The 72,089-nt window shown below is 43.7% G+C and overlaps 1 protein-coding gene across 2 annotated transcripts; it reads left to right on the top strand.

The window, feature by feature from the left end:
* Positions 1-38,181: 38,181 nt before the first annotated feature.
* Positions 38,182-70,113, top strand: FAM180A (family with sequence similarity 180 member A). 2 transcript variants are annotated; one of them, XM_074949549.1, is made up of 3 exons: positions 38,182-38,257; positions 66,952-67,055; positions 68,078-70,113. In XM_074949549.1, exons 1-3 carry the CDS (start codon positions 38,182-38,184, stop codon positions 68,420-68,422), a joined length of 525 nt encoding a protein of 174 aa, XP_074805650.1. In that variant the 3' UTR covers positions 68,423-70,113. The 2 variants fall into 2 exon arrangements, with proteins under 2 accessions (XP_074805650.1, XP_074805660.1); XM_074949559.1 differs by lacking the exon at positions 38,182-38,257 and adding an exon at positions 51,322-51,372.
* The last annotated feature ends 1,976 nt before the right edge of the window (positions 70,114-72,089 follow it).

The following is a 72,089-nucleotide window of genomic DNA, read 5'->3' as shown; positions in this document are numbered from 1 at the left end:
TTCTTGGGGTGCTGAGCAGGCCAAACCAGAGGGCTGCCCTACCTGCACACAGATTGGTAGTTACATAGTGATGTAAAGAGTGGTGCTTTTCCAATAGCAAGAAAACCCAGCAGTAGAAAGGAAGAAGTAGAAAAGCTCCAAAGAGCTTCCAGTCTAAGTGCATCACCACTACTTTTTAGTAGTAAAGTTATCAACAAAATGTAAGAGTCTCAGTTATTAAGTGAACTGTACCTCTGACCGCTCCTGGCCTCTCTGAGTGCACTCCTTCTCAGACTTTGGGCTCTCACCTTTTTGAAGGTGGATTCACATGAGTCCCACTTGTAGACCAGGCCTTGGGCAGTCCCCTGGTACTAGCCATGATTACTCAGCAGTTCTGACTTAGCCTCAAAATGCTGTTTAGCTATCGAATTCCACTGTCATTGCTCCTGGAGCGAACAAAGTCCAGTCTGAAGCTATGTCTACACAACAAGTGCTATGAGGCATCGCTGCAGCTATGCCACCGTAGCGTCAATGCTTGCTACCATGATGGAAGGGGGTTTTCCATTGCTGTAGTAAATCCACCTCCTCAAGAGGCAGTTGCTGGATTGAAGGAAGAATTCCTCCTTCAACCTAGCAGCGGCTATCCCAGGGCTTAGGCTGGTTTAACCGTCTCTCAGGGGTGTGAATTTTTCACAGCCCTGAGCAACGTAGCTGGAGTTGATCTAAATTTTCAGCCTTTGCGTTATCTCACAACCGAAACATTTCAGAGAAAACAGATCTAAATACAGCAAAACACTCTATATCCATGTCTGCCTCACTCTGCTGCTTACCATTCCCTCGACCTGGGGAAGTCCCAACTTTTTCAGACATCTTCTGTAGCACCTCTTTCTGTGTCAGTCTGCCCCGCCCAGATGGTCCCAGACAATTGAGTCCCGTTCTTCTTCCGAGAAGACTTTTTAATTGTTTATAGCCATTTGACCTATTAGTTCCCAGCATTAGCAGAAAAGCTGTGTCAGTTCAGCCTAGTGCCTGGAACCAGGCCGTTATCCTGCCCAATAGTTGCTGGGAGGTTGCTTAGCTATAGCTATTGTGTTTTCCTGCTTGCTTTTCCCCACAGCCCCCCTCTTAAAATAGATTGATCTGTTTATACAGGAAAGTCTTTGGAATGAGTGAATTAGGGGTACTGTGAAAGTGGTACCGATTATAGAAAAGCTGAGAGAATCCAGACTAAGATGGTTTGAGGACCTAAAAAGAAAATTGGAAGAATATAAAGGAAACAGGGTGTTAGTGAAACTTAGGCCTAGTCTACACTACAGAGTTTCTTTATAAGCATCAGCATTAAAATGTAGCTCTCACTGATGTAACTCAAGCACTACACTGACTTAGTAAGTCCACCTTGACAAGAGGCATAGCGCTTTAAGTCGCTGTAGTTAGGTCGACACAGTGTCAGTGTAGACACTGCATTGCTTACATCTGGCTCCTGGTGAGGATGTGCACCATGACACAAGGAACATCGTGTGGATGTGTAAAATCTATTCAATTACTGTGGTGGTTGTACAGCAACATAATTTAGGTCAACTTAATTTTGTAGTGTAGTCGTGCCCTTAGAAGTGGAAGGTAAGAGAAGGGTTGGAAGACCCAAAACTAGATGGATGGATGCTATACAAAAGGATTTGATTAGCTGAGGAGTTTCCAAAGTGCTGCCTCAAGGCAGACTGGAATGGAGTAGAAGTACTCAAAGAACCAACCCCAGATAGATGGGACTAAGGCTAGAAGAAAATAGAGGAAAGTCTTATAACCCAGTGTATGATAACTTCATCTCACTGACCAATTCACATACAGTATTTGTAAAATTATTAAATCTCTGTAGTCTTAGATTACATAGGAACTCCATGTCTGTCACTGTAAGAACAACTACATATATTTTAATCCAGCATTTCTCAAACTGTGGGTCAGGACCCCATTTTAATGGGGTCGCCAGAGCTACCATTAGACTTTTTAGAATCCAGGGCTGAAGCTGAAGCCCAAGATCCACCCCCAACTCGGGTGGTGAGGCTCAGGTTGTGGCCCCCTCTTCCCTCCACCTGGGGCTGCAGGGCTAGGGTTCCGCTCCCCATTCCCTCCCCCATCCCAGGGTCATGTAGTAACTTTGTTGTCAGAAGGGGGTCACGGTGCAATGAAGTTTGAGAACCCCTGTTCTAATCAATAGATTACTCCTGTCCATTGTATAAAACTGTTGTCTCCTTTGGAGTCTGAGGGTATGTCTACACTACGAAATTAGGTCGAATTTATAGAAGTCGTTTTTTTAGCAATCGTTTTTATATATTCGAGTGTGTGTGTCCCCACAGAAAATGCTCTAAGTGCATTAAGTGCATTAACTCGGCAGAGTGCTTCCACAGTACCGAGGCAAGCGTCGACTTCCGGAGCGTTGCACTGTGGGTAGCTATCCCACAGTTCCCGCAGTCTCCGCTGCCCATTGGAATTCTGGGTTGAGATCCCAGTGCCCGATGGGGCTAAAACATTGTCGCGGGTGGTTCTGGGTACATATCGTCAGGCCCCGTTCCCTCCCTCCCTCCGTGAAAGCAGCAGCAGACAATCGTTTTGCGCCTTTTTTCTTGAGTTACCTGTGCAGACGCCATACCACGGCAAGCATGGAGCCCGCTCAGGTAACCGTCACTGTATGTCTCCTGGGTGCTGGCAGATGTGGTACTGCATTGCTACACAGCAGCAGCAACCCATTGCCTTGTGGCAGCAGACGGTCCAATAGGACTGGTAGCCGTCATCGGCATGTTCGAGGTGCTCCTGGTCGCCTCTGTGAGGTTGATCAGGAGCGCCTGGGCAGACATGGGCGCAGGGAGTAAATTTGGAGTGACTTGATCAGGTCATTCTCTTTAGTCCTGCAGTCAGTCCTATTGAACCATCTTATGGTGAGCAGGCAGGCAATACGGATTGCTAGCAGTCCTACCGTACCATCTTCTGCCAGGCAGGCAGGAGATGAGGATGGCTAGCAGTCCTACTGCACCATCTTCTGCCGAGCAGCCATGAGATGTAAAAGATAGATGGAGTGGATCAAAACAAGAAATAGACCAGATTTGTTTTGTACTCATTTGCTTCCCCCCCTCCCCCATCTAGGGGACTCATTCCTCTAGGTCACACTGCAGTCACTCACAGAGAAGGTGCAGCGAGGTAAATCTAGCCATGTATCAATCAGAGGCTAGACCAACCTGCTTGTTCCAATAAGAACAATTACTTAGGTGCACCATTTCTTATTGGAACCCTCCGTGAAGTCCTGCCTGAAATACTCATTGATGTAAAGCCACCCCCTTTGTTGATTTTAATTCCCTGTAAGCCAACCCTGTAAGCCATGTTGTCAGTCGCCCCTCCCTCCGTCAGAGCTTTCTGTGCGGACGCCATACCAAGGCAAGCATGGAGGCCGCTCAGCTCACTTTGGCAATTAGGAGCACATTAAACACCACACGCATTATCCAGCAGTATACGCAGCACCAGAACCTGGCAGAGCGATACCGGGCGAGGAGGTGATGTCAGCGCGGTCACGTGAGTGATCAGGACATGGACACAGATTTCTCTCAAAGCATGCGCCCTGCCAATGCATGCATCATGGTGCTGATGGGGCAGGTTCATGCTGTGGAAGGCCGATTCTGGGCTCGGGAAACAAGCACAGACTGGTGGGACCACATAGTGTTGCAGGTCTGGGACGATTCCCAGTGGCTGCGAAACTTTCGCATGCGTAAGGGCACTTTCATGGAACTTTGTGACTTGCTTTCCCCTGCCCTGAAGCGCATGAATACCAAGATGAGAGCAGCCCCCACAGTTGAGAAGCGAGTGGCGATAGCCCTGTGGAAGCTTGCAACTCCAGACAGCTACTGGTCAGTTGGGAATCAATTTGGAGTGGGCAAATCTACTGTGGGGGCTGCTGTGGTGCAAGTAGCCAATGCAATCAAAGATCTGCTGATATCAAGGGTAGTGACCCTGGGAAATGTGTAGGTCATAGTGGATGGCTTTGCTGCAATGGGATTCCCTAACTGTGGTGGGGCCATAGACGGAACCCATATCCCTATCTTGGCACCGGAGCACCAAGCCACCGAGTACATAAACCACAAGGGGTACTTTTCAATAGTGCTGCAAGCTCTGGTGGATCACAAGGGACGTTTCACCAACATCAACGTGGGATGGCTGGGAAAGGTACATGACGCTCGCATCTTCAGGAACTCTGGTCTGTTTCAAAAGCTGCAGGAAGGGACTTTATTCCCAGACCAGAAAATAACTGTTGGGGATGTTGAAATGCCTATAGTTATCCTTGGGGACCCAGCCTACCCCTTAATGACATGGCTCATGAAGCCGTACACAGGCAGCCTGGACAGTAGTCAGGAGCTGTTCAACTACAGGCTGAGCAAGTGCAGAATGGTGGTAGAATGTGCATCTGGACGTTTAAAGGCGCGCTGGTGCAGTTTACTGACTCGCTTAGACCTCAGCAAAATCAATATTCCCACTGTTATTACTGCTTGCTGTGTGCTCCACAATATCTGTGAGAGTAAGGGGGAGACGTTTATGGCGGGGTGGGAGGTTGAGGCAAATCGCCTGGCTGCTGGTTACGCACAGCCAGACACCAGGGCGGTTAGAAGAGCAGAGGAGGGCGCGGTACGCATCAGAGAAGCTTTGAAAACCAGTTTCATGACTGGCCAGGCTACGGTGTGAAAGTTCTGTTTGTTTCTCCTTGATGAAACCCTTGCCCCTTGGTTCACTCTACTTCCCTGTAAGCTAACCACCCTCCCCTCCTCCCTTCAATCACCACTTGCAGAGGCAATAAAGTCATTGTTGCTTCACATTCATGCATTCTTGATTCATTCATCACACAAATAGGGGGATGACTACCAAGGTAGCCCAGGAGGGGTGGTGGAGGAGGGAAGGAAAATGCCACACAGCACTTTAAAAGTTTACAACTTTAAAATTTATTGAATGCCAGCCTTCTGTTTTTTGGGCAATCCTCTGTGGTGGAGTGGCCGGAGGCTCCCCCACCGCGTTCCTGGGCTTCTGGGTGTGGAGGCTATGGAACTTGGGGAGGAGGGTGGTTGGTTACACAGGGGCTGTAGTGGCAGTCTGTGCTCCAGCTGCCTTTGCTGCAGCTCAACCATACACTGAAGCATACTGGTTTGATCCTCCAGCAGCCTCAGCATTGAATCCTGCCTCCTCTCATCACGCTGTCGCCACATTTGAGCTTCAGCCCTGTCTTCAGCCCGCCACTTACTCTCTTCAGCCCGCCACCTCTCCTGCTGGTCATTTTGTGCTTTCCTGCACTCTGACATTATTTGCCTCCACGCATTCGTCTGTGCTCTGTCAGTGTGGGAGGACAGCATGAGCTCAGAGAACATTTCATCACAAGTGCGTTTTTTTTTTCTTTCTAATCTTCACTAGGCTCTGGGAAGGAGAAGATCCTGTGATCATTGAAACACATGCAGCTGGTGGAGAAAGACACACTTTATAAAAAGACACACTTTATAAAACAGTGGCTACACTCTCTTTCAGGGTAAACCTTGCTGTTAACATTACATACATAGCACATGTGCTTTCATTACAAGGTCGCATTTTGCCTCCTCCCACCCCGTGGCTACCCCCTCAACCGCCCCCTCCCCGTGGCTAACAGCAGGGAACATTTCTGTTCAGCCACAGGCAAACAGCCCAGCAGGAATGGGCACCTCTGAGTGTCCCCTGAAGAAAAGCACCCTATTTCAACCAGGTGACCATGAATGATATCTCACTCTCCTGAGGATAACACAGAGAGATAAAGAATGGATGTTGTTTGAATGCCAGCAAACATACACTGCAATGCTTTGTTGTACAATGATTCCCAAGTACGTGTTACTGGCCTGGAGTGGTAAAGTGTCCTACCATGGAGGACGCAATAAGGCTGCCCTCCCCAGAAACCTTTTGCAAAGGCTTTGGGAGTACATCCAGGAGAGCCACGAATGCCAGGGCAAATTAATCCTTTCACATGCTTGCTTTTAAACCATGTATAGTATTTTAAAAGGTACACTCACCGGAGCTCCCTTCTCCGCCTGCCGGGTCCAGGAGGCAGCCTTGGGTGGGTTTGGAGGGTACTGGCTCCAGGTCCAGGGTGAGAAACAGTTCCTGGCTGTTGGGAAAACCGGTTTCTCCGCTTGCTTGCTGTGAGCTATCTACAACCTCCTCATCATCATCATCATCTTCCTCGTCCCCAAAACCTGCTTCCGTGTTGCCTCCATCTCCATTGAAGGAGTCAAACAACGCGGCTGGGGTAGTGGTGGCTGAACCCCCTAAAATGGCATGCAGCTCATCATAGAAGCGGCATGTTTGGGGCTCTGACCCGGAACGGCCGTTCGCCTCTCTGGTTTTCTGGTAGGCTTGCCTCAGCTCCTTAAGTTTCACGCGGCACTGCTTTGGGTCCCTGTTATGGCCTCTGTCCTTCATGCCCTGGGAGATTTTGACAAAGGTTTTGGTATTTCAAAAACTGGAACGGAGTTCTGATAGCACGGATTCCTCTCCCCATACAGCAATCAGATCCCATACCTCCCATTCAGTCCATGCTGGAGCTCTTTTGCGATTCTGGGACTCCATCATGGTCACCTCTGCTGATGAGCTCTGCATGGTCACCTGCAGCTTGCCACGCTGGCCAAACAGGAAATGAGATTCAAAAGTTCGCGGTTCTTTTCCTGTCTACCTGGCCAGTGCATCTGAGTTGAGAGTGCTGTCCAGAGCGGTCACAATGGAGCACTCTGGGATAGCTCCCGGAGGCAAATACCATCGAATTGTGTCCACAGTACCCCAAATTCAACCCGGCAAGGCCGATTTAAGCACTAATCCACTTGTCGGGGTGGAGTAAGGAAACCGATTTTAAGAGCCCTTTAAGTCGAAAAAAAGGGCTTCATCGTGTGGACAGGTGCAGGTTTACAATCGATTTAACGCTGCTAAATTCGACCTAAAGTCCTAGTGGAGACCAGGGCTGACTCTAAAAAGTGCTTAGTTGAAGTATCAGGTTCTTTTGCCTGTACTACTCAAGAAGCCCCACCGTACACTTATATGAACTCTGATCTTGGGGGACCATCGGCATGTGAAAAGGTAGTTTAGCCTCCATTCTGATAAAATACAGGGGATTCCCCATAGGACTGTGAATCAGAGGGATATTTGTGGTTCTGCGTTTTGTTTATAACGTACAAAAAATAATCAGACCTTTAAAAGTCCCCCTGTTCTCCCCATGTCTCTTGCTCTCATGAAAACACATTCTGATTCTTTTACTAATGTAGCACCAATCAGTTTCCAGGAAGCAACTACCAGTTTTGTTTCTTTTGGGCTTATTTTTTGTTTTAGCTAAACCCATCTGTTTATCTTCCTAGTCCAGTCTAATTCCTGCAGAATTTAAACTGATTGTTCATGCACTGACCTCTCATGAGGGCTTGTCTTTATTGCAACTGTGCGCTCCAGTTAGTACACTCTAGTTACTCCACTCAAGCTGCCTAGCTCAAGTGAGAGTGACTGCCCTTCAGAGGCAGATTAAGATTTTTTGGGGCCCTGGGCACAAAGAACATTTGGGCACCAGAACCGGTTGGGGAAGGGGGGCCATGCCGTCCCATTTTTTAACATGGACACAGTAGCCTCGGGCAGGTGCAGAGCAGCAGCAGCATGGGAGTAGTTTGGGGGGAGCAGAGGGGCATTGCCCCCCCCCAAACTCCAAGCTCTAGGCCAGAGGCTACAGGAGGAGCAGTGCTGCACGTGGTTACTGTCTCGGGCACAAAGGGCAGCAGGGGCAGCCTATCACCAGGAGCAGGAGGAACCTGGTGAGGGCAGCCTGGCAGCAGGAGCCAGGTGCAGGCACTGAGCGAGCCTTGTTGGAGTACGGTGGCCACTGAGACTGGGACAATAGCAGCGGGAACTGCACCAGAGGAGCCCTTCCTGCCTGGCTCCTCACTGCCTGTAACCTTCCCAGCCAGGGCAGGGCCTCCTCTCCCTGCAAAGTGTCTGGAGACCTGGGGAGGGGGCAGGAGGCTGGACTGGAGCCCCTGCCCGTGGGTCCTACCAGCATCAGCATGCCCTGTGGGGTGGGGATTTGGGCCGGGGGCAGCTCTTGGGCACCCCAGCCCCTGCCCAGGGCAGGTGGAGGGTCTGGGGCTCCCCACAATGGCCTGGGCTCCCTGGGTGACTCTTACCACTGTTGGTTCCAGCTTCTGGCCTGGCCAGGGGGCTGGGCCCCAGGGAGAAGAGGAGGAGCAGAGGGCAGGACCACAGTTGCAATGCTGGTGCCCCCCACTTCTACCCAGTTTCCAGTGCTCTTGTGGTGGCCCCCAAATTGGCCAGACCCCAATGGCCCATGTGTTAATCTGCCACTGCTGCCCTGCAAAACAACACTGCAGCTGCACAGAGTGATTTGGATTAGCAGTTGATGGGTTGTTACTCCGCATGTCTATGCTGCTAAAAAAAGATATATTCTTAACTTGGGTTAGCTGACCTGCACTAGCCAACCCAAGCTCTCCTGTAGTCTTTAACTTGAGGTGTTCACCTAAGTTAAAAGCCAAGATGCCATGTCTTCACTGCTATTTTAATATAAGTTGACTAATGCAGGTCAGCTACATTGAGTTAAAAACACATCTCTTTTTGCAATCTAGACATATCCTCAAGCTGCTGCACTCCCAACTCTAGTGTCAGCAGTGCTCCAGCTTCAACCCACCCATCCCCGATGGGTGAGCTAGTTTGAGCTTAAAGCACCCCTTAACTCGAGCTAATAATTTTTGTGTATGGACAGTAGTGGGGTTAGAGACAAAACTCGAGTTATAGCTCAAACTAACAATGCAGTGAAGACAAACCATCAGTCAAACATCACGGAAGCTTTCCCACCAGCCCCTTCTTCAGGGTAGGCACTTTTTATGGTGTTTACCATAACTGGGCCATAATCTTGGTTGGAACCTCTAGTAACAATACAAATCATAAATAACTTGACTAAGTCCTGGATGGAACAGAACTTCAAGGTCTGAGGCTAATACTGGAGAACTGCAGCCCAGAACATGGCCTCAGAGTGGGAGAATCATATGAGGTCACCCTGAGACAGACGATGACCAGGCAGAACCTCTTTTTGTCTCAATTCTTCCATGTCTAGAATGGGGATAATAAAAATGTAGTGTATAGGAACTGCATAATAACCCACTAAATAGTTTGTGAGCCTTCTAGTGGGCCTCACTGTCTTCCTTGCAGAAGCTACCAGAACCTAACAGAGCAGGACTCTATATATGTAGCTAGGCTGTGTATGATTGTATATAGTTAGTAAACATGGTTATTTGGACTCAGCTGTGTCTGTGTGGTTTCCTCATATTCTAAATGTTGTGTAAATAGCAAAGACAACACGTACGCATCTTTGTAAAGCATTTTCAGATATACAGTATATGTAAGCCCTGTAGCCTGGAACCCTAGAGAATAGGTAGCTCAGTATTGATACTTATTGGTGAAATGGATGGCAAGGGGTTAGACTAGATGACCCTTGTGGTCCCTACTAACTCTATGGTTCTATGATTCTAAGAGTAGCCCAGAGCTGCTTGGGAACTCCAGACAGTCAAGGCTCCATTGTTGGTGAACAAAGGGAAAGGGCTGAATGGGTCCAGCCTCATTTGCATTTCAGTTATGTGTCTGTTTGGGGCATTTTGGTTAAAATACAGTTCAGTCTTGCATTTCGGGGAAATATAATGCTATTATCTCTGTTGGGAAAAATGAAAGGCAAGAGATCTGCACCTAATGTGCCTGGCTGAGCGGCCACTCTGATCATATTACAGTCCAGTACAGGTGGGTAAGGGATGCTGGAGCAGACTCACGAAAGAGTGATGAAGGAAAAGACTCCTTTTATTAGGAAATTCTGTCTGGTTGGAATGATTCTGTTAAAGGTTACTATGTGCACTATGGATCACTTTCTGAAGACTTAGTACAGAGAGAGTTTCAAGCCAGCAGATGGTTTTGAGGTGGTAGGCTGAGCTGAGATTGCTTCAAAGTAGGTAATGGTGCTCAGGTAGCTGGGGCTTGAGCTGCAGCTTGTCTGAGGGACTCTGGTGTGGGCTCCCTGCTATCCAGCGATCAAAGCTGAAATCACTTCAGCTGTGTCAGAGGGCAGAGCCCCTCACGTCCAGGCAGCCCTGCTCTTAGTGGGGGTGGAGACTGGCTGGCCTGCAAGAATTCTTGGACTCCACCAGCCCTGCACAATGAAGGGTGAGTGGGGGAGCTGGGAAGGAGGGAAGTGACTAGAATGCGTTAGCCACTCACAAATACAAGAGGAAGACTGAGGTTGGGACTCCTGGAAAGATACCCTGGTTGGGGAGAGGGAGTTTTGTTAAATAGATACTGTTAATTTATTGATTGCTGGCTTGCCCTAGTTTGGTCTGTTGTCCCCTGGGTGCCCCTCTTCCTGCCACCCCCAAGTTCTCATTGTTTTAAACCTGGGAACTCAGTGCTTGTGAATGGGGAGTATAGACACTCAAGGGTGCCCAGAGTGGTGTATATAGTTTCTCAGGTTTCTGGACAGGGACTCAGGCAGCTGTTCTTTAAGTTTTCAGAAAGACCCCCTAGAAAATTGAACCGGGCTCTTTTTGCTGCCAAATATGTCTGGGTTACATAAGGATGGAAATGTTATATAAGTCCCCAGAATTGCTATAACTATACAAGCCTTGTAAGTGTGGCACCATACTGAGCAGAATGAGCTCCATGTAATAATTTCATTATTTCACTTACTGTTGAAAAGCGCTATATAAGAGCTAGGTTGTATTATTATTAATTATTTATTCCTACCTGAAAATATTTTCTTCTAAGCCTCCTTCCACTGTATAACTTTCAGGGGTGCTTGTGTAGTTGCAATAAACCAGTTCAGTCCTCAAAGGATCCTTTCCCAGAGTGCTTAGTCAAGACACAAAACATTACACTTTAGGAAGCCACTTACTAAGCCTACGGTTAAGGCCAGGCTGAAAGTTGACAACCACTTTTGGGTGTTGGTTTCTCTATGTACTGTCTCTTGGAAAATAAGTTATGATAAAAGGCATGAGTAGAATTAACATACTCTGTTATTAATCAGCATGTTGGCACATTATCCCCTCTGATCACAACATGATATCAATGGTGAACCTAGCCAAAATTCCTCTGATCACTGTAGTTTAAAATGTTTAATGTCGGGATAAAACTGTAGCCTGTCTTCTGTGAATACCCTTTTCTACTGCAGAGGGGTCACAAGACAATAGTCTATTTTCTACTCACTGAATTTTTCTACTTATTCTTTTATTTAGCTTCATAAAAAGTAATTTTAAAAATCAGTTTACTGGACACATGAAATGTGCCTTCTGGGAGTGGAAATTGACCTGGAATGTGGATGGGGCTTAAAAAGAAAACTTGAACATTTTTTTTTTAAAAGGGGTATGTGGGGGGGATTTGAAACCTAATTCTTCATTTTACCACATCATAGTGAAAGCAAAAGGCTTGAGGGGGGTTGCTGCTTCCAATTAAAACACAAAATGAGGAAATACTTGAAGGTCAACCACACTGGTGAAATATAAATAATGACCTAACTGCCAGATGAAGTCCCATTTTAGTTTATTTGCTGTACTTTGTTCTAAATTTGTTGTGATGCTTGATTCAGGAAAGCTTGCTGCTAAGAGGCCTTAAAAAGATCGTTTTTGTTATGGAACTTAAATTTTGTAATAAAGGCAGTAAGTTGATTTTTACCAAGTGTTTTACTGGGTTCCACAACCATGTCCTCTTGAGGTTAGGATATGGGAGAGTGACACATGTTGCCATGACTTCAAAGCCCACAAAAAAGTGTGAATAAGAAAACATTGCCCTGCTACTATTTATGGGAAAATGCAGTGGTATGAGAAGTGCTCAGTTGATTATGCGTCTCATTCATTGGCATCATCAGAAAAGAAACCCAAAGCTATCAACACGATATTCAGTAGAATGCAAGAACAAAAATCCTCGGAATGGAGAGGAAGTAGAAGGAAAGAATGGCCTAACATACAGAGTTTAGTACAGCACATCTTTGTGTTGACTTCCATAGGCCAGTTGAGACAGGTTTTTAACCAGGTCTGCATTTAAGCCTTATATACCCCATTTCATTCTGAAAGCTCTGAAAATACCTTACAAGCTAATATGTTTTGGGATCACTTCATTCCTCACTATATAATGCAGCCATCTCTGACATGGAACTTAAAAGCCACTTGTTGACATAAACATGACACTGGAAGAGGATAAAGAACCACAATAATAATTTTGTTAGGCAGAAGGTGATTACCGAGATAGTAATTTAGCCAGGCCAATGAGATTAAATACCTAAAGTCTTACAAACAGTGCCATGGGAGCTGTAGTGGATAGGAATTGGGAATATCCCTAAAATAGTGGTTTTACTGGTCACTGCTTACAAGGCCTGGTGCTGCCTCAAGAAGCTTTAAATTTCATCCCTGTTTCATTGCCGCCCTGGGACTTGCAGGTGTGTGAATTGGCTGAGATGCAAGTTTGTCATGGCCATGGCCACTATGAAAACAGATTCACATCTTCTCTCCTTTTGCCCATCCATACTCTACCTCTTTCCCACACTGGAATGCCTGCATAGCTGATGATGGAAAGAGGTCTTTAGTCTGCACTATGTCCCCATTCTCCCAGCCTAGCTGAACGGGCCTGGGGAGTTCTTAATTTGTAATGAAAGAGGTGCTGGGAGGTCAAGCAATTTTTTTACTTTCGTAACTGACGTGGCAAGCCCAGAGGTTGCCAGGGCTATGAACTATCAAGCTCAAAGGGGCTGAGGCTCAGCACTGGAAAGCCCTGGCACAAACTGAGCACTTGGCCTGGGGTAGTGATGTTTTGGTCCAATGTGACCTGCCTAATGTCATAGCTAGGAATTGTACCTAGATCTCCTGAATCCTAGTCCAGAGCCTTAACCACAGTTGCATCCTTCCAAGTTATGGTAGCCTCAGTATAGCTTGTTTAGAAGTGTTTAGTTTAAACATGGTTTATTGTGCTTTGGCTGCTGCAGTTTCCTTGGCTCTCAGTTTAACATTTCACTTTTCTCTTACTACAAAACGCAAACAGAATAAATTACCACAAAAGTCCTAATATACCAGAAATGTGAAGTAAATTATCTCTCTTTTACTGGGCCTAATGATTTCAGTGCAACAAATAAAAGGAAGATTGGCTTCTTTGCATGTCCAAGTAGATGGACAGTTAATTAACTTGAAATACAAAACATAAGGCGTCTCCCTTAAATAGTGTATCCATCTGAGAAAAATACAAAGCAAGCATCAGAACATGTACTTGCTGCCTGCTGCCATTTCTTGGTGAGATGTTTCTGCTCTTGCCTGACACAACCCTCTTTGGGTCAGAGGCCAGGCTAAATACAGCAGCGCTGTTTGGGAAATTACCAGGCAAATGGAAATGAATGTTGCCTTTTTGCACAGTTATTAGAGTAAAGGCATGAAGCCAAACCCCAGGTCCAAACAACCTTGGATTCCAGGGAATTTGAAATTCAGGTCTGAACTCTGCTGCTTAGTGCATCACTATTATTAATTAACAATTGCTTTCTCATTACCAATTGCTGAGTCATTCACTTGATGTACAGAGCTCTTTTCTGTAGTTAGCCAAGGAATTATTGATTCTCGAAAACCTTGAGTACCATCAGATGAGGTAAGGGTGGAAGAAAGAGAGCTCTTAAAAAAAAATTCTGTTTGAGTTACAGGTTATTGAGATTACTTTGAATTAAAGTGCTCGGGCTCAGCGCTTGTCTGAACTTGAAACACTGCAGATGCCACCTATGCTGATGGGAGGGTTGACATAGGTAATCTACCCCCCAGAAAGGTGGTAGCTAGGTCGATGGAAGATGGGGGGCTTAGGTTGGCATAACTACGCCACTGAGGGGTGTAGATTTCACACCACCGAGTGATGTAGTTAAACTGACCTAATTTTCTAGTGTAGACCAGGCCTGAGTAATGAAATAGATCACTATGTGCTTTATTAATTATGTCAACATGGTGTGAGGGTTCAATAGCACTATTCAAACTCTTAAGGCCTGATTCACCTCTGCCTTTCATCTTCTGTAGTCATTTACATCTGCGCAAAGTGGATGTAAAATGCTACCAATTCCAATGGTAGTGTTATACACTTATTTTGCACAGTTGTAAATGACTCCAGAAAGTGCAAGGCAGTCAAGACTCAGGCCTCTATCACACTGCATGTGGGGCAGGAATTTAGATTGTCTGATGGTGAGTGTCTTCATTAGTTGTTCCAAGGTCCTGGTCAAAATCTGGAGGGAATGTCCCCAGAAAACTACATTTGTGTGTGTTCATGTTCTTTTTAAGGCAATGAGCTCAGCAGAATGCCTTTCTGTCTTGTTTAGGTGTGTGCTGGGATCACACATTGGTGTATTCTGTGCTGTTGTGTCCCTCTTACGAAATTTATTTTCAAATTAAACATGCATGGAGCTTCATTTTTTGACTCTTAACCTTTATCTTGCAAAGTGTTATGTCCCCCACATTCAGAAAAGTCAAGCATCCCCTCAGGATCCTCCAGATATTATGAAATATCAAGAGCATATTTGCATGGACTTGGTATGTCTGACACACGAGTCTGTATTTGGCTAGATAATTTGTGGTAGTGGACGTGTTCTACTGATCTCAGTGTTCCTCAATTTCAGTAAGGACTACTGTTTACATGGGGGATGTGGGGCAAATGGAACAGGAAACTAAGAAACCATTGGTACAGATTAACAAAGGATATGGTAAATTCTCCATTTCTTGCAGTTTTTAAATCAAGACTGGATGCCTGTCTAAAAGATCTGAAAGAAGGTGGGTGAAATAGTATCCTTATTGGACCAACTTCTGTTACAAAAGACACTTCTCAGCGCTGTTCTTATTCCTACAATAAGAATGCAAACAACATCTAAAAGATATGCTGTTATTTAACCACAACTCATTGGAGTAGATACAGGAATCACTGAGTGAAACTGTGGCTTGTGCTATGCAGGACATCAGTCTAGAAGACTAAATGGTCCATTCTGGCTTTAAAATCTATTAAGTAAACACTATCAAGAATGTCTAATGCCTATTTTAACATTTTACTGCTGGTTCTCAACCACACACCTCCTTTTCTATTGTTGTTCCATTAATTGTTAAGATACACAAGTATTTAGAAGCACAGCAAGTTCATTAGGGACAAAATTAGAAAGACCAAGGCACAAAAGAAGATCAAACTAACTAGAGACATAAAGAGTAACAAGAAAACATTCTACACCTACATTAGAAGCAAGAGGAAGACCAAGGACAGGGTAGGCCTATTACTCAATGAGGGGCGGGGGAAATAATAACAGAAAATATGGAAATGGCAGAGGTGCTTAATGACGACGTTGTTTCAGTTTTCACCAAGAAGGTTGGGGGTGATTGGTCATCTAACATAGTGAATGCCACTGAAAATGAGGTAGGATCAGAGGCCAAAATAGGAAAAGAACAAGTTAAAAATTACTTAGACAAATCAGATGTTAACTCACCAGGGTCTGATCAAATGCATCCTAGAATACTCAAGGAGATGACTGAGGAGATATCTGAGCCATTAGCGATTATCTTTGAAAAGTCCTGAAAGATGGTAGAGATTCCAGAAGACTGGAAAAGGGCAAATATAATGCCCATCTATAAAAAGGGAAATAAGAACAACTCAGGGAACTACAGACCAGTCAGCTTAACTTCTGTACCCGGAAAGATAATGGAGCAAATAGTTAAACAATCAGTTTGCAAACACCTAGAAGATAATGATGTGATAAGTAACAGTCGGCATGGATTTGTCAAGAACAAATCATGTCAAATCAACCCAATAGCTTTCTTTGACATGATAACAAGCCTTGTGGATGGGGGGAAATGGTAGAGATGGTATATCTTGAATTTAGTAAAGCTTTTGATACTGTCTCACTTGACCTTCTCATAAACAAACTAGAGAAATGAAACCTAGATGGAGCTACTATAAGATGGCTGCAAAACTGGTTGGCAAACCATTCCCAGAGAGTAGTTGTCAGTGATTCACAGTCATACTGGAAGGGCATAATGAGTGGGGTCCTGCAGGGATCAGTTCTGGGTCCGGTTCTGTTCAATATCTTCATCAATGGTTTAGATAATGGCATAGAGAATACACTTATCAAGTTTGCAGACGATACCAAGCTGGAAGAGGTTGCAATTGCTTTGAAGATAGGACAAAATGATCTGGACAAACTGAAGAAATGGTCTGAAGGAAATAGGATGAAATTCAATAACGACAAATGCAAAATACTCTATTTAGGAAGGAACAATCAGTTGCACACATACAAAATGGGAAATGACTGCCTAGGAAGGAGTACTGGGGGAAGGGATCTGGAGGTCATAGTGGACCACAAGCTAAATATGAGTCAACAGTGTAATATTGTTGCAAAAAAGTGAACATCATTCTGGGATGTATTAGCAGGAGTGTTGTAATCAAGACATGAGAAGTAATTCTTCTGCTCCACTCCACGCTGATTAGACCTCAGCTGGAGTATTGTGTCCAGTTCTGGATGTCACATTTCAGGAAAGATGTGGACAAATTGGAGAAATTCCAGAGAAGAGGAACAAAAATGATTAAAGGTCTAGAAAGGGAAGATTGAAAAAAATTGGGTTTGTTTAGTCTGGAAAAGAGAAGACAGAGGGGACATGATTACAGTTTTCAAGTACATGAAAGGTTGTTACAAGGAGGAGGTAGAAAAAATGTTGTTTTTAACCTCTAAGCAATGGGCTTAAATTGTAGCAAGGGAGGTTTAGGTTGGACATGAGGAAAAACTTCCTAACTGTCAGGGTGGTTAAGCACTGGAATAAATTGCCTAGGGAGGTTATGGAATCTCTATCATTGGAGATTTTTAAGAGCAGATTAGACAAACACCTCTCAGGAATGGTCTAGAGAATACTTAGTCCTGCCATGAGTGCAGGGGACTGGAGTAGATGACCTCTCAAGGTCCCTTCCAGTCCTATGATTCTATGATTATGGGGCTGTCTCTAGAGCACTTGGTAAAGAACAAGTGTGTTAGTTCAGGATGTACCTGGAACATTCAGAAGCACAATATATTGAAACTTGGGAATCTAACAGACTATGTGGCATTGCAGCAAGTGCATAGTATGGGAAATACCTAGAACGTTGGGCACAAGTGGATGTGCAGTGTGTCATGATGTATCTGGAACATGTAGGAGCAGGAATGAAATAATTTAAAAGAATAGGTACCATCATACTTCATTTACGTTCAGTTCACTTTGTGGACATTACACTGGCTTTTTAATTAGCTTTTAAAAGTATACATTGTTTCCAGACAGACAAGGTGAGCGAGGTGACTTCAGTGGATCAACTTCAGTAGGTGAAAAAGACAACGGAAATTGGTCCAATAACAGATATTAACTCACCCACCATGTCTGTCTAATATTCTGGGGCTGACACAGCTACAACAGCACTGCATACATTATTTCTACTCACTTATTTCAGTACACGTTACAATTTTGGAAGTTTAATAAGTTCCAGCTGATACAAAAGGCTCACTTACTTGTCTTTCTGTTTTTGTTTTACCACAGTACACTTAGGGTGACTTTTTGTCTCAGTCAACTCTTCATAAAAGGGATAATATCAATTTGCAAATCTTAATGTAGTAATTTTTTACAGCCCAAACACAGAGTGCAGATCATGTTTTGTGACTAATAAAATACTTGAAATCGGGGCATTTTGATGTTTTAATTATAATTGCAGTGTTTCTCAGGAATTAGACAAGTTTTAATGAATGTGCAAAATACGTGTTTTTATCTGGTGCTTGAATGAGAATTCAAATAAATAGCTTTGTTGTTCTATAAAAGGTTTTCTCAAGAGGACTTTAAACTGACAGGAGAAAAGTGTATTGATTTTAAAATAATAGGAACACGAGATGTATTTATTTATTTTGTAAAGACAAAAAATAACATTCAGACTGAAATCTAAATCAGTCTTAATCCACTGTTAAAGTTCAGAATTGCTCAGGAGCCAGGAAATGCAGTGTTAAGATTGACATTTCAGCCTTAACTCTGCCCCCATACTCGTCACTTAAAATTTAGGCCCACTTTTCCTCTCCCACCAGGTTTACACTAGTGTAACTCCATTGACTTCAAAGGGAATTACTTCTGACCCACAGCCATGTGAGTGAATGGAGAATCAGATCTTTTACCATGATGAAGTATTTGACAACTAATATAGTTTATAATATAACACAACACAACCTTCCCTGCACCCTCCTTGCACGGCTAAAGTTAACTGGAATGTTGGCATTGACCATAATGGGATGGATTAACCCCATTGACTTCACCGGTGCTCTTTAAGAAACAGGATACTATCTAACATGAGCAAGAATGGCAGAATCATGGCTGAAGTGATGAGAGGTTGACATGAGGCTGCTTGAATACAGGTGAAACCTATAATTTCATGTGAGTTAAAAGTGAAGGTGACTGCCATTTGCATCAGGCTATGCAAAGAAGGGGAATCCCTCAGGCTCCTGGCACAGACCCCCCAGCTAGGTTAATTTAGAGCATCTCTGACATATTTAATTAAAATATCCTGGTATACTTCCCTCTTCTTGTTTCAGCTAGCCCTGGTTGATGCCTGTAGCCAATACTTGAGGTGTGGTGTGTGTAATGCTAGCAGGGCATGGGATGTTTCCTAACTTGACACAAGCTAATGTAAAAGTCCCATGCTGCCACCTGGCTTCACAGATTCTTGCCTGGGAGGCTAAAGAAGGAAGCAGATGTGGATCTCTTTGAACAGTCTGGTGGCTGGGATTTGCTCAGAGCGGAGATCTGAGCAGGTCTCCTTTCTGCTATAAGCCCCCTCCTGTCTGCTCCCCTCACAAGACCCTCTATAATTGGGGTCTACAGGGTCCTTACAGAGCCAAAGCATATAGGCTGCCTATTCTGTTAGCTCATTACCTTCCTTGAGGTGTTCCTGCTCTTAGCATTTTTGCAGCTCTAGTGAATTGCAAAACATGCCAGTGAAAGAATTGAAGGGATTATTTTGTTAATAATTCTCATCCTTTTACACCATCAGGGAATTATCTATTCCAGCTCACTGATTTTGCTTCTGTCTGTGGGACCTTTCCTGTACTCTGATTCCACTTTGATGAAGGGAGGAGGTGGAAGTAGTTTCATTACTTTTGGCTCGTGGGAAACAGATGCCATGAAGCCCTGTGTTGTCAGCACAACTGTATTGATGTGCCTGTAGCCACCCTCTTAGCTCTTAGTCAAAGATTATCTTACAAGTAGGCAGTCTTCTGTTGAGATGAAAGGATTTGCTAATGATTAGCAATGCTGATTCTAAAGGCTTGCAAGTCCACTAAAAGTAGCAGGAGGGGTCTCACCCAATTGTGTTAATGTTTGCCATAGAACTGCCTGTTAAATTTAACACCAGTTTGCAATGTGCTAATAGAGGTAACCTTAAAATTCAACAAAAACAAGGAGGAGCCCTTGTGGCACCTTAGAGACTAACAAATTTATCTGGGCATAAGCTTTCATGGGCTAAAACCCACTTCATCAGACGCATGGAGTGGAACATACAGTAGGGAGGTATAAATACACAGCATATGAAAAGATGGGAGTTGCCTTACCAAGTGAGGGTTGCTAACAAGCCAATTCAATTAAGGTGGAAGTGGGCTATTCTCAATAGTTGACAAGAAGGGGTGGAAATCACTTTTCTAGTGCTAATGAGGCCAATGTAAACAAGGTGGCCCATTTCAAACAGTTGACAAGAAGGTGTGAGTATCAGCAGGGAGAAATTAGTTTTTGTAGTGACCCATCCACTCCCAGTCTTTATTCAGGCCTAATTTGATGGTGTCCAGTTTGAAAATTAATTCCAGTTCTGCAGTTTCTCCCATCTTTTCATCTGCTGTGTATTTATATCTCCCTACTGTATATTCCACTCCATGCATCTGATGAAGTGGGTTTTAGCCCATGAAAGCTTATGCCCAAATAAATTTGTTAGTCTCTAAGGTGCCACAAGGACTCCTTGTTGTTTTTGCTGATACAGACTGTCACGGTTCCTTCCCCACTCTGAATTCTGGGGTACAGATGTGGCGCTTTAAACAAAGAACAGGGAAAAAGACCACTTGGAGACGTCTTCCCCGCAAGCCCTTACACCCCCTTTCCTGGGGAGGCTTGAGAATAAACAAGTTGAGCACAGACCAGCTTGGGTTTCTTAGGACCCTAAGAACCCAATCAGATTCTTAAAAAACAGAACTTTATTAGAAGAACAAAACAAAGATAAAAGAAACACTCTGTAAGATTAAATGGAATATAATCTCACAGGCAGGCAGATTCAAAACATAGAGAATCCCTCTAGGCAAAACCTTAAATTACAAAAAGACACAAAAACAGGAATACACATTCTTTCAGCACAGCAAATTTTACAAGCCAAAAAACAAAAGAAAATCTAAAGCATTTTCTAGCTAGATTACTTACTAATTTTACAGGAGTTGGAAAGCTTGCATCCTTGATCTGTTCCTGGCAAAGGTATCACACAGACAGACAAAACTCTTTGTCTCTCCCTCCAGATTTGAAAGTATCTTGTCCCCTCATTGGTCATTTTGGGTCAGGTGCCAGCGAGGTTACCTTAGCTTCTTAACCCTTTATGGGTGAAAGGATTTTGCCTCTGGCTAGGAGGGATTTTATAGCACTGTATACAGAAAGGTGGTTACCCTTCCCTTTATATTTATGACACAGACTAGCACGGCTACCACTCTGAAATTTAAAATTCAAGTTAATTGATAATGTCTTATAGATTATTTTGGTTGAATCTGCCATCATCAGTCATTAATTTATTAGTTTTTCCATTGAGGCATCATGCAATGCTGTTTGTCATGCTGATCATAATTGCCTTATTTTTACCTTGTGATCCCCACACCCCATCAGTTGTATGTCCCTGTTATCTCTCATCTTATGCTTAGATTGTAAAGTCCTGGGGACAGGGACTATCTTTTTGGTGTGAGTTTATACAGCACCTAGCACAAGGGTGCCTAACACACAGCCCTGCGATTATGGCATGGCTTGCCCTTCCCATGGCTACTGCAATACAAATAATGCTATTTATTTGCTGAGCACTGATGGTGCGTTCAGTCTAGTGCAAATACAGTATTTGGGGATGCCTGAAATCGAAATCATTAGACTAATTAATCTGTTTGTGAGGCCCATTGTTCTATCCATAATCTGTCAGACAGTGGAGTTTAAAGTGACTCAAACTCTCTTCTCATTCAGATGCTATCTCTACAACCAGTATGTGTTAAAATATCATCTGACAATTGAAAGAAATGGGTGAGTGGAAAAGGCATAAAGAACTCCATGATAGAACATAAACAGAAAAATCACAAAACAATACTTGCACATCCAAATGCACAGTAGTCTGATACTAGGAGAAAAAAAATCCCACTACAATGATGCAAAGACGGTAGGACAAAGTATGTAAATATTACCTACAGCACAGATGAACAAAATCTCTCTCTCTTTCCTAGCCTGAAGGCTCTCATGGTTTTTCCTTACAAGACAGCACTAGTCAAAAGTTTTTGAAATTCAAAAAGAACCAGAGGGAAAGGTATAATTTTCGTGCTCCTCTGCCTTTTTCAACCAACTATAAAGCAGTTTCTTTTAAAGCAGCTCTGCTCATTAAGCTTCATAATATAGCCCTCAAAGTCTGAGAGTCCTCTTCCTCCTCCTCTAGTGTCAGTAAAGTCTCTGCCCCTCTAACTTCAGTGGAGCCAGGATAGTAGCCATCTTTTCTTTTGGTGCATTTAGTAAATGTTTTCACATTTCAATTCACCCTTGCTTGAGTAATAGTAAAGTAAGCATTTTCTTTCTGTCAAACAATTTAACCTTTGGCATAATTGATTTCACATAGTGTATGTTAGTTCCTTGTAAACCTTTTCCAGTGTTTATCCAAATACTGATTTATTTGTCACCAAAAGTTTCCTTTCTTTTTACTATGCCTGGGTGTCGCCCTCATATGTGTACATGTAAATTTTTCCCAATTTTTTAAATAGGGCCTCAGATCTGCATGCAAAATTTTACTCCTGCAATTAATTGTGTGCAAAGTTTTGCATCCACACCACAACTCATTCATTCTTTTGCCTGGGCCTCAGATTGTGAGTGCTGCTATTTATTGTGGTTGCACTATTTAATGGGCAACCAGTTTAAAAATGAAACTCCCAAATTCATTACTGTGTTGACTTCCTTAGAACCTCTGTGAAACAATGCTTCATTACCATGTAAATAGCAACAGCCCTTGGGCCCAGGCTAATAGTCATAACTAAGGCATAATATTGAGAATATAATATTAAATTCCCCAAGATTTATATAACAAATGCAATTCATATCAGGCAGCAAAATACCTTGCCAACTGCCATAGTTATGGATGCTAAGTATGAAAGGCCTTATTTCCCCACCACAAACAGCCAGCTTAAAACAAAATATAAAGCTCTCCCTTTAAGAATAAACAGGGTACACTTAAAGGGGATTCCCAGGCTGCATGCCAAGTCTGAGGTTTTGAAGAGTTCATTTGTGGTTGTTTTCAGTGCCTCTCTCTCTCTCTGCCTAAATGCTCTAATTAGTTTTATCCATTTAAAAAAGCTCTGAACCAATGTGAGGCTTCTAGCTGTGGTTCACTGTGGTTTCCTAGACAGCTTGCCCCTGTGAAGGACAAGCTATGCCATAATCCCAGGGCTGTGTGTTGGGTAGAGGCACATCCCACAAACTATTTTTCCAGGGTTTCCTGATGCCATAGTTTGTTGTTGCACAGATAGTTGCCGTGAGGACACTTGGAAAGTCATCCACATTCCCCTCTTAGCCAATAGAAATATGCTTGCGGTAAAATATCCACAACACTGAGGCGCAGAGGCGGAAATGGCTGGGAGGATGGGAAAGAGATAACCTCGGAATGATGAGATGCAGACAATGGCCTTTCCCGTCTTTCAGAGTTGTGGACACCCAAGGAGAGGAAAAACTCAGAATAATAGAGACAGAAGCAAATAGAACATGTGGTGTGTGTGTGTTTACACAATTGCATTTATCAACCACCTCTTGCAGTTATTTTGAATGGTTTTGCTGTTGGGAAGCAGAACTTTCTGCTGTTTTACAGATACTGCCTACAGGCCCCAGCTGAGAAGGGCCCCCATTGTGCTAGGCACTGTATAGAGACACAATAAGACAGCTGCTCCTCTGAAAAACTTACTATCCAAATAAGAATGTTTTGCTTTTCCCTGCCATAGTGTTAAGGGCAAGGCAAAAGCTACTTACATATCAATAGACTTTGGATGAAGCCCTAACTGCTTTCAGCTGAAAACCTGCTTTTCAACAGCCCAAAGGGGAAAAAAATTTCCTTTTTAAAATCTGTGCTTCTTGTTCAAAAAAATCTCAAATTGATCTCAAAATGATTTCAAGTTAATTCCACCACTCTGCCACCATGTCAAGGTTCCTTCCCCATCTGAACTCTAGGGCACAGATGTGGGGACCTGCATGAAAAACCCCCTAAGCTTATTTTTACCAGTTTAGGTTAAAACTTCCCCAAGGTACAAACTATTTTAACTGTTGCCCTTGGACTTTATTGCTGCCACCACCAAGCGTCTAACAAATATATAACAGGGAAAGAGCCCGCGTGGAAACGTCTTCCCCCCCAAAATCCTCCCAAACCCTACACCCCCTTTCCTGGGGAAGGCTTGATAAAAATCCTCACCAATTTGCATTGGTGAACACAGACCCAAACCCTTGGATCTTAAGAACAATGAAAAAACAATCAGGTTCTTAAAAGAATTTTAATTGAAGAAAAAGTGAAAGAATCACCTCTGTAAAATCAGGATGGTAAATACCTTACAGGGTAATCAGATTCAAAACATAGAGAATCCCTCTAGGCAAAACCTTAAGTTACAAAAAGACACAAAAACAGGAATATACATTCCAGCACAACTTATTTTATCAGCCATTTAACAAAACAGAATCTAACGCATATCTAACTAGATTACTTACTAAGTTCTAAGACTCCATTCCTTTTCTGTTCCTAGCAAAAAACAACAACACACAGACAGAGAGAACCTTTGTTTCTCCCCCCCTCCAGCTTTGAAAGTATCTTGTCTCCTCATTGGTCATTTTGGTCAGGTGCCAGCGAGGTTATCCTAGCTTCTTAACCCTTTACAGGTGAAAGGGTTTTTCCTCTGGCCAGGAGGGATTTAAAGGTGTTTACCCTTCCCTTTATATTTATGACAGAGCCTAAGGTGGAAGAGAGCTTTTAGATTTAGAGTGGTGTGATAGGAAACCCCTAGAAAAAGCAAAATATGAATTTCTTAATTTATTTTTCCAGGGGACATTCAATGAAACTGAACGGCAGCAAAGTTAAGGTTGACAAAAGAAAATACTGTATTCACTCAGTACACAATTAGCCATCAGAACTCAATGCCACATGATATCACAGAGTTTAGCAGGAATCCCAAAGAAGGATTAGACATTTATGTGGATAATAGGAATATCCATAGTTATAACAGTAAAATGTTTTTAAAGAGAGTGTTGGAAGGAAAATAAACTCATGAGTCAAAGCACAAGTCAACCGCTAACCAACGGAGGTTAGGCAGAACCTTTCCTGGAGTCAGTGACCCATAACTACCTATTGTAGGTCTTCTTGCACCTTCCTCTGATGTCATCTTGTGCTGGTGGAGACAGGACACTGAATTAGATGGACACAGGTCTGATCCAGTGTGGCAATTCCTCTGTTTCTATATAAAACCTGATTTCCCAGGCTAAAATCTCATTAGCAGCTAAATGTCAATATTGGGGGTGGAAACACACGATCAAGTGGCTGATGTTAGATATGCAAAGAGTGACTTTAAGGTCAGAGAAATGCAGCACAGCTCTTGCTGGCATAGCCACTCGCAGGCTTTTTGCATACCTGATAGAGCATTGGTCTGTGTACCACAGGGGTCTTGATTTGAGCCTTAGCTCTGGTAAGGTGAGCAGGTACACACAGAGCAATCCTGGCCACTGAAGAGAGTTTAAATCCATTTTGCTTCATGGCTGCTAGCTAGCAGGTAGACTAATGGACCATAGCCTCTGCTTCAGCATCTCCTTGCTCTCCCTCCACCACTGCAATCAAGCACAGATGAAAACATGTCATTCCCCACCCAAGTATTGTTAAGAGACCAGAAAACTCTGGTTCTAATCCTGCATACCTTATTCATCAGGATAGCCCTTACTGGGAGAAGAGTCCCATTGGCTAAAATGGGACTCCTCTGATAAGTAAGGACTCTTGGCACAAACAAAAAATGCAGGATCAGACCCTATTTTTCTAGAAGAAAATTTGAATAGCTTCAGAGCTATTATCTCCCTGGGACCCATTTATCTTCCAAGTGACTTTCTGGTTTCCAACTATTAGACCACAGAACATGCACATAGATGAAGGGGGAAGGAGGAGAAATAGGAGGAATGAAAGAGTTTCTTGTTATAGAGGCAGTAACCTGAAAAATCTGTAAAGCTGCCTTCCTCCTTTCCCTTTGTTGTTGTATGTTTCAGTAGCCCAACTTGGTGGTTGGTGTTTTCCATTAGGCTTAGTGTCAAAATAAAAAGGCGAGATAGTGGGTAAAAAAGAAGAGAGGATCAACCATCTTTATTTTATAATTTCAAAAAGGATTATGTTAAATTTTTGCTTCTCAAGTTGCTAATGTTTCCATTTAATCTCACTCTGAAACTGGCCAGCATCTGTTTTAGCATAATCTCTCTGTTGTTTTGGCTGAAATAAAGCACAGACATTAGAATGATCCCTTTAATTTTTTTTTCCAGATTTACTGGTCAGATAGAAAATTACTAAAAGGTCATACTACGGGTATCAGTATACGCCATATTTTTGGTGTTGATGTTTATTTTAGTGATCAAAATATTAGAACAGATTGAAATTGGTTTTACAGTGCATCTTTCCTACACTATTTTCCCCAAGTGTTTTACAAAGCCATGAGTTAAAGACTGATGCAGAGACCGTGCATTCAGTAATAGCTCCTGCACAGTGTTGATTTCAGAAGGCAATATGTTTATTCCCTACTCTTTTTGAACAATCACTATAGGTCACCAAAGCTTGTGCTAGTGTCAACAATGTCACAGCTTCATTGACTTCAATGGAGCTGCACCAATTGACACCGGCATAGAATCTTGGCCAGGATCTTTAACGTCCAACTTGAAACCCACCAAAGACTGGACCACAGCTAAATGTCACATTTAAAGGATGGCAACAGTGCAGCAGCAATTTAGCATGGCACGTCATGGGTAGCACTGGGTGTGAGACCAAGTCCTGGAATGGGACTGACACTGCATCATAATGGCCAAAAGGAGAAAGTGCTACCAACTCGGCCACACTGCCACTATGTGAGTATATGGAATATGAGTGACAAATGGATTTCAGAGGTTCAGTAGGGGTAATCAGCAGGGATGTTGGCTATCGGAGGATACACAACATCATATGCATAGAAATGCCTTCTGAAGTATAAAAGTGCATGCACACATTTTTAAGGGGCTGATTCAACGCTGCATTTCTCTGGGTTACACAGGTGTAACTGCATTTACTACTATTGGTTTAGGCAGTGGGCATCAGACGTGTACTCTAACTGATCTTGTTATCTGTTTTGGAGTATCTGGGGTTAGGAGAGATCTGTATTTTTGACCAGCTGGCAAATACTGACATTCAATTCTCTAGCCGCAGAGAGTGGATGCACCACTGGTGGGGCTGACGCATGAATGTAGAGAAGGCAGGAGCAGTTTGCATTGCACCGTCTGCCAAGTAGCATCACGGTTATTTGTATTTGTTTCCCATCTCCAACAGTACTCTTCATTCTGGCTCAGACCTTTGCTGCTTTATAGGAATTCTTACACTTTCCCTTCTCTATAGAAGCTTGTATCTTTGTTTGTTTGTCTCACCTCTTTTGCTGTGCCTTGCTCCCAGGCTTAGAGTCTGCATTCCAACCTTATGGGAATTCCCCCACTATTTCATCATCTTGTCTTCTGCTCTCCTTATCTCAGGTTTGCACTGCAGCATTACAGGTGCAATGAGAGTTATGAGAAGAGTTATGAGAGACAGACCAGCAATTTGCTTTTGTATTTAATGTATGTAGGTAAAGCTAGCCTTTGTTAGTTTAACAAAGTGGTGGAGTTTAATGCCATGATATATAAATCCTATATTCCTATATAGATATAAAATCACCACTACTTTATATGGACCCTGACATAGCAATGTTAGTTTAAAGAGAGGCCAAAACTGGAACCATTCATCCAACCCTCTGCTTAATTCCTCTGAGCTTTGTGGGCTCAGATAAAATGAGAACCAGATCCAAACCACCTCTGGCTTGATTTTAGAGCACAAAATCCCACCTGATGAGATTTTTCAAACCTGGTTTTGCTCATCTTATCTCCACTTACGAGGACATAATACACTCCAATAATTTCCCTTGGGATTTGTCCTGTTCATAAGAACACTTTAAAAATTGAGACACCCATTTTCCCTCGTCTTCTTTTTAAATATACTTTTGTAGTATACTTCCTGCTTCCTGTTAGTGACTCTTTCCTACAGTTCACTTGCTATAAAGCAGGGTCAGCCAGGCCTCCCCTATCATTATGTTGCCGGCACCCAGTGCCGAGAGGCTGAACAACAGCTTGAGTTGGTTCGTTACCCGGTGTGCTACACCCGATAATCACAACGGGGTGGAGAAGCAGAAAAGTTTATTTGCAGCTGCAAAAAAGGTACAGGGAGAATAAAATCTCAAATCCTGCACCCAAAGCAGGAAGTTACACAGGCTTTTATACATCCTTTTTTCCAGCATACTTATCCAATAGCAAGCTGCCCCAAGTATCCATATAGCTAGCCAATCCAGTTCCCAGCTAGTTCCCTGATTTTCTGTATCATTTGTTAAACTATACATAAAGCTGCTTTATTCAGCATTGTTCTTCCATATCTGCCTTGTTTGGCCTTGCTTAGTTTCAGGCAGTCTGACTCTGCAACATATTGTTGCAGATTCTCAGCATAACTGCTGTGTGTGCCTCCAGGCGGGGGGGCCAAGGACACTTGGGCCTAGTACGCAGAGCTGCTGCGAGTGCCTCCAGGCGGGAGGGAGGGGCCAAGGACACCTGGGCCTAGTGCGAGGGGGCTTCATCGACACTCGTGGTCTTCCATCCCCTTGAGTTACCTAGTGGCCGTGCCCCAGTGTCCCCAACAACTATGTATTATTTGTTTATTTGTATTACAGTAGTACTTAGGGTAATGGACCAGTGCCCCATTGCACAACAATTGTGATTAGTTCAGCTTGAAAATACAAGGGGACGCTGCAATTATCTCACATTGGCTAGTGCCCTTAGTGTACTAGAGGTCTTTTCATGATCCTGGTGCTAATCAAACTGTTCTGGTGTCTCGGTGCATGAAAATTCAGCATACAATGCAAAGAGCTGCTGAGGTAGTTTGAAGAGAACAGTGAAAGAGGATGCAAGCTGCAAGGAGGGTAGAGTAGCCGCTGCAGTACGAGATGTTCCATACTACTGTACTTTCCACGTATAAGAACGCCTTTCATTGCTGCTAAGGGTGTTGCTATAAGCAGTATACTATATATAAATACTAATTCCACAGGAAAAAGGGAGGTGGGATTTGCTGTTTTTTCCATTACATCTGCTTTCAAGCTCTTGTGCCAAACTGAGGGTGGCTGGGGAGGCAGAGAGAGAATCTGTGTCAAAAAGAAGTTAGCCCACACCCTTCTCAGCAATGTGAAAGGTGATTTGGGAGTGTTGCCCCCAGTGGATTGCAGCACTGACCAATGAAACCCATTTGCTACTAAACTAGTCACTTTGGTTGCCATCACAACAAAACCAGCCAGTTCTTTAAAGGGTTGTGAACACACAGTATGACATGGCATACTGTTTTGAATTTCCCCTGAGGTGACATGAATTATGGCACTAGGCAGTATATTCACCCTTTAGGAACTGAGCTAGTAAATGTCCAGCTCTCTATCTCGAACTACTTCTGCTGTACTAGTGACTATACTGGACCAAATTTGGCCTTGGTGTGAGTGAATGCAACTAGAATGTCTATAAACTTGGAAAATTCTGGGTTAGAACTAGGTTAATTGTTCATGTCTAATAAATTTTTTAAAGAAATGTAGCCCTCTTTTCTGTGTACACATTAGCCATTGAGAGATTTAGATTTTTATGAAACGTTCATTATTAGAAAATGTTTCTATAAACATGTTATGCCCGATTCTCCACCAGGCTTTGGCCCCTCCAACAGTCTTTTGCTAGCCTGCCACCACAAAGGGGCCATGAACCAGGTGTGACTCTAGCTAGCAAAAGATTCTCCCATTATGGGGTATCTGAAGTGATGATATGATCCCCAAGAGAGGGGAATCCTTGGGCTGTGTTAAACAGCCAAAATGGTTAGCTTAGCTTAGCTAAGGACAGGCAGAGGTTGCAACACTCCAGCTGCCAGATGGTCTCTTTGATGCTGTTGTGTTTGAGTGTACTTTAGAGAAGCCTTCAGCCTGCTCCACATTGTGCCAGACCCAGTAACCCAGAAGTGGCTTAAAGTGACCTTTGCTTTCCCTCACTTCAATTGTGTGCCATGCTGAATGGCTCTCAGCCACAACCACGAATCTAGCCCGCAATGTCTACATGACTAGGTCCTCATGGTGTCAGCCAAGCAGCTGAAGGCTATGAGCTACTGTGCATTTCATTTTTGTTTATCAAAGATAATCTTTGTATGCCTGGGGGGTGGGGAAGAAGAGAGTATAGATTGTCTTGAACTGTCACTTTTCACTTCATGTGCACAGGGCACTGATTTATAGTTTAGTCTGTACAGTCAGCGATATCTAATTGCTGCTGACCACCTTTCCACTTCCAGACTGCCTGTGTTTTCCCTTTGTTTCTTGCTGTCGGTAGGAGTATGAGATTTGGCTGTAATCATCGTGATCAACAAATTGCCCTCTCTCACGGGGTGACCAGAAACCCTGGAAAACTGGAATGCTGAGGAGGGGTAGGGGAAGGAAGGAGTAGCCACCTGTGGTCACTCTTCCCTGATTTCCCAAAACCCTTCCTGGCATACCTGCCTCTGAGACCAATGTCCTAGTTTTTCATTTGGAAGAGCTGGTCACTCCGTTCTTACATCAGTGAGCAGATTTACATATGGAATATCAATCAGTCTGCCCTGGATTAGAATTTAACCTTTTTTAAAAATTCCTTTTTGCCTCTGGGAACCTTCTGGGTCTCTAAATCCAAAGGCACAGGGTTCTTACAATTAATTGTACTACTGTAGCAGCGAAGGACCTCAATCGAGATCAAGGCTCCATTGATCTTGGCATTGTATGCCAAGTAGAGACAGTCTCTGTCTGAAAGAGTTTACAGTTCATTTAGACAAGCAGACAAAGGATGGGGAATAAAGAGTTTTGTCCTATGCCAAAATAAATTTGTTAGTCTCTAAGGTGCCGCAAGTACTCCTAGTTTTTTTTCTCCTTCTTATGTTACAGATGGGGAACTGAGGCTGACAGAGTCAATGAGTTAGTCGAGGTCACACAGGAAGGCATGTGGCAGAGTCAGGAATTGAGCCCTGGCTGCCACTCCAGGCCTGCCACTCTCATGATATAATCTGCCACTAAACTGACAGCCTCGTGCTATACACACAGCACTTTCCTTCTCCATCTCCCAAGTGCCCCTTCCACTAGTTCAATGGGCTGTCTTGAATCTAGTGCTGTGTTTGCTGCTGAGCAAGAAAATAAACAAAGCTTCCATCCCATTGTTTCTGGTAATGAGACTGTATTTCTCATTCAGTATTTCTCTTTGCTCTAGAAATGGCACCAGTTGGTCTGCTTTTCTGTTCTCAAGTCCAGTTTTCTTTGGGTTTGAATTTAAAATGTATGGTGGTGTTTTACTGAAGAGAGACTTCTGAGGAATTAATCCTAAATCCCTCTTCTGCGCATGTACAGGGCTGCGGTTGACTTTCTGGGCTGAAAGGCAGGAAATTCTCTGCATAGCTGACCTTTCTTTATGATTTTAGCAGTGGTTTGAGGCACGGCTTTCTTGTCTGCTTCAATCTGGCTCTCACCCTACGATAGCACTGCTGATAGCGTTTTCTCTCACTTAACTGCAAGTCATGGCCTTGGTGTTTACATTGGCTTCTTGCCATTGCAACCCACTAGCCCCCTGTAAAGAATCTAGAAAAGCAAATAAGATTTTGGAGACTTTTAAACTTAACAGACAAGGGTAATGCTGTATTGTACGTTGAAGTCAATGGAGATACAACTATTTACTTCACCTGAGGGTCTGGCCCAGAGGTCACAAATAAGAGTTAGCTGTATATATTTTACGTAGCGGTGGAGAGGGAGACCAATCAGCCACCTTTTCTCCCTTCACCATCAGTCACTTGCCATAATGAGTAACTCTTGCTACTGTACCTTCAGCCTCCCCTGTCTTTGCTTCCTGTTTGTACTAGTGTCGCAACTGCCATTTTGGCTAACATCCCAGGAACTGTACCAGGGACCTTTAGGGCTCAAAGCATGAATTTCTACAGCTTGAGCTAAAGAGCCAGGCTCTGTAACTGAGACTCACATGCTATGTGAATTGGGAACCTGGGTGGTGGTGGGGCAACATAATAGCTCTACACAAATTGGGGTATATTTGAACTGTGCCATGTTCCTCCCTTCCGGAGGCTATTAATTTTCTCAGACCTAAAGTCTCCTTGTCCAACGGATAACGACACTGAAACATAAAGTTAATTCCAGGCCATAGTCAGCAGGCTTCCCAGAAGTTCTTGTGAGATTTTTGCCTCTGGTTATTGCAAACAGCTGTAAACTACAACAGAAATATTTGAGAGGCTAACAAGAGCCATTACAGATAATGAGAAGCCAGTAATCGCTCAACTGACAGTAATCTGCTTCAGTGAACTGTTATTTGAAGGGGGGAAAAAGATGACTTTGGTGGGGCTCCTGACTAGAAAGGTCCATAGTGGCTTGGTTCAGTCACATTTGGCTTTTGGGGTTTGGCATTGGTGTTGTATGTACTGGTACTGGAATACATGGGTGTACCAGAAGAGCAGTTGGCAGTGGCCGTGGTAGTCACAACTCTTGAGTGCTATTCTCACCTCTAACACTAACTTACCTTGTGAGGCCTTGAGCAAGTCATTTAACCTCTCTGTGCCTCAGTTCTCCACCTATATAGTGGAGATGACGATGATGATAACAGCCTACCTCACAAGAGTGTGTACAGACTTGTTTAATGTTTGTAAAAGTGCTTTGAGATACTCAAGTGAAAGGAGCTTATATAAAAGTACCAATTATTGTGATTATTAGTGACCCAGTATAAATGGACAATGTCAGAATACTAGCATGTGGGAGGCACTATGGTCTAAGGAACAGGGCCCTGGATTGGGATTCTGGAGATCTCTGACCTTGGGCAAGTCCCTTCACCTCTGTTTGCTCTGTTTATCTATCTTGTCTTTTTTAGACTGCAAGCTCTTCAGGACAGAGGCTGTATCCCACTGTGTGCTTATACAGCACCTAGCACAATGGGCCTTAGTATATATGGGCCATCGTAGACAGTGGCATCTTCAATGTAAATCCCTACCCAATAATGCCTGTGGAATTTTGATTCATCTGAAAGCAAGGTGGTCTCCTACGGGGCCTGCCCAGTGGGAACAGTCAAGCTTCAAGGGCTGCCCCTCTCCCATCAGATTGTTTGTGATGGTTGGCGCAAGCAGCACAGAGAGCAGAACATCATCAGGCTGTGGGGATAGATGCCAGATTTCCTTCTTCACTGTAGGAAGCTTCTGCTGCTGCCACAGTACACGGAAAACAGCTGGCAGCTTCTTGGATGTCCCCGGCTCACCTTTCATTCTATTGCTTCTAGTCCCAGAACACAGACTGTGTTGGAGCACCAATGTATATTAACAGTAAATGGTAGCACTGGTGCTGGTATACAGGAATGTTTGTCCCAAATGTAAAATGGATTCTCTTGGGCTCCAGTAATACTGTTGCGAGTCCCTGAAATATCAAATTTCCTGCACACTCCTAACACCTGCCAGAGCTAGAAGCTTGGCACATCCTCTCCCTCTCCGCCCTCCCCACCGCCCTGGGGCCTGAAGTCTTTCACAGACCTGGGAAAATTGAAAGACTCTCAATCTCAACAACTGACCAGCTCATAGGAATAAATTATTTTTCCCTGACTGCTTTACAGCTCTAAATTTAGGGGAATATGCTAAACCTTTATTTCAGTATAATTGTCCACACTAGGGAGTTGCACCATTTTACCCATATCTATTTCTAAAGCAGGACAAAAACTGTGTAGAACAAGTTTCAGAGTAGCAGCCGTGTTAGTCTGTATTCGCAAAAAGAAAAAGAGTACTTGTGGCATCTTAGAGACTAACCAATTTATTCGAGCATAAGCTTTCGTGCATCTGATGAAGTGAGCTGTAGCTCACGAAAGCTTATGCTCAAATAAATTGGTTAGTCTCTAAGGTGCCACAAGTCCTCCTGTTCTTTTTGTGTAGAACAAGTTGCACTCTCCTGTGTCAAAAAATTTTTAAACCAGATCTCCTCCGGTGTGTCTTCTTTCTCCATAATGGAATATCCTCAAACTGACTCCACCTCTGTTATAACATTTTCCTGTTTGAAAATTTCAGGGCAAGATAGGGGGTATAACTGTGGTGGATGCTGGAGACTTGCCCCAGTTTCAGCCATCGGTGTAGCTGCACTGGTTCAAACCCTTAGTACAGGCAGGGTAAGCTGTGATTTGCATCAGGCTGGAATTGGAGCAAATATCCAGGACAGTCGTTAAAATGAATAGAAGATGTGTGGCTATGTTTCCTGTGCTTGTTTGAAAACTGGTTTATCCTGAGGTTTCTTAATAGCAAGGATGGTGTGTGTGTGTGTGTGGGTGAGAGAGAGAGAGTGTGTGTGTGTGTGATACCTAATCTCATACTGATTGTTGGGACGATTTATACATTTGTACAGAGTAATTTACACTGGTAGCATTGGAAAGAGAATGGTTCCCTTATGCGCTATTTTTAGGCTGGCACTTCATAACTACAGCTGCATTTTCTTCATTAAAAAACACCCAATTCAGAGATGACAGGCAAATGTGCATCATTTGCGGCCCTATTATAGAATCAGATCTGAAGCTATTTAGAAAAGCTGGACGAGCACAAGTCCATGGGACCGGATGTGCTGCATCCGAGAGTGCTAAAGGAGTTGGCGGATGTGATTGCAGAGCCATTGGCCATTATCTTTGAAAACTCATGGCAATCGGGGGCAGTCCCGGACGACTGGAAAAAGGCTAATGTAGTGCCCATCTTTAAAAAAAGGGAAGAAGGACAATCCTGGAAACTACAGGCCAGTCAGCCTCACCTCAGTCCCTGGAAAAATCATGGAGCAGGTCCTCAAGGAATCAATTCTGAAGCACTTAGAGGAGAGGAAAGCGATCAGGAACAGTCTGCTTGGATTCACCAAGGGCAAGTCATGCCTGACTAATCTAATTGCCTTCTATGATGAGATAACTGGCTCTGTGGATGAGGGGAAAGCAGTGGACGTGTTATTCCTTGACTTTAGCAAAGCTTTTGATACAGTCTTCCACAGTATTCTTGCCAGCAAGTTTAAGAAGTATGGGCTGGATGAATGGACTATAAGGTGGATAGAAAGCTGGCTAGATCGTCGGGCTCAACAAGTAGTGATCAATGGCTCCATGTCTAGTTGGCAGCCGGTATCAAGTGGAGTGCCCCAAGGGTTGGTCCTGGGGCCAGTTTTGTTCCATATCTTCATTAATGATCTGGAGGATGGCGTGGATTGCACCCTCAGCAAGTTTGCAGATGACACTAAACTGGGAGGAGAGGTAGATACACTGGAGGGTAGGGATAGGATACAGAGGGACCTAGACAAATTGGAGGATTGGGCCAAAAGAAATCTGATGAGGTTCAACAAGGACAAGTGCAGAGTCCTGCACTTAGGATGGAAGAATCCCATGCACTGCTACAGACTAGGGACCGAGCGGCTAGGCAGCAGTTCTGCAGAAAAGGACCGAAGGGGTTACAGTGAACGAGAAGCTGAATATGAGTCAACAGTGTGCCCTTGTTGCCAAGAAGACTAACGGCATTTTGGGCTGTATAAGTAGGGGTATTGCCAGCAGATCGAAGGACGTGACTGTTCCCCTCCATTCGGCACTGGTGAGGCCTCATCTGGAGTACTGTGTCCAGTTTTGGGCCCCACACTACAAGAAGGATGTGAAAAAGCGTCCAGCGGAGGGCAACAAAAATGATTAGGGGACTGAACACATGACTTATGAGGAGAGGCTGAGGGAACTGGGATTGTTTAGTCTGCAGAAGAGAAGAATGGGGGGGGATTTGATAGCTGCTTTCAACTACTTGAAAGGGGGTTCCAAAGAGGATGGATCTAGACTGTTCTCAGTGGTAGCAGATGACAGAACAAGGAGTAATGGTCTCAAGTTGCAGTGGGGGAGGTTTAGGTTGGATATTAGGAAAAACTTTTTCACTAGGAGGGTGGTGAAGCACTGGAATGCGTTACCTAGGGAGGTGGTGGAATCTCCTTCCTTAGAGGTTTTTAAGGCCAGGCTTGACAAAGCCCTGGCTGGGATGATTTAGTTGGGGATTGGTCCTGCTTTGAGCCGGGGGTTGGACTAAATGAACTCCTGAGGTTCCTTCCAACCCTGATATTCTATGATTCTATGAAAGGTGTTAGTGTGCTCAGAGAGGCTTGCCAGGCTGAACAAACACTGCACTGGGAAAGCGAGCTTTGCAGTGAGGTTGCGGAGAGTTTGTGAGCTCCGAAAAAACGGGTCCAAAGGGGTTCAAATAAATGAATCATTGGACAAAAGTCCAAGGTGAGCCTAACTTTAAGTAAATCTATATTAAGTCTAGTAGAAATCTCAGATGATGCAATTTCCCCTTATTTCTGACCCTCCTACCCTAAATATACATTAAACAACCTCACTCTCCAGCCCCATCTACACTAAGGGACTTCACACCAGTGTAGCTGTACTGATGTAAGTAAATGGTACAGCTGAGTTGATACCAACCTGTAAACTCCACTATGTACTATGCTGGCCTAAAAGAGGGTTTACCCCAAATCAATTTATTTTCTGGATTAAGCTGCACCAGTGTAAAATCCATTTTGTGCTGGTGCAATGCATTTACATTAGGGGTTAAATTTCCTCAGTGTAGACGTGCCTCAGACTCTTACCACTGTGCAACTTACACACCCAACCCTTTGCCTATCATCTCTGAATTGGGGCCACTAAGAGCCTGATCCACTACTGCATTATCCCTATTTTACATCTGTGATTTCAGTGGTGTTACACTGATATAAAACTGGACCAACGCAAAGATGAATTGGGCCCTCAGAGTCAAAGCTGATGTTCATTGCCACCCCTCACACAACAAGGTTCCAGAAGAAAGGAGGGTTGCAAGACAAGCAGTTAACAAGAGAGTGTAAGAATGCATGAGTTACAGTCAGTTATTCTCTGCTTTACTTTATGTCTTCCATCTCCTTGGCATGTAAATTACTCCCTTTCAGTCACATACCATTATGTGAGTGTAAATACATCTGAGAAAGTCTGCATCTAGGAAAATTGGAATACAATTTACACCACCTTAAACAACACTACTGAATTTGCCCCATTGTCATTTCCCCCGCCTCCCCACCCCCTTTTCCTTTACAAATAGTTATAACAGTTTGCTTGAATTTGGTACTTGGGCTAGGGAAGGAATTGTAGCCTTGGTTAGAGCATGGTATGAGAGAGACCAGGGCTGGGCAGGTTTCCTCTATGCAGGCCTGCCATGGACATCACTCCTGATTTGAAGTATCCTCTCCTATTCCTTGGCCCTTCCCTGTAACTCTGCTAATCGATGAAATCTGAGCTGGATTCTCTTCTCATGTATGCCAGTTTTACCCCAGTGTAACTCCACTCACTTCATTGAAGTTGCTCCTGGCTTACATACGTGTACACAAGAGAAGAATTAGAGCCACAATCTATCTCTGCGTCCATCACGGATTTCTAGGCGCTAAATAGAAAATTGAGAAGCAAATGAATATTTGTATCACGCATTGATCATCTCTTAGTATCCGCATCCCACTACTACTTCCCTCTGTCCTGATCCGTAGCAACCCCCTGATATTTCAACCCTGTGTGATCTCAGTGCACCTTAGTCTTGACCTGAAGGGTGGTGGTGGATCATCCTACAACTCTGACAGTATACCTCATTTTTCTTTACCTGTATACCCCCTTTGTTTCCATTCTGGGTCTCTCCCGAGTAGAATCTTTCAGTGATGCCAGATTCAGTGTATTTTGTTGTATGGACTAGCATCATCAAGGAGGCAACTATCAAATACTTTTCACTTCACGAATGGTGACTGCTGTAGACACTTTCCACCCAAATACACCCTGACTGATGCATTTCATTATTATTTTATTTATTATTATTTATTTGTATTGTGGGAGTGCCTAGGAGCGCCAATCATGGACCAGGACCCCTGTGTATTAGGTGCTGTACAGACACAGAACAAAAAGATGGTCTCTGTTTCAAAGAACTCACACTCTAAGTATTTTATTTTAGTGTTCTCTATAAATGAGCAATGCCTGTGAATCACAGTGGCAAAATGTTCCTTCAGTGAATATGCCTCACTCCCTGTATTATGCATCCAAGGAATGCAGCACACATCACCACAGAGCTGGCTTTTAGCTGAGCTACATTTTAGCGTATGCCCATGCGCATAGCAGAGAAAAAACCTACAGAACAACCATTTAATAGTGTTCTTTCATAAAGTTGCTCCTGTCTGTTTATTTGACTTTAAAAAAATGGCCCTTCTAACAAATGGAACTTGAATACAAAAATGTAATGACATTTATTCTCTCAGCTGCCAGCAAACTCACATGCACCATGAGTCATTCCAGATGTGGATAAAAACAAAGTGTGCCTATGAAAGCAAGTTCACTGATCCCTAGGAGAGTTGGTTTAGGGGAAGAGCTGCTACACTGACTTCAGTTGCACTCAGGAGAACAGACAGGTTCTTCCTTTGGGTTGGGGAGGTAGTTGTCTCCTCCTGAAAAGGAAGCCAGGAAACAAATAGCTAATATATAGATATATAGAGAGATTTTAAAGTAAAGGATGCATTGGAAGACTTTGCTACTGCTGCTTTTCTATTACAATGCTCATGCCACTGTGAGCCCGAGGTGGAACAGAGGTAAGATTTAAATATTACAAACAAAAAACCATTTATGGGAGAAAGCTGAAATTACAGAATGGTTCTATTATGATATTTTTTTTTATTTTGTCACTCCCAGCTCTTGAATTTTTTTTCCCCATTCACAGCAGGTTAATTTAAAAAAAAATCTTCTCACTTTCTTCTCCCTTCTATTAAAATAAAACTAGAGGCATCTTTTTCCGGACATGAAATCCAGACCAAAAGCATTGCCATCCACAAGGGGCATGATTCTATCTTCTCTCCTGGGCAGGTGTTAGGGGTTTAAAAAGAAGAAGCTACATGGGTCAAAAATTAAAATACCTGCAGGATACAGGGCACCTAAGTAATAGGAACTCTGAGACTGCGGGACTAGCATGTTTCTTATACAGAAAGCTGTCAGTATGAAGCTACATGGAATTACCTATGTATATTTATACTTTTTTTCAGTGACTTACAAAGTAAAAAGAAAAGGAGGACTTGTGGCACCTTAGAGACTAACAAATTTATTTGAGCATAAGCTTTCGTGAGCTACAGCTTTGTGTGTCCAGCCAATTCAGGAATTACCCTATGTGGCCCCATCCAGTATTTTTACTAATTATTTTTTAAAAACTTTCTCTTTTTCTTTATTCTCGCCACTGGAATTTGGTTGTGGTTCTGTGACTGCTTTGGTAGCACGGTCTGGAATGGGGAAAGGAAACACCTCCTAACGGAATTTTTTGGGACTGAACCTAAACCCACAGACTTTTCAAAGGAACTTTGGCACCAATGAAGTACAAGTTCAATTTATTCTTCAGCCTCCTCTCCTCCTTCTGTAGGCTTGATTCCTTTCTAACTGGGTCTGTGCTTTATAACAAGAGTTGGATTTTTGAAGGAGCATCAGTGACTGAAGTTGGATGACATTTTAACTCTTCTCTAGGAGGCAGCGTTGCCTAGTGGCTAGCGCACTGGGCTGAGACTTAGAAGACCTGGGCTCTAGTCCCAGCTCTGTTGCTGGCTGCAGGGCATTGAGTAAGTCTCTTCTGCTCTCTGCCTTAGTTTCCCCATCAGTAAAACGGGGATAGTGATATTGGTATCCTTTGTAAAAAGTGCTTACAGATATACCAGTGAACAGCACTCTACAAGGCATTACCTCATCTGTGTGTCACGCTGATAAGAAGGGGGTAAAAGGGAAATAACAATTATGCATTGCTCTTTGAAATAAATCCTACCTCTGGGTGTATCGGGGCAGGGAAGTTGGGCATCTTGTCAGGACCGATGTCTTTGAAGTAGAGAGGACAAAAAGAAATCCATCCATTGGTCATGAAATTACTGCGATACATTTAATGCCCTTCTTTGTTTTTATTGATTCATTTGCTTTAATTTATCGAATTCGTGTAATTACTAAAGTCCAAGGATCATGAACAAAATGTGGAGGGAAAAAGAAGAGGGCCCCGTTCTTCCCCTAGTAGCTTTTAGAGAGTGGTAATGCTGAGAGTTTCAACTCCATTTTCTGGAAGATTTTTGGGGCAAGCATAAGGGTGGCACTTCCTGGTGAGCACTACAGAAAAGAAGTAGGAGATCCAACTCCCACCCTGCTGGTGTAGGGGTATCAGCTGGAGGCAAGGGGCTTCAATGGGGAGGACCCGCTGACTGTTCACTGGCACCTGGCCCTCTCAGCTGCAGGAGCTGTTTCCAGGCGCTCTTGCTACCATAGCTGCCCCAGGAATTCCTGCCCTCTCCCATACTCCCCCATGAAATACCAGCATGGCAGCCCCTCCCTTAGCAGAAACCTGAGAACAGAGTGTTGAGCCTTACATCTTGCCCTAGAGGTCAACAGACTTGGGCTCTGTTAAAGCAGTGGGGGAACCCAGTTTCAGTCAGGGGCCTTCCAATGAGAACATCCTGTCCTCAGTCCTAGATGGGTAAACCTGGAGACTGCTAGCTTGAACACCATCAGCTGTTAAACTCAACGGCCATGACTATGAATGAGGGCAGGGGGTTGGGGTAGGAGCTATCTCAGATGGCCAGGACCCAAACCATTCAGCAAAGCCAATAACCTGTATGGCATCTGGAAGTGAACAGAATGATGGAATATGCGAGTTGCGGTTAATACCTCTTCACAGAGAAGCAGGCACCTTCCAGCATCTCCTGTAGCTTTCTAGTAGTCTTCCAGGGTGCCCCATGGTGAAGCCCATTTTGCAATCTAGTCTCAAAGGGACAAAGGCATGAATTACAGTAGCAAGATCCTGATGTGAGAGAAATAGTTGCAACCAGATGTAGATAGGGGAGGGAAAAACCCCCTTGGCCACCAATCTCTGTTTGGGTGTAGGAGCATCTGGGAGTCCAAAGGCAACCCTAATTTATTAATCTCTTGAAAATGTATGGGGAAATTTGTATCAATCATGGGGACAGGACACATCCTTACTATACACTCAGAATCCTTCCCTCAACCCACAAGCATCACCTCAGTCTTTTCTGGGTGAAACCTCAGCCATCTAACTCTCATCCAAGTCCTGATCTAGGCTTGGCACTGGGTATGCAAAGGCAGCACAGCATCTGGATCTGATGAAAACCTAGAGCTGCATGTCATCTGCAAAGTGACCAGTAGCACAAATTATTTAAAGCAAACACTACCTCACAAAACAAAAAGTCCCTCGTTAGTTTATAGTTGGCCTTTGCAGTAAAGATAAACGTTGGAGGTTTGGGTAAAACAGGACCTGGATCAGAATCCCACTGTCAAGGATTTGGCCCATCTCTGCTCCGAGATAGTGATGGGCGAAGATGAGAGACATTTAGTTAAATTTCTGAACTTTGAGAGATCTTATAAATGGAACCTAGGATCTGAATCACACTGTAACAGAGCACTGGACCTTAGGTGCATGTGCACACCCAAATGAACCTGTTACAGCCTCTAAGCTCTTGTGAGCACATGACCTGCAGGAACCCAAATCTAAATCTTTCTTCCCCTGCAACAGGGCAGTAGCGAGGAGAGACTCAGGGAAGCCTTAGGGTGAGTCTCTCCATAGTACTCAGGAATGGCTATCAAAGGGAGATATCATCTCCTCTCCCCTCCCAGCTGTGGTGGAAGCTGGGTAAGCCTTGGGACGTTAGTACTCAGTATCTTGAATTTATTTGCTCTTGTTTTGTAGTGCTTGTTTGAAAATAAAGCCAGACCTGAGGAAAGGGTCTTGGGCTGAATGGGTCTTGGTTGGGAGCTTTATTCTACTTCCCCCTCCTGGTGAGTTTGATCACTGGTTGGTGTGCACCATTCTAGTCTGGGCTTTGCCAAAAACCTTTCCTTTCTTCTTGCTCATCCCTATTCTACAGTAATTTTTGTAGCACCATATGGAATATCACACCCACTCTGTCTCATGTACCTGCCCAAATCCAAATGTGAGATGGGGAACCTTACAATGCAGGACAAAGATTGACTAGAAGTGACACTCAGAACAGCCCAGTGAGGAGCTTGAATGGAGATGAGGCATATTTCTTTTACACATCTGAAGTTTTCTATAGCCTCAATTCCACTGCCTGGTATTTCTGATTTCACTAATTTACTCTGAGAAACAGCAAGATAATAACAGGTCTTTTGAAGCAAATGTAATTTTGGATCCATAATGAGTTGTTCCCCCCCGTCATAAGGTACAAATAAGAGGTGTGACTATTACAGATGAGCTTGAACCAAAACTCTAGAGCTTCATAGATGTGCAAAGTGGCAGCGTCCAGTAACTATGGAAACCATGGGCCAAATTCTGTTTTTTTTTTCTGTCTATAGACCAGTATAAATCTGGACTAACTCCATTGACTTCAGTGTAGCTGAGAGTAGAATTTAGCTCATTATCTGCATTCTTGGAATTACTTGGTTTTATAGTAAAAACCCTAAAGCCAGACTTGTTTGCACATTTCAGTTCAGTTAGTTTATATATTAGCTTTCAGAGCTTCCTGATCAGAATCAAACACCACACAGCCAATGAGGTGTGTTTGTAGTGTGGTCCTCTGGTTGGTGAAGATTCAGTATGATTCCTCAGGGGTGAGCTTCCTTGGACAGTGAGGAAGCAATTGTGTCTGTAATTTCACCCACCATTGAAGGCTGGGGAAGGAGGAATGGAAAGTGTAAGGTTGGAAGAAGGTCAAGGTTTTCTCACTTGGTCCATACACATTGCTATAAATCTCTCCTCCCACTCTCTGCAAAAGTGGATCATCTACAATTCCATAAAGCTATGGATGTATTTATTCCCTGGATACATTTCTTGTGTTTGCCCCTGGGGAGAAAGGATCCCCGTCTATCTTGATTTCCCCAGAACAGTCCTAATTCTTAGTGTTTCATCTAGTGTTCTGGCAATATAGGTATTGAACCTGAGTGAATGGCCATTGTTCAAGTCACTCCCATTTTGAGTTACATTCTGCCGCCTATAGTGCTGCCACAGCTGCAGACAACTGGTCGCTTTCTGGAGCCAAGTGGGAGGGGGAAGTGTGTCCATGCCCAGCCAGCCATTTCACACTGGAGGTAGCCTTTAATTCTTCATCTGATCCATGACCGGGGGCCCATGCCAGGTCCATGGTGGTTCTGCCACATGTCTATATATTCTGTCCTGGCAAGGGTACAAGGTGAATCACCAAAACTTTTTATATTACTCTCCTCTTTCCCACCCTGCCCCATATTGCAAATGAAACCTTGCCCACCTCCTTTCTGCAGCAGCCTCTAGGATTCCACTGCTGACAGTAATACTCATCACTTCTGACTTGGATGATGCAAGCAAAGGGAATCTGGCTTGAATACAGCATGTAATTACCACACAAATGGACATACACACCCAGCAGCCCCACGTGTACTGGGTCATGGCTTTGGCTTGTATAGAACATGATGATGATGATTGTAAAAGGTCTGGCCCAAGAATCAAAACAAATCACACCAGTTGGCCTTGGAACAAGAGCTTTTTAAATGCAGTGTCCTTTTCACTTGCTCTGATTTCCATAGAGTAGTTATTATCTGATTCATAAAAAATGTATACAAAACTATGAAGGATTTGAAATATTATGAAACTTGGCCAATTCTGTATGCTCATGTGTAAAGTTTTCTCCTTCTTACACAGTAAAGAAAAGACTTTCCTTTTATCTAGCTTCCATGATTGCCTTGAAGAGTGCCTGGATCCCATATTATTTTGCTTGTTTGACATTATTGGGCTAAATTTTTCACTAGTGTAACTCCACTGAACTCTGTGGAGTTATGCCAGCAGAACGTCTGGCCAGTTATATCTGTGGCTCCCACCTATCCTGAATTTCATGGGTTTATACCAATTCTCGGAGGTCTATGTTTGTTACAAGTATCTGAGGTCTCCTCATTTCAGGTTAGTTTATTAGTAGTGACAATGCAATTCAAAACACCGTGACCATGTTTAAAGGAAGCAGTGTGGGCTAGTGGCTAGAACACTGGACTGTGACTCAGGAGACCTGGATTCTACTCCTAGCTCTACCACTGGGTGACCTGGGGCAAGTCACCTGACCTCTCTGTGGCTCAGTTTTCCCATCTGTAAAATGAGAATAATGATTCTTCTTCTCCTTTGAAAAGTGCTTTGAAATGTACTGATGAAAAGTGCTATATAAGAGCAAGTTTTTAAAATTTGATGGCATACAAACAGTGTCTCTACAAACACTTACTAGACTTAAATAATAGACTTGAAGATTTAAATAAAGAATAAATAAATTTAAAATAAAGAATGACCAAAAGGAGATAGAGTGAGTACAGAAAAGAAAAGAGAAGAAAAGAAAAGAAAAATGGGGTGGGGAATGTATTTTCAGGTGGACTCTGAAAACAGAGTGAGAGTTGATGAGGTGAAGATCTTCAGGGAGGCTGTCCCACATGGCAGATGGTTCAGAGGAGAAGCCTCTTGCACCAGCAGTGGTGAGAATGTGAGTTTGTAAAGAAACTATTGCAGAGAGAGCAGGCAAGGGACTAAAGAGATCCTGAGGTAGAGGTAGAGCAAGCCCAGACAAGGTTAAAAACGGGCCAGATCCTGATCCCCATTCAAGCTACTTTGTATCACCCCAGCAGCAGAAAGTATTGGAAAGCCAGTGGACTTAATCCTTGGAGAGTTTTACTTTCACAGAAAATCTCCTAGAGGTGTAGAACCAGCATTGCAGCTCTGTACCAAACCCCACCCCAGCATGTTGCTGGCTCCCGAAACAGCGGGGCTCTGGGCAGCCAGATTTAAGTGAGAGAAGCCTTTGTTCCAGACAGGTGGTAAAGGCTGCTTTAAAAAAAAAAAAAAAAAAGGTCGGTCGAGCATTCAATGCAAGCCTGTTGCAGATGAATCAGATCATTTCCATCAGCCTTGCACACATATATGGGACACCGCTGCTAGAGACAGGCCTGCACTAAAACCCTGGAGCTACACACACAAACTTTAGGAATGTTTTGGTCTGAGTCTGAAATGTGTGGATCAGTCTAATTTCTTGTTTAAAGTACCATTTAGTGAGTGCAATCCCAGCCTCACTGAAGTGAATGGGACTTTTGCCATTGATTTCAATGAAGTCAAGATTTAACCCATTATCTGTTACTCCATGTCCCATAGTAAGCGAGAATGATCAAAGACCTCCAGCACATGCATGAGGAATTGCTGGGAATTTGCTAAAGGTGTCTTCATCAGCAGTGGCTTTAGCACTTTTGAATGCCACATGTGTGGGGTACATGGGTATCAGAAGGTAGCAGGGAAAGGAGGAGTCGTTCCATGGTATCACAGAATGAAGGAAGGAATGTTTTCCCAATCAGCATTGAGTATACAGACCAGTGTTACCTGAAGACATGCTTTGGCACAGGCCAAAGTCCAAAATGATAAACTTCCATACAGATTTCCTCCTCCCGTCATAAAGAAAGGCAGGAGCATTAGGCACCCTTTCCACCCACCTTTCTCCATCCAGTTCTCCTCCCCACCACTTGGACGTAATAATAACTAATCATACTTTGTACTTATATATTGCTATAACAGCTTTTCCTTGGAGAGATCCTCCCCATGGGTATTCTGCCTTTCTGGCTGCTGTGTAACTGCTGGATCTGAGACATGGTCCCTTGAACCAGCCTCAGTCTGTTACATAACATGGGCTTACTAACCCATTAAGTGGCTTAACCTTTAAGAAGGAGCAGCTTTTATCCCCTCGGAGGTTCCGATGAGAGTTAGTGCTGTAATGATAGCCCGGTTGCTATTGTCTCATCATCAGTGTGGCAGTGATGGTGGGAATTGAGTATTGGAATTGGGACCCGGAAGATGAATCTGTGAAAAAGAAAAGAGTAGACTAAAATAAGAACCATTGCTCACTTTCGTTCCCACAGAAGGTTCCTTCTTTCATTAAAGCATATGCTGGGGCATTTCTCAGCCCAATTGGCAGCTGACGAACTCCCTCGAGACCAGCACTCATTCCTTTCATTGTTTTGGAATTCCTCACCAGCCACAGTGAATTAGGTCACCAGCCACAGTGACTCAACATTGCACAAGCATCTTTGCTTGGAGGAGTCAGGTGGACTGTCCCTCCCTTCCCTGCCTCCCAAAAAAGCTGGGTGAGGAAAAATAAAGTTCCTGAAGGCACAGGGCATCTTTGTTAGGCTGGAGACTCAGGTTGGATTCCCTGGGGAGTTCAAGTGGCAGGAAGATGCATTTCCAGGCCAGATACCCAAAGCTGCACTGTGGTGGAACATATATTGCCCACACCCTCGTTATACTTGGGGAGTAGACTGCTGGGATTACATGATGACGCAAAGTATTTGCATAGCTATGAACTTGTAAAGCTGCACTGACTTTGACCTGGAAATCTGCATGCATGGGTGAGACATGGGTTAGAGTATCCAGTTTGTGGGCTTTAGGATAGCATGGAGCCAGTGTTCTGGTTTCTCCATTGTTTTGAAAATGGATATTGTCTTTCCAAACTGGCAGTGCTTATATGAGCCAGAGGGGGGGAACCACATACCTATCTATAAAATGGACAGGCTGGGCAAGGGGAGTTGGGGAAAAGGCAGAAGATAGATACACAGAAAGACTAGAGGAGGGGCTAGAGGCAAAAAGAAAACAGAGCAGGTGAGAGGACAGTGGATAATGCATGAAAATAAAAGGGGAGGGAAAAATAGAAGATGGAAGGAGAAACAAAGAATGTGATAAGTATGGAGGGTGGGAAAGATTAAAGCATACACAACTTTATAGTTATGGCAATTGTAACCCACTGGTCAGTATGTTAGGTGTTCCCCTTTGAGCCTAATCTACAGAGGATGTTGGTCTGTTACAGATGCACCCTGTTCCTTCCCATGGGAGCCTGCTTCTTTAGCTTAAGATGTAGTGACATCTGCTCTTAGGTCTGGAAGTCCCCTGTTCATTCCCTTGTGTTGGCCATGCTGGTAGATGTTGCACAACATTGTTTATTCTTACCCCGGGAGAGGAGAAAAATAGTTGTTTCCTTGAATTTTTCTTCATTAAATGCAGCTTGTATTCTTGTGGGTATTGTATTAAATGCAGATTGTATTCCTGTGGGTAGTGTTTGTGTCTCTATCACCCAGCTAAAATAGAAAATTAATGTTAATACATGTAACTGTGCTATTTATTGCTATTGTCCATGGTTTGGCACTGGACAAACACCATTTCCAGTTACTCACTACTTTTTTCAGAGTAGCAGCCATGTTAGTCAGTATCCACAAAAAGAAAAGGAGGACTTGTGGCACCTTAAAGACTAACAAATTTATTTGAGCATAAGCTTTCGTGAGCTACAGCTCATTTCATCGGATGCATCGAAAGCTTATGTTCAAATAAATTTGTTAGTCTCTAAGGTGCCACAAGTACTCCTTCACTACTTTTTAAAATTGCAATATCGATGTTTAGAACATTATGCCATAACTGGAACTGTACATTTCTCATAATTGCAGGAACTTCTGCTTTGCTAGACCTGCATGCAAAGTTGGCAGAAAGTTCTGGTAGCCAGTAATTATTAAAACACAAAGGGTTTTCTTTTCTCTCTACCAAGTTTTTAAACAAACAGAACCACGAGTTACAGGGGACTGAGTTAGTATAGTCTCTCCTTGGACTGGAAAGTTTAAGGCTCAGTTGTGTCTGCACAGAAATGAAAGGAGAGAGAAAAGGGCACAAGGTTTTTCTTCGCCCATGTGCCCCAGTAGAGCGGTTGGGTACAAATGGTGCTTGTGCTCAGGTAGCAAAAGGACTATGGAAATCTAGTGTTAACTCTCCAGAGGGGACAGGAAATGGGTAATAATGTCATGGCCCTGCTTCTATACAAATCAGCAGAGCTAGCCCGATGTGGAACAGAGGGCATGCTGCATCCTGTCAAAGGGAGGCTCAGTGGCCGTGCTCCTGGTTTTAATGAGTGAACTGCAGAGCTGTCAGTTGTCCTCCATCAAACCCACTAAGATCAGTGAACAACAGAGACCTACTTCCTGGAAGTGTTTTGAAGCTCACTTCTGCATGATCTAACACAAAAACTACCCCTCACTCTCCCTCATCTATCTTTGTTCACTCTCACTCACGCATTGCCTCGTCTCAGCTCAGAACCATCTCAGCTGCACAGGGCCAGGCTGGGTTTTGCAGAACTCTGAGCAAAGTATGATGTGTGTGGAACGAGGCTGTCTTCAGTAGCCCACGTAATGTAGTTGGAGGGAGTAGCTGACAATTGAGAGGATCATGGCATGTGGCACTAGGGGTCTAGATAGGAAAATGTGTCAGTTGTTAGTCGGGCATGTTGACTAGGCTGCTTGTCTTTGTTAGGCCATAGAGTATTGCATCTTCCATGCAGGAAGGCAAGACTGTAAGTGGGTGTTGATAAGAGATCATTAGTGTGTTGGCCAAAACGGAGTCTGTCACACAAGCAAGTGCCTCTCCACTGAAGTTGTTGCAAATCAATGCAGCTGACTGGACCTTTGCAGCCCTACCGGTGAGTTAGAAAAGAGTTGTGTTAGCTCTTCTAACCTCATCTTGGTTGGAAAGAGCTGTTTGCATTTTTTTAATCTATTTGCAAAATGCAGTGCATTTTGTGTGTGGGTGTGTGCGCGCGTGGTGGTGATATTAATAAATACTTCAGGGATCATTTTCTAAATACAAATGATAAAAATAATCCAGAAAACTACAAATCACCATCTGAGCAACCTCTCACTGACAAACTGGTATGCACTGCTCAGTCTTCTTATATAGACACGTAGTATTAAACCAGTGTGCATAGTCTGGTGCTCATGAGCAACTCAACAATAACAAATCCATGTCCATTGTTATTTTATTTCTTTATTTGCACTGTGGCAGTGCCTGGAAGCCCCAGTCATGGACCAGACCCCCCTTGTGCTAGGTGCTGTACAAACACAGAACATAATGACACTCCCTGCTCCAAAGGATTTACAGTCTAAGTAATAATCCAGTGTTCACGGGCAGCCCTATGTAAACAATCCAGTGAGCATATGAGATGATGGAAAAACAATCCTCTAAGGAAGCACATTTGAGCTGGAAGGCTCTAGGCAGTTATCATTAATGAAAGGATAAATAACATTAATCAAAGTTTTTTTCCCCCCTAAAGAGGAATGGATTACATTCTTTTAAATCCAGGCTATCTTATTCAAGGCTTTTTTCAGCCATTGTACAACTTCCCTAGCTCTAATAACCCTTAGAGGGTGGGTGGATATCAGGGCTGCATTCAATCCGTAACACCCCAGAGTCTGCTTCACGTGGAAGGAGCAGTCTCCTGAATTTGGTCTTCCTAATTTTATGACATCATGCCATTATCATTTTGTCCTAAAATATTTACTTGGATCATTTTTCTGGAAGCCAAAATCCATTTTACAAGTTCAGTGCAACAAACTCAAGGGAGGAGTGACTGGAAAAGGGGGATGCCTATCGCTGAATCAAACACACATTGACAAATGCAGCAAAATCCACTCCGGCTGAGAGAATGTGAGATGGCACCCGCAGAGTGAAGTGTTGAGACCCTACAATTTTCATTTGTTTCATGGGAGCAGTAGGTGCTCAGCAGCTTTCAGGATTGGCCCCATAGATGGATAATTGAGAGAAACACAACACTTAGCGAACATAAACCTCAACTCCTGCTCTCTGTGCTCCAGAGATGGCCCTTGGATGCCAGGGCTCTTTGGGTGAGCTTGCTTTACTCCACATATGGCAAAACACGATGAGATTTGTAGTGCAGTGTCTTCACGTAAACTTGACCAATGCTGACTTAGTGGGGCGATGCCAGTTTAGTTCATCTGAGGATCTATCCCAGAATGTCTAGCTGGCTTTAGCAGATTGCAATGCACCTTGTTTGAGCTGGCTTGGCTTTCTGCACTCGAAATCCTAATAGCAACCCCAGTCTTACTTCATACTTCAGCTTTCACTCATTGGGCTATGAAACCAGAAATATCTGAATATTCCAACTTCAGAGCAGTGTGAAATTTATTGTGCAGAAAGGACAGCCTTGTGGCTAAGGCACTCCACTGAGACGCAGAAGAGAGGGATTCAGTTCCTGGCTCTCCCACAGACTTTCTATGTGACCTTAAGCATGCCACTTGGTCCAGTGTTTCCAAAGCAGAGTATCATGGGAAGGGTTCTAGATGGATCGCAGGCCCAGTGCAAAGGGGAGGACCTGGGGTCAGGGGGATTGGAAAGCCAGCCTGCCCAGCACTCAGCCCGCAATGGCAGGTTCTGTCCTGTGGGGCTGACTCCCAGCTCCAGACATTGCGACCAGGCACACAGGTTCGCAGCACTGCTCAGGTTGGGCCCAGCCACCACTTAGCACTGCAGTGCCATGTGCCAGGTTTCAACATCACTCATTCAAATCTGGCCCAGCTGACCCTAGCAGGGAGCTGGGCCCAGCCCTGTGGGACAGGAACCACTGCTGCAAGTGAGTGGGGGCAGGTTCACTCTTCAACCTTCCCTCTTTACTGGGCAGGGTACTAAGGTTGCAATGGGAGGGCACTGTTGAGGGTGGGGTCAGTGCCCCCTCAGTGGGATGAGGAGCAGGCAGAGGTGGTGAAGGATGCTGACTGATGATTTTGGGCCAACCCCCATGAATTTGGACTTTGGGAGGATTGCAAAAAAGATAAATGCAATTGTTAGTGTCACCTAAGAAAAAAAAGCTTGGGAACCATTGACTTAATCTCACTGCGTTTCAGTTCCCCTTCTGCTTACATATTTTATCTCTTCTTCCCCTCCTTTGTCTGTCATGTGTGTTTAGGTTGTAAGGTGTTTGGGGCGGGGACTGTCTGACTATTCTCATGCCCAGCATCTGGCACATGGGTCCCTGATCTTCGCTGAGGCTTCTGTATTATAAATCATACATTTCAAATTCAACTTTCAATCTTTTAGTACATTTTTTGGCAATACTCAAAATGTTGGTGAAATTCCACTGGTGTGCCATAACATGCATACACTTTGAAATGTGTTTGAGATTTTACATATCTTTGCAGTCACCATCTGTTATCCCATCAACATCACTTTCATGTCAGACATTAACGAAGTTATGATGAAAATTTGATAGAATGGACTCTCTTATTCTGATTTTTCTTTCAAATGGGCCTCACCTCACACCCCTCACTCTGAGTTAAGGACTTGCAGGTGGTTCTTACTCTTCAGATTTTTCTGAGCAGCAAAATACCTGTACAATTCCAGTTCATAAAACACATTTACATCAGTCTTCTGCTCCCACTCTTGGGAAATACATGATGCTTTGGAAAGACTCTGTTTCCAGGGACAATTGATTTCCTCAGTTAAAGGATACTATAGTCCCCTGCAACTTGCTCACTGGACAAGGCTGGTTTCTATACTTTCCCTATCTAGCACATCTTTATGTCAGTAAGAAAACTAGCAGCAGATGCACAGATATATGGAGATCAGCAAACATCTGGAAAGGCAGCTGTGCTCTTCCTATTTCTGAAACACAAGTAAAATCCTAAAGCAGGAGAAAGAAAAGAGGGATTAATGTTTTCTCATTCTACAAATTTATTTGAATTTGTAGAGAGCGGTGGGAGGGAAGGGGGAACAACTCTGGTCCTTCCTAATCAGAGAAAAAATCAGCAATGTAAAGGAAATCTCTCGCCAGCTTTGAACTGTGTGTATTGATACCTGATATTACTGAAGATCAGCTTCCCCCATCTGTGGATCTAGTAATGGGTAAGTACTTCATAATAAACTATTTATGAAATGAATTTTGCCTCTATTTCTGTTCACAAATAGTATGTGGGTACATTGTTAAAATTCTTAATTTATTCATGACATGAAATTATTCACTACTTTCTTTGGCAAATAATTTCTGGAGCCAGGTTCTATTCTTTCTTACATTAAATAATAGCTTGGTGATCTCAGTGAGACATCTCATAAATTAAGGTACTACTCAGTCTGAGTAATAGCATCTGGCTCTTGGTCTGCAGATTGTCTATTGGTAAATTCATAGATTTAATGGCCAGAAGGGACTATTAGATCTTCTAGTCTGACCTCCTGTATATCACAGCCATAGAATTTCACCCAGCTACCCTTGTACTGAGCCCAATACTTCTGTTTGGCTAAAGCATATCTTCCTGAAAGGCATCCAGTCTTGATCTGAAGCCATCAAGAGATGGAGAATTGGCTACTTCGCTTGGTAGTTTGTTCCAATGGTAAATCATCCTTGTTGTTCAAAAACATTGTGTTTTATTTCACTGGAAACTTTTGAAATCGATGTTGTGTTAGTTACCTATTTCCTGTGGTATTGTTTCTGTCCCATAATTGGGTGTCTGATGGAACTAACTAACAACAGTGCAAATTTAAAATGGAATATTTGAGTGCCAGATTGCAGTTTGTGACTCAAAATCCATACTGTTGTCTGCCTAGTTATGCAATTCAGAATAGACTTTTGATTAATTTTTGAGCATTCACAATTGAAATGAGCTGGGTTGTGTGCATGTGTGTGCACACACACGCGCACACACACTAACAGAGCGTTTTCACTGGAATATTCAAGGGAAATAACAAAAAGGGAGAAACGCAGCAGAAGTAAATTCATTGAAAATTCAAATAACTTTTAATGGCAACACTTTCCCCAGCAATACGGGGAGCAGAAGGAGCAGTAATAGCTTTCGGTGGCACAATGCACAAGGGAGTCTGCGTGGTAGGGGTGACATCAAAGGGCATGGAACCATGCAGATTCCAGGCTTAACTTTTCCAGGCTGGGCACTCCCCTTCAACCCCATTAGGTGTCCTGGAATGACCATAATATTGCATCACAGCATGAGTTTTACCATACCTGCACTGGAAGTCCTTCATCCAGAGCAACTCTACCAGTGCACCAACTGTGTCAGTGAATCAGAGACTGTTGCACAGCTGCTATCTCCCTTACCCACCAGCGGAGTGAGGAAATCTGCGTGAATGACTGTATATAACTGGGTGTAAGGGAGGGTGTAACTTACACTATGTTATGTGTCACCTCTGAACAGTCCACCACAGCCCTCCAGTGCTGCAGTACATATGATCCGAAATGTCGTTGGTATGGGGCTTGAACTCACTGCTCTCTGGCCCAGAGGTCTGCTGCTTGCAACTGCTAAGGTAAAAGAGTGTAGGTTTGAAAAAACTTTTTCTAGGGACCTGCCCTTTCCAGGGAGCAAAGGGACAGAATGAAGTTGCTTTTCAGAGCTGCTAGGGGTCAGTGGCTTTGCTGGTATGGTATTCTTGGTTTCCATTGTTCCCGTTCCTTTGTTCGTTTGAAGGTTCCTCCTCCTTGTTTTGTTTGTGCTGAGCTTCCTACTAAGTCCCGCATGCAACATCCTCAGGAGCACAATATCCATCTGCACTATCTCCCTCCCTCCCTCTCTGCTCCTTGCTGCAAGAAATGAAAATAGATTACATCACTGTACAGTCCTGTATGTATTTATCAGTGCAGAGAGATTTCAAGTTCTTTTTTGGATGGCTTTATGCCTGCTAATGGCCAGGATCACCCAATAAGGATGGAGACGAAAGATGGTCTTGAAGTTAAGGCATAGGACTGGGATATAGCGTGGGAATTGCACCCACAATTTTCTGTTAGAGATTTATTGTGTGACTAGATGTCTCTGGGTCACAGTTCCCTATCTGTGAAATGGGGATAATATTTCCTTTTTCCCCTATTTAAACAGAGATTATCTCTTACTATGTATTTGCAAAGTACCTAGCACAGTATGGCCCCAACTTCTTAGGAATACTATAATAATATATTCTGCATGCAAACCTGCACTCCTTTCCTTCACTTTTAGTTTCTTTCTACTGACTTCCTTCTCTTCATTTTACTAAGGCAACATGACTTCACTACTGTACAAGCCGTCTTTTGACAGGCCTATCTCATGTGTGACACAAAAGATTTCTGTAGGGTACCCCTCTCTTTATAACTAGGGGAGGAATGAATGACACAGGATACTCCTCCATGGTGGGAGGTGTCTGGGATCTCTCAGGTGAAAAGGAGTGACTGATATAGTTTCCAGGTGAGTGAACATTTCTCCAGGTGCATTCTAGCTGCCTCAGAACAGTGTGTTCTTTCCTGCTCAAAACATTTCACCTGGAACAGATACACGTGAATACTGTGTGTGTGTGTGTGTGTGTGTGTGTGTGTATCTATCTATCTAGATAGATAGATACACACACACAAAATCTCCAGAAATACCTCTCTATTTAAACTACAGATTGGAAAGGCCTTTAAATCTCCCCAAGTGATAGACCCTACCATGTTATCACTAGCACACAGGAAAGGATTTGCCTCTGCAACCAGTTCTACACTGAGGTTGCTCTACACTGCACAACTTCTGATCATTTTCTTTTCAGGCAATAACACATCTCAGGGGTTCCAGTGCAGAACATGCTTAGTGACCTATGAGGCCTGAGATGATAGAATGGGAAGGAACACCTGGGCTAGAAGACAGCTTTTAGGAAATGGGCTCTTCTTTGGTGCATGGTACACAGATTAAAGGTAATTTGAAACAATAGTAAAAAGAAAAGGAGTACTTGTGGCACCTTAGAGACTAACAAATTTATTTGAGCATAAGCTTTCGTGAACTGCAGCTCACTTCATCGGATGCATGCAGTGGAAAATACAGCGGGGAGATTTTATATAGACAGAGAACATGACACAATGGGTGTTACCACACACACTGTAACAAGAGTGATCAGGAAAGGTGAGCTATTACCAGCAGGAGAGCGGGGGGTGGGGGAAGAACCTTTTGTAGTATAATCAAGGTGGGCCATTTCCAGCAGTTGACAAGAATGTGTGAGGAACAGTAGGGGGCACTACAAAAGGTTCCACCCCATCCCCCAGTTCTCCTGCTGATAATAGCTCACCTTACCTGATCACTCTCGTTACAGTATGTGTGGTGTGACAAAGTTCCTGCTCTACTTTGGTGGGTCTTGCGCTTATTGGCGGATTTGCTCACCTTGGAGCTTCACGGCAGCCCTCAGCTTGGCCGTTTTTCTGAACCCACAGTCCAGGTTGACTCCTCCTGTGTCTGACCAGGAGTTGGGAGGTTTGGGGGGAACCTGGGCCCGCCCTCTACTCCGGGTTCCAGCCCAGGGCCCTGTGGAATGCAGCTGTCCAGAGTGTCTCCTGGAACAGCTGTGCGACAGCTACAACTCCCTGGGCTACTTCCCCATGGCCTCCTCCCAACACCTTCTTTATCCTCTCCATAGGACCTTCCTCCTGGTGTCTGATAATGCTTGTACACCTCAGTCCTCCAACAGTCCGCGTTCTCACTCTCAGCTCCTAGTGCCTCTTGCTCCCAGCTCCTCATATGCACACCACAACTGAAGTGAGCTCCTTTTTAAAACCCAGGTGCCCTGATTAGCCTGCCTTAATTGATTCTAGCAGCTTCTTGATTGGCTGCAGGTGTTCTAATCAGCCTGTCTTAATTGTCTCCAGAAGGTTCCTGATTGTTCTGGAAACTTCCCTGTTCCCTTTCCCAGGGAAAAGAGACCTATTTAGCCTGGGGCTAATATATCTGCCTTCTATTACTCTCCTATAGACATCTAGCCCGACCCTGTCACAATGGTAACACCCATTGTTTCACGTTCTCTGTGTATATAAAAATCTCCCCACTGTATTTTCCACTGTATGCATCCGATGAGGTGAGCTGTAGCTCATGAAAGCTTATGCTCAAATAAATTTGTTAGTCTCTAAGGTGCCACAAGTCCTCCTTTTCTTTTTGCGGATACAGACTAACACGGCTGCTACTCTGAAACCTGAAACAATAGTAATTACTTAGACAACTAAGAATTATATAGTTCATTTTAAACAACTTTTAAAATAGAATTTCTCTTAAAACAGCATAGAAAGTTGCCTGCTTTTCTCATGCAGTCCCATGGCAGTTGCATTTCCTGTGTCCTAACCTACAAAATCAGACTTTCAATATGACAGCTTCATTTTTGGATCTTATTGAAAATAATATTAATTAATAAAAAGAATAACCAACTTCTAGGCCTGCCTCTAGCCAACAGAACAGAAAAAAAGATAATTGTGTTTTTAACTCTTGGGAGCTGAGTCTAAGATGGTGGGCATTTATATAAAAAGCTAGATCAACAGATTCTATTTGCTTCTGGTTTCTTTAATTACTGATTTAGGTTTTTCTGTTTTTGTTTTTGCAGTTATTGTTTTCCTTCATAGGGGATGGAGACTTCATACCCCAAAAATGGGGGCTTTACTGCATGAAGGCCAATTTCTACAGGTCTCTGTGTAGCACTTGTCTTTAATGGAGTTACTTGTGTGAGTTAGTGCAATTCCATGTAAGGGCTACAGAAACTGGTCTTTAGTAATATGCTGCATTTTCTTGTCTTTCTGGTTCAATCCAAATGATCTTTTCTTTCTTTCCCTTATTTCTATCCCTCCTCCAGCAGTTTCTCTCCCCATTTCTCTTCATGATGGGTTAGTATTAAATAATTTTTAACTTGGGATTTTGGATTGAGAAGGCAAAATGGCAAGAACTAAAAAGAAGCTATGCCTGACCACACTCCATTGCAATGCTGGTCAGGCAAAGTTCAGGTCCTGGCCTGACAGCCAATTGCATGTGTTCTGCATTCACTTTCCAAACACCCTGTGGGACTGTAGAACATGCATCCTTCTGGGGTCAATGAAGTGCTGGTCAAGAAGTAAGGAAGGATGGGAATATTGCAAACAAGTCTGCTCATCTCTTATTAATACAGATCCAGTCATCATAAGCTTGGTGGATTTCATTACTTCCTTCACTGCCCGCTGAACATCCCTCAACACCATTCTACTCAGCAAGAGGCAGCCCTCCTGCGACCAGGTGCAGGGCAAGCTCAGCCACAGACGTACACTTGGTAGTTGCCCAGGGATGCAAAACATCTAGTGACTCTTGAATGAGCAATTGCAGGGCTGTGAGGTGCAGATATTTCACAGTTAACTTGAAGTGGCAATAACTCTGGATCCAGGTCTGACTGATCAGGTGTTATTCTATTAATGGAGTAACTCAACAAAAGGACTACAATGACTATTCCTCTAACAACAACAAAAATACTTTCAAACATCAACTATTATGGGTCTGACTCAAAATTCCCAAAGGCAGGCATATTCAAAGGTGACAGTGAGATAAAAACTTTAAGCAGCATGTCCTGGATTTGAGTCTCACAGCAAAATTTCTGCTCATCTCTAATGTCAATACTATAGTGTACTAGTGGGATGGGAATTGTGAGATGAACTACTAGAGATACCTTAGAGGAGCTACTAAAGCAAATTCTCTTGTGAACTTTTCCGGTGACTTCCCAATGGCCCTTCTGAAGAAGCTAGAGAATATCTCGTGAACTTCCCTGCAATCGTCTCAAGCAAATAGGTTTTACTCTCCCAGGCTCTTTGTGAGCTCTTACTGGGTTCATGACGGCTACTGCATTTGCCTGCGTAGTCACTGCACTGCCAGTATCCAATTCATTTGCTTTGTCAAGTGCTTGGGATTACATGAAATTAAAAAAATGCTGATAGAATCATAGAATCATAGAATATCAGGGTTGGAAGGGACCTCAGGAGGTCATCTAATCCAACCCCCTGCTCAAAGCAGGACCAATCCCCAATTAAATCATCCCAGCCAGGGCTTTGTCAAGTCTGACCTTAAAAGCTTCTAAGGAAGGAGATTCTACCACCTCCCTAGGTAACGCATTCCAGTGTTTCACCACCCTCCTAGTGAAAAAGTTTTTCCTAATATCCAACCTAAACCTCCCCCACTGCAACTTGAGACCATTACTCCTTGTCCTGTCCTCTTCTACCACTGAGAATAGTCTAGAACCATCCTCTCTGGAACCACCTCTCAGGTAGTTGAAAGCAGCTATCAAATCCCCCCTCATTCTTCTCTTCTGCAGACTAAACAATCCCAGTTCCCTCAGCCCCTCCTCATAGGTCATGTGTTCCAGACCCCTAATCATTTTTGTTGCCCTTCGCTGGACTCTCTCCAATTCATCCACATCCTTCTTGTAGTGTGGGGCCCAAAACAGGACACAGTACTCCAGATGAGGCCTCACCAATGTCGAATAGAGGGGAACGATCACGTCCCTCGATCTGCTCGCTATGCCCCTACTTATACATCCCAAAATGCCATTGGCCTTCTTGGCAACAAGGGCACACTGCTGACTCATATCCAGCTTCTCGTCCACTGTCACCCCTAGGTCCTTTTCCGCAGAACTGCTGCCTAGCCATTCGGTCCCTAGTCTGTAGCTGTGCATTGGGTTCTTCCGTCCTAAGTGCAGGACCCTGCACTTATCCTTATTGAACCTCATCAGATTTCTTTTGGCCCAATCCTCCAATTTGTCTAGGTCCCTCTGTATCCTATCCCTGCCCTCCAGCGTATCTACCACTCCTCCCAGTTTAGTATCATCCGCAAATTTGCTGAGAGTGCAATCCACACCATCCTCCAGATCATTTATGAAGATATTGAACAAAACCGGCCCCAGGACCGACCCCTGGGGCACTCTACTTGACACCGGCTGCCAACTAGACATGGAGCCATTGATCACTACCCGTTGAGCCCGACAATCTAGCCAAATTTCTACTCACCTTGTAGTGCATTCATCCAGCCCATACTTCTTTAACTTGCTGACAAGAATACTGTGGGAGACCGTGTCAAAAGCTTTGCTAAAGTCAAGAAACAATACATCCACTGCTTTCCCTTCATCCACAGAACCAGTAATCTCATCATAGAAGGCGATTAGATTAGTCAGACATGACCTACCCTTGGTGAATCCATGCTGACTGTTCCTGATCACTTTCCTCTCATGTAAGTGTTTCAGGATTGATTCTTTGAGGACCTGCTCCATGATTTTTCTGGGGACTGAGGTGAGGCTGACTGGCCTGTAGTTCCCAGGATCCTCCTTCTTCCCTTTTTTAGAGATTGGCACTACATTAGCCTTTTTCCAGTCACCTGGGACTTCCCCCGTTCGCCACGAGTTTTCAAAGATAATGGCCAATGGCTCTGCAATCACATCCGCCAATTCCTTTAGCACTCTCGGATGCAACTCATCCGGCCCCATGGACTTGTGCACGTCCAGCTTTTCTAAATAGTCCCTAACCACCTCTTTCTCCACAGAGGGCTGGCCATCTACTCCCCATGCTGTGATGCCCAGCGCAGCAGTCTGGGAGCTGTCCTTGTTAGTGAAGACAGAGGCAAAAAAAGCATTGAGCACATTAGCTTTTTCCACATCCTCTGTCACTAGGTTGCCTCCCTCATTCAGTAAGGGGCCCACACTTACAATGTAACTCTGTTCCAGGAAATAAAATAACCTCTCTCAGCTCAGAACTCAGGATTGGCTGAGCTGTAATCAGCACAGAACCCAAGGGTAGGAGGCAATGGTGGCTTTAAGCTACCCTTGTGCCCCTTTTCCCCAGATCCTAGGACTGACAGTCCTCATTGCAAGTTACAACAGCCCTCAGGGCTGCCAGAATATGCACCCAGGAGCAACAGCTCCCAAGGAGCCATTCTAGCTGTTGGTGACCCAGAGCTGCAGCAGCAGTGTTAAGGCTATGCCCTGGCACCCCCCTGCATTGGGGTTGCTAGAGGGTTGGTGTAGAGGCAGCTACATTCTATGCCACTTGGAGATTCCATGATCCCAGCGAAATTTCCAAATACCCAGTTAAGCTGACTTTCCACAGGTCTTGCACTACCAGAGCAGTAAGCAGACAGAACAAGGCCCAGGATCTGGCCTTCTATTTATGGCCCGGTACACGGTGACAGCCAGAAACAGCAAAAAGCCACAACTTCAAGCAAACAATAAAACATGGAAGAGCTCATCAGGCACCTGTGACCAGGCATGCCCTTTCCCACTACCAGTGCTGGCCCTAGGTTTTGAAGGACTACAAATTAACTCCTGGGGGACTCCATCCAGCTTCCACCCAAACCCTGACCAGCTCAGCCCAACTCTGTGTACTCTTGGCCACTGCTGGCCACATCCGTTTGTGAGGCTCTGGCAATCCATGCTACAGGTACAAGGAGGCCCAGAGGTAGAGCCGAAGTACAACTTTCCTAGTGGGGACTAGAGGAGGGAAACTAGGGTAGTCAGTTGTTGCCATTGGGACCACATGGGGACATGGATGGACAATCAGAGATAATACTCTAGCTCAGGTGTGTGCATGGAATGTGGGTGTCTTAAGGTAAGCAAACATATATTTTGCATGAGCCACCTCCTGTTCATCACCAGGAGTCTGGAGTGACTTTAGAAGTAGTCCTGATTTATCTTCAGCTGTTAGCACTAAGGAAACCTCCTTGAGAAACATGTAGAGAGTTGCAGCTTTAGGACAGTGGCAGTAGGAAAGCTGCTTTATCTAACCAAACTCGAATGCTAAAGTGCTGCCTGGAATTTTATCTCCTTGGAGCATTCCAACAGGATTTAGGCAGAACTGTTACCGTTTCTCTGAGTTAGAGGGGGAGAACAGGGAGGCATGGAAAGCTGTCCCAACTTTGGGCCAGTTCTGTTCAAGTTGGTGAATGATGTTGCAGACATCCTCCCCCTGTAACAGCAAAAAACACTGTGCTTTACTGGAGAATCACCTCCAAGAAGAGCATGTGGTGTTTCTCCTTCTGGCCTCCTTTGGGTTTATGACTGGGAAAACAGTTCTGTTTCTATTGGGTACTCCCTACTGTGGCAGTTGCCAAGGTGCTCCCTGGCTCACTATAGCCCCTCTGAGAGAGTGAGCTCGTGATAACCTCCCATGGCCATAAATTTCTACCCTAAAGACTTTTCTACTCCAGCAGAGGCTATCATAAATAAGAGCTGATTTGGGCACTTCATGTTTTTTTCTTATAATTTATTTTTTAGTAAAGTGAACAAATGAGACTATTCAGAGTCTAGAAGATTCCTGCTTTTCAGTAAAAAGAAAAGGAGTACTTGTGGCACCTTAGAGACTAACCAATTTATTTGAGCATAAGCTTTCGTGAGCTACAGCTCACTTCATCGGATGCATTCAGTGGAAAATACAGTGGGGAAATTTATATACACAGAGAACATGAAACAATGGGTGTTATCATACACACTGTAACCAGAGTGATCAGGTAAGGTGAGCTATTATCAGCAGGAGAGCGGGGGGAAAAAACCTTTTGTAGTGATAATCAAGGTGGGCCATTTCCAGCAGTTGACAAGAACGTCTGAGGAACAGTGTGTGTGTGTGTGTGTGTTGGGGGGGGGGGAATAAACATGGGGAAATAGTTTTACTTTGTGTAATGACCCATCCACTCCCAGTCTTTATTCAAGCCTAAGTTAATTGTATCCAGTTTGCATATTAATTCCAATTCAGCAGTCTCTCCTTGGAGTCTGTTTTTGATGTTTTTTTGTTGAGGAATTGCCACTTTTAGGTCTGTAATCGAGTGACCAAGAGATTAAAGTGTTCTCCAACTGGTTTTTGAATGTTATAATTCTTGATGTCTGATTTGTGTCCATTTATTCTTTTACGTAGAGACTGTCCAGTTTGGCCAATGTACATGGCAGAGGGGCATTGATGACACATGATGGCATATATCACATTGGTAGATGTGCAGGTGAATGAGCCTCTGATAGTGTGCTTTTCAGTGTGTGTCTTGGGGAAGGACACAACAGCACTACCCAAAGAGACTTTATAAAATGCATTGGTTTCAGGAATATTATCAAGATGAGATTAAAAATAAGATAACATTTCTCTGTATTAGTTGGTATAAGAGGAAACTTCAGAAACCAGTCTGCTCTTGGATAGTGGCTGTCTATTACAGTTATCTATAAAATATTTCCTTCTTGTTTCACCATATCGGAGAGATAGGGTCTGATCCAGAACCCACTGAGGTTCAAAAGAATGACTCCCATTGGGTCAGTGTCCATGGGTTTTATAATCCAAAGCCTATTGAAGTGAATGGGGAAAAACTACCACTGAGTCATGATCTCATTTGAATTAGATTCTTATTTTGCAGCCCTGAAGACTGGAAACAGTATTATGTTCTCCCTGCAATAAACATACATTGGCATAGTGCTCACCAGTGTCAGTCATGGGGTTTTGTATGATTTTTTGTCTGAAGGAAAGGGAAATAAATGGATAAGATTCACGATGGTAGTAAGAGAATGATTTTTGTATTTGTGTGATTTTGCTCAATACTTATTTTGTGTTCAAATCACTACTGGGATGCAAACAGGGCGAGCAGCAGTCTGGATTTGAAAGAAAAACAAAGTATCTGTCGGTTCGGGCCAGTTCTTAAGTGAACCTAAATGGAATTTTGGAAAAGGGAGAAAAATATTTATCACGATACTAATGAAATCCAGGACACTCCTTTAGAAATAAGAAAACAGTCTTTAAGAAAACTTTTTGAATGTAAAAGTCTATGACTAAAAGAGAATCTATTGCAAGCTTAACTCTTGGTGGTACAGTATATTTAAATATCTAAGCAACGGTGACCCACCATGAGTTACAAATTGGCAGTGCAGTTACCAAATAGACTAATGCAGAAGCAGCCTTCATCAAAGTTTGTGGGATAGTTCTTAGAGGGAATCTGTGGCAATTCCATCTCTTGTGTCTTTTTAGAAGTAGATGAGATAAAGCACTAGGAAATGTTCTGTATGAAACAGTCTTGTGCGGGAAGGACTGGGTGACCAAATAGGGCACTTCCATCTCTAATTTCTAAGACCATGCACACCCACACCGATACCCTAGGACATGACAGCCTGCATTTGGTGAGAAGGGGAATGTTGCCCAAGACACACTGTTGAAAAGTGATCTGGGAATCTCTTACGTTGGTCTGTCATACCCCTGGCCACTTTGTCTGTCTTGTCTATTTAAATTGTAGGTTTTTCAGGATAGGGACTATCTCTTATTATGTTTTGCATAGGGCCTAGCACAATGGGGCCCAGGTCTTGGCTGTCGTCTCTAGGCACTATAATATAAATGGGGGGGGGAGTCTATAAGAATGTCTCCATTGACTTAAATGATTGTTGGATCAGGCATTATATGACTGCATTGATCAGAAATCCCCTTCCTTCAGACGGTCACAATTTTTGTGGATGATGTGAATCAGCTGCATCATCATCATAAAATGATACATATTGCTATGATATAAATACCTAGTAATGCTACAGGAAACGCCTTTGGGGCAAAAACTGGAAAAGAGATGGTCATAAATGGTCCTGTGCTATTCTTTGATACTGCACAGGTAACTCATGTTAAAGCTGTAAGTGTAGGAGGAAGTCAAGTCAGCAGAAAAGTTTCTAGATGAGTTTATAATAATTAAATTCAGACTTCCTTGTGACTGGCTGGCTGCAAATCTTTCTCCATCTTGATTTTTGTGCTAAATTTACAAGCTCATAAACACTGAGTAAATAAAACCAGAAATCCCGTTCTGTAAATGCATACACAAACCCTGAAGGAAATGTAAATCACTAGGGTTAGGAGAATTTGAAGTGTGTGTGTGTGTGTGTGTGTGTGTGTGTGTGTTGGAAGATGTGGGTGGTTAGGGATTGAATTAAAATGCTGAGCAAGAAAAAATAAAAATATTAAAAAGGAACACAAAGTTTATGAAGACAGAAAAACGTTTATAAGAACTGTAGCAAAGGTTTAATATCTATATTTGGGGCCAGGTGAACAGTTCAGAGAGTTAATGCAACCTGGCTCATATAGAGGGGTTTGCAGTCTCTAAATATATACAAGCCTCTTGTTTGCAAATGTATCATGTTCAGGCCTTGGCCCCGTTATATCTCACAGCCTACTAATGTCATCCTGGTCAGTTGTTGGATAGGAAAACATCAGGAAGTGCAGCTAGTGATTCAGTAAGAGGCACTTTTCTAAGGGTGTGTCTACATTTCAAACTGGGGGTGAAAATTCCAGCTTGAAGAGATGTACCCATGCTTGCTCTGATCAAGCCAGCATGCTTAAAGATAGAATGTAGCCACCATGACACAAGAGGTGGGAGGGGCTAGCCACCCTATGTACATATACACCTTCAGGGCAGCTGCCCCCACCCCTGCAGTTACACTCTATTTTTAGTGGGCTCGCTGGATCAGAGTCCCCAAGCTGTGAATTACACCCCCTAGTTCAAAGTGTAGACATACCTTAGATCAGCACTGTGCCAATTTCCTAACATCGAGAGCCTTGCTCATGGAAGTGATGTCTTCTGGATGAGTTGTAAAATAAAGGTATTGATCATTCTTAGCTAGATTCCAATGCAATAATCCACCCACCTAAATTCTCCCTGTGCACTTTCAGCTGGCAATATCATCCTTCACTTTCTTTATCAAAAGCTGTTGTACAGTGTTCCTGTTAAATAGTTTGTTGCATTTCTGTGTGGGATAAGTGAGGTCTATATATACATAATTTGTATAGTGCCTGGGAGATAGTTATAGATGTAAGGCACTATTACAGAGACATGGAAGTGATTCAATAGTTATGGATCTGTCCAGAATTCCAATCTATTTTCTATCCCCCTCTAACTTTGAATTGCAGGTAGTGATTAGTCTGAAAAATATATATGTTTATAATAGACTAGGAGAAGATTTTGGTTTCCCCAGGAAACTTGAAAACTAAAAGATAAAACATCCATCCAGCTGTGTTTTTAAGTATTATAGCAATGTCTTAAGATACTTGAGTCACCTGTTCCACAACGTAGGGAAAACTCATGAATACAAAATTTCACACCTGTATAGATGTTTCTATGCATGGGACAGCTGCCATGGAAAGGATGCCTAAAAAGTTATCAATGAATCTTCATTATTTTGACTGGATCTCTGCTAGCTGCTTGGCCATTAACATTTTAATTGCCCAGTGATTAAAGTTTTGTTTACTAAGCACATTTATCCATGGATAAGTCCATATTAGATATATGTAGGCTTGGCAGAATTAAATTTTTATTTTTTATAGTGTTGAGAGATAATATCAATGTTTACGTTTAAACATTTTAAAAAAAATAATATATTGATTTAAATGTTCACAATTGTGGGAAATTATAGATTTTAATTTTTTTTCTTGATTTTTCATTTTTACATTTGCAGGAATTTACCACCGGGGTATGGGGGTCAGACAACAGGGGGAATCAGAAAATAATACATGACAGAAAGGGAGATTCAAAAAGTTAAAGCTTTGTAACTGTTAAAACACAAATTGTTAAGATCGTATGTCAAAATATACAATGTAAATATCCTGAAATCAAACTGGAATAAGTTCTCAAAGCAGCATTTTTCTAACTTCATCTGTCTGTACGTTTTGATTGCTGTTGATGGAAATATTTTTTGTCAGTTGTGTGTGTATGGTGAAATCCAATCCTTCCAAGCCTGGATATATCATAGACGTGGCTCTCTGGTCTGCAGAGGAGTGAGTGCTGACCACACTGTTTGTCAGCACCCCAACAGATTCAGTGGTAGCCTGCAAGGAAACTATGTGACCTACCCTTACAGTTATCCTAGGTGGAGTCTGAGCAACACATGGGTTGAGTGACTTCCTGACTATATGTGGAGGCTCCGAACAGGGTGATGTGCAGTGATGAGCTGCCAAAATCTTAACAACTGGTTCCCTATAAAAAGTTCTGATGTAAGGGATGTGCCCCAGTATGTATTTTTTGTACCAGTAGGGTTACCATACGTCCGTATTTTCCCGTCCGTATTTTCCTCTCAGACGGCGATTTAAGAACCAAAAAGCCTGACCTGTCCGGGAAAATACGGGTGTGTGTTAACCCTGCCTAAAGTTCTTTTTTAAAAAGATGGGCCTGAACTAGAAATGAGCTCCATTTCACATGTGTGGGTCCCTGCCACTCCCTGGGGGTGTGTAGGGTGACCAGATGTCCCGATTTTATAGGGACAGTCCCCATTTTGGGGTCTTTTTCTTATATAGGCGCCTATTACCCCCCACCCCCTGTCCTGATTTTTCACACTTGCTGTCTGGTCACCCTAGAGTGTGCATATGTGTGGGTCCCAGCTGCTCCCTGCCCCCCTCATTGAAGCAGGTGTGCAGGGTTACTGCCCTGGGAACAGCAGGGCAACAGTGGACGTGGGGCCAGCTGCAGACAGGGGCGTGGGGCTGGGCTAGCTGGAGGCAGGGGGTGCAGGGCTGGCTGCGGGCAGGGCAGGGGGTGCGGAGCTGGGTGCAGGGTTGGCTGGAGGCAAGGGGGTGTGGGGCTGGCTGGAGACAGGGCAGGGGCTGACTGGAGGCAGGGGCTCGCTGCAGGCAGGGCAGGGGGGTGCAGGGCTGGCTTCAGGCAAGGGTGCAGGGTGGCTGGAGACAGGGACTGGCTGCGGGCAGGGTGTGCGGGGGTGGCTGGAGACGGCCTGGCTGTGGGCAGGGCAGGGGGTGCGAGCGGCAGGGGCTGGTTGCGGGCAGGGGGTGCAGGGGTGGCTGGAGACGGGCTGGTGCGGGCAGGGGGTGCTGGGGGTGCGGCTGGGGCTGGCTGCAGGCAGGGCAGGGGGTGGCTGGAGACAGGGGCTGGCTGCGGGCAAGGCAAGGGGTGTGTGCGGCAGGAGCTGGCTGCAGGCACGGGGTGCGGGGGTGGCTGGAGACGGGGGGTGGCTGGAGACAGGGACAGGTGCGGGCAGGTGGGTGCTCACGGGGAGAGCGGCTCGGAGCAGCCTGAGCAGCAGGACGCAGCCCAGGCCCAGCAGAGCAGCCGGGGACCCACCAGGCAGCAGCGGGAGCCCAAGGGCCAGGGGTTGGGGGAGCAGCAGCAGCACCAGGACTCGTGCCCAGGGCCATGCGGCAGCCCACATGGCTCCCGCAGCGCAGCGCCCCCGGCGGCCGGAGGAGGAATTACATCACTTCCCGGCCGGAGCCCATCAAAGCCTCAGCGCCCCCTGCAGGGAAGCGAGTTAACAACCGGTTTTAAAACTGCTTCAAAATGTAACAACCGATTTGCGTGAACCGGTGCGAACCAGCTCCAGCTCACCACTGGTGACGTGTCCTTTCCCTGTGACAGTATTAGATTCCCAAACTGAGGCTCCTTTCTGATCCTGAATCAGAGAGAAAACGTCTAGGTCATATTATTTGTACTTGTATTGTGGCAGTGCTTAGGAGCCCCAGTCTTGGACTCAGGATGCCATTGTGGTTGCACTGTACAGACACAGAACAACAAGATGGCCCCTACCCCAAAGAGCTTATACTCGAAATAAAAGCTTACAACCCAAGTAGTCAATTTCTTTGCCCAGTACAAAATTGTTCCCTACAATATATTTTCTGCAACAGACTGTACTTTGGTTAAAGCTGATACTGAAATGTCCTTGGCTCCCTTAGTGTGTGCTACTCGCTTAAATCTCTCTTCCCGTTGATTTTTTTTCCAGCCATGCTTTTCCCATCTGCTCAGCGGTTTAAGAGATGGTCATCATCAGCCCTCGTGAACCCAGTGCTGCAGAACTCGCTGGACGATGTGAACATGCTTTTTGAGGTTCAGTATATGGGGGCAATGGGCACCCTTCAGTCTCTATATTTGAATAGTGTCATTGTTTCCTATTCATCACAGCCTCCCCATTTCACCCTATCTCTGAGCTCTGCCCCAGCCTCAAACCTGAATTACTGACCATGTGCAGTCTCTTACGGTTAGTAGCCCACTGTTGGTACCAAACAGAGAGGGATTGGAGACGTATATACTTTTTAAAGTATAAAATATCTCTATTTCAGATTCTAGGTGCATGTACATTCAACAAATTAAAATATACCTACATTTGAGAAACTCTCAATTCAAAGTGAACTCCTGATTTAAAACAAACAAACAAAACTTCCCAAGAAATTAAGTCCCCTCAGCCCATAGGTAAGCCTCACATTGGCACCTGGAGTTCAGTAGATGTGACTTCTGTTGGACCAACAGGGAAGGCAAGATCCAGAGCCAATGCCCCCACTGAACATACCCCATTCTCTGCCCCCTAACTGGTAACCATATAGTGCCATTTTGATTCCTTGAGCCAAAGCATCAGTGCCAAACGAATCAATGCTTAGTAGCACAGCACCATGCCTGGCAGTGCCAAGGAATCAAAACGAAAAACAAATCTCCCAGGACAGCATGACTATTTCACCTGTACAGAGCAGGCTCAAATCCTCTGTTCGGGTCACATTTGAAACTGATTCTGTTGCTTTGACCCTAGTATAGATTACAAAGCCACTGCATGATCTGCCACAGTTCAGCCTGACTAGATAAGATCCTGAACTATAGAAGGAAGGGTATCGTAGGCCAGTATTAATATGTATTGGTAAGGCAGTGTAGTGGGCCCAGAACTGGAAGGGCAGGAATTAAGGTGCAGTGGTGGAATTTTAGAGGGCAACTTGAACAGTGTCTTTTTATTCTACCCTGGCTTAGCTCTTTGCTTACATTTTACCAAAGAAAAGAAATAAGAACAAGCTCTAAATTAATGTTTACTCTATATATAGACTCTCAGAAGATAAATAGCTTTCTGTGTTCTGATTTTGTACCAGTTTCTTTTAGCTGAGATTGAAATTGACAAAGGTCTGAGGATCTCCATTAAAGACGAGGAGCTGGCTTCGTTGAGGAAGGCCAAAGAATTTGACACTGTCTGCAATGACATTATCCCCAAGAGCATCACAGAGATTCGTCGGCTGAGTGCCAGGCTCTCTGCCTACCCGAGGGAACTAAAGAAAGAAGATTTTGAAAGGACAGTCTTGACCATGGTCTACACAGCCTACAGGGCAGCTCGATCTTGGAAGCACCAGAAGAACTCTTGGGCCGAATCCTTCATCAGTCTCTACAAGGCCCTGAAGCATGACTTGATGTTCTCATACAGCAAAAAGCCATTGCACTGAAGGAGTTTATACACCAAGAATGCAACAAGCTCTGCTGATAAGGGGACACATAGCATGTCCACCACTTTATTCTGTAAACAATTTAAGTCTACGCATAGTTAAGGTTTCAGAGTAGCAGCCGTGTTAATCTGTATCCATAAAAAGAAAAGGAGTACTTGTGGCACCTTAGAGACTAACAAATTTAAGGATTTAAGTTAAGGATTCTTTATTCTCTAGCTCCCCCTAGTGAGATATTGTTATAGAAACATGTTAAACTGGAAAAACATCTTGTCTGCTTCAGTCCCTGGCATCCATTCTCATGTGGGCAAAGAAGAATGTTCTGTTACTGAGGGTGAAGGGAATATATATATATTTAAAGTTATTCCCAAAGGATGAAGGAAGGGCACGCTCATCTGGCAAGTTTTGGGTGAAGGTTTAGAAACCCATTTCCTGTTTTGGAAAGTAGTAGATATTTCGAAGTCCCATTAAACAAGTCCATCCCTGGTGTAATATCAACAAAGTTAATGGCTTTATGTCTGGGATAATTTGGGCCTGAGCTGTCTTGGGGTGGAGGGGAGTTTGCTCCGCTAAATAGTTTGCAAAGCAAGCTCAGAAGGAGAGTGTGCTGAGGAATCCTACCTTCCTGGCTAGAAAAAAGATAGGAGTTTTGCTGCCACCTAATGGGGTGTAAAAAGAGAGAGAGAGTGAGACACAGGCCCACTATAAAATGAAGACACTTCATGGCAATTAGAGCTTGGAGACTATGGGAAGAGTAAAATCAGCAATATTCTTGTAACTCAAACTGACTGACTCGCTTCCCAGGTATTGGCAACCTGTTTTAATCTCTTGTTCACATACATTGGGTTGAGCCAGTTTTTATTCACAAGAATATTTGTTTGTGGAAGGACACACCGTTATTTGTGTGTGCATTCTCCCCAGAAGAGCTCTCACAGCCAGTCTATAAAGGTCCTTCCATTATTTGCACATGGCTCTGAGCCTGCAACTATCTGTCCATGTGGTGTCAACAGCAGGATCAGAGCCTAGATTAATGTAACAATTACACATTTTTCAGCTTGTCCCTATAACTCAAAGTGGCTGAACCAATCTCCTGGTTCAGAACATCCCTGAACTTTGTGAAGGGTGTAAAAATCAAGACTTTTATGGATAATTCATGGGCAGAGGAAAGGTATTCATCAGATAAATTATTTGCAATGAACAGTTCAACCTGTTCTAGTGACAATGTCTTAAGGTTTAAAACAGGTTATACTAATGCTGTTTATCTACCTATGTTAGGTATTTCTAGCATCTCTCACTATAGTTTCTGAGCACTTCTAAAAAGCTGTTACCCTCTTAATATTTGCACCTGTGCCCTCTCTCACTTACTCTCACACACTACACTCAGTCTTTCTCTCTTTAATCATCCACTTTACTTAATTTTCTAAACTTTATAAATAGAGACAGGCCCAAACTAAAACCGGCAAGGGAAATAGTTTGGATTTTAAGGGCCAGACTCTGAGTCCCACGCTGCTCCTTTTGTATCACTCAGGCCGTACAAAAAAGAGCAGAAATCTCCTGCAAGTCCCTTATTGTGGGGATATTCCACTAGGTGGGTGATTTCCCAGTAAATGTGGAGCCAGCAGAGCCACCTCCTACATTTCCCTCTCTGCAGCTTCCACTGCAGACAGGGTGTTGGGGACAGTCCAGGGCAAGCAGGGGGAGTTATCAGAGGACAATATGCTCTGGCAGTCCTCAGCTGGTGTATGGCCACTGTGGGACCTTCACCTGCTGGTGCTGTTTAGAGTAGCTGGTGTTCTTTAGAGTTTTGCAAAGTTATAAACAACTGAAAATAGGGTTTTATAATGGAAAATGTGAGGCATCTTTAACAACAGGTGTAGCAAATTGTGTTTGTGTGTGAAAGAGTATTTAGACACAAAAACACCACAGCTGGCCTACACTTAACACATCTAACAGAAACTTTCCAAATGAAAAGCAATACATACCTTCCACTCCTGTGCCCGGAGCAATGCAACTCATTGCTAGCCAAATTGCCATATGCTACAACCTTTATTAATTAACGCTTCCCCAAAAAGGATGTCAGTCTTCCAGAATGCCCTTTCCCAAACTCCCACCACCACAAGTAGGCCAGCAGATGTCCCACATGTAATGTCTCTTCTGCACCGTTCTGGGAAACCACCCTCACCTATTTCACAAACTTGCGGATTACTCTTTTTTTCCAGAGCGGCATGGAACGGGAGTAGAGGGGAGCGCCCATATATGCCTTATTTCTTAAAAGCAAACACAAACCATCGGTTTTTTCCTTTTTAAAATTACCCTGTTGTATAATTAATTTGCTCATGGAGGGTAATTACCATGAGTGATCACCCTGTTTTTACTCTGTGCTCCTATTCCATTCCCTAGAGTGACATCTGCTGGGAGAGACTGGAACTAGAGCATTCAGGAGCTCCCTCCACAGTCCAGTGGTTCTTCCCTACTGTGACAACAACCAGGACTGAGGCAGTAAGTTTTAAGTAGAATTGACTACACAGAGAGGTCTCCCTCACACCAGGTGGTATTATAATGCATACAAGGTTCATCTGCCAGTGAGCATCATAAGCCCCTCAGAAAATTATCTGTACAAACATTGCTCAGAACATCCTACCATTCCCCGTGGATTACTGTGCCTTACAGATTATCTTTATTTCTTCACTGTTAAATTAAGTCTTCTCAAGTTTATTTTCCCCTCCCTTTTGGCCCAGTTTCTGTGGATAATGTAACAAAAGAGAAATACTATTGTGTCACTCAGATTGCCCAAGTTTATTTAATACAGAATCATTAATGAAATAATAAAACTATAACCGAGAACTATTTGACTGTTTGGTGTATTTGTTAAAGGAAGTAACTCCACTGAGGATATGTGGCAACTTGCAGATGTAACATGCCTTTATTTCAGGAGCTGATTTGCTATTTAACTACCCTGCAGCATGCTCTCAGTCCCTGGATATCTTTCAATCTGTGGAGCTCCATCCCCACAAAGCATAACTATTAGAGATGGGCAGGAAACGGGATTTCTGTTCAACAGGAAATGTCAACACTTTGAAACTCATTTCATTTTTAATTGTTTCAAAAAGGTAAACAATATTTCATTTTCATGTTGCATCATTGTATTATAAAATATTAAATATAATATATAGATATAAAATATTAAAATTAACGTAATAGCAAAAAATGAAACAAAACTGTTTTTGCCTTATTGAAACTAAACATTTCAACATTACCAAAACGAAATGAATCATCTCAATGTTCTTCCATCAAAAAATGTTGTTGAAATCGACACGTTTCTACCAAATGTTTTGATTTCAATCAAACTGCATTTTCTAATGGAAAATTACTCTGTGGGAAATGTTTCAACCAGCTTTGATAACCACACTGCCAGGACATCGGGATAATTCTGGTGGCTGGATCTCTTTCCCCTTACATTAAGAATAATCAAGTGATTGGCCACACAAGTTTTCATCAGTCCACAATGTTTCACCAAAAATGGATGTTTGTGGCCTGTTGGCATCAAAGACCCTATTGTTCAGTGCAAGACATTTGGCACTCACAGTTCTCTGGCCGTGCAGAGGCACTCCCCACTCTGGCAAAGTGGAAAACACTGAGCAAATGAATCAATAGTCCCATGGGGTCTCTC

The sequence above is a fragment of the Natator depressus genome, chromosome 1 (genome assembly GCF_965152275.1).
Source record: "Natator depressus isolate rNatDep1 chromosome 1, rNatDep2.hap1, whole genome shotgun sequence".
NCBI lineage: Eukaryota > Metazoa > Chordata > Testudines > Cheloniidae > Natator > Natator depressus.
The sequence above is the reverse complement of the archived record's forward strand: the minus strand, read 5'-3'. Positions and strand labels throughout refer to the sequence as shown.

Coding starts and splice junctions, on each gene's coding strand:
- FAM180A (XM_074949549.1), top strand. CDS start 38,182: ATGCATTGGAAGACTTTGCTACTGCTGCTTTTCTATTACAATGCTCAT. Junction 38,258..66,951: donor GAGCCCGAGGTGGAACAGAG/GTAAGATTTAAA, acceptor TTTTTTTTCCAG/CCATGCTTTTCCCATCTGCT. Junction 67,056..68,077: donor ATGTGAACATGCTTTTTGAG/GTTCAGTATATG, acceptor ATTTTGTACCAG/TTTCTTTTAGCTGAGATTGA.